This window comes from Colossoma macropomum, unplaced genomic scaffold (assembly GCF_904425465.1).
Source record: "Colossoma macropomum unplaced genomic scaffold, Colossoma_macropomum, whole genome shotgun sequence".
Classification (NCBI taxonomy): domain Eukaryota; kingdom Metazoa; phylum Chordata; class Actinopteri; order Characiformes; family Serrasalmidae; genus Colossoma; species Colossoma macropomum.
Genome location: NW_023494787.1, coordinates 13,890,593 through 13,962,681, shown reverse-complemented (window position 1 = coordinate 13,962,681; position 72,089 = coordinate 13,890,593). Strand labels below are relative to the sequence as shown.

Sequence of the window (72,089 nt, the reverse complement as noted above, 5' to 3'; positions counted from 1 at the left end):
TGGACAGTCACACTGTTCTAGAATGTCCTTCCCCATCCACACTGTTCTAGATTCCTCTAGGATCTAATATTTTCCTCCTTGTTCACACTAGTATGCTTTCCACATTTCACACTATTCTAAAATGCTGTCATTCAGTCACACTTCAAAAATGTTCTGCACGTTACACTGCTCTAGAATGTTCTTCCCTATTCACACTGTTCTAGAATGCCCTTCCCACATTCACGCTAATCTAGAATGCTCTCCCCGCTCACTATATTCTAGAATGTTCTTCCGCATTCACACCGTTTTAGATTCCACTAGGATCTAGTATTCTCTTCCTCATTCACACTAATCTAGTATGCTTTCCATGTTTCAGACTGTTCTTGAATGCTTTCATCACACTTCTAGAATGTTCTGTACATTCACACTGATGTAGAATGTTCTGGAAAGTCCTGCACATTCAATGCTTTGAACATTCCCACGGTTCTAGAATGCTCTCCCCATTCTTATTGTTCTGAATGTGGTTCACATTCACATTGTTCTAGAACATTCTCATTCAACAGTGAGAGCATTTTTGATTGCTCAATGCTCTCCTCATTCACACTATTCTAGAACATTCTTACTCCATTCACACTGCTCCTCACTATTCATTCTTTTCTAGAGTGTCTTCCAACATGCTGTTCTAGAATGTTCTTCCTCGTTTACGCTGGTTTATTGGATATATCAGTTCTTTTTTCCTAATATTCTAAAACAACTGCCAACATTACAGTGTTTGCTGGGTCAGTAGGCTGATATTAAAACAGCAGCCGACATTTAAATACTAGTGTTTAAAGGGGAATATTACTGTACAGTGTCCTTTAGGGAGGTTCACATTGCATTTCTTGAAAGCTGCTTCTGGTCGCACTGTTACCTATTGCTAAGCAGCAATATCACAATAATCATTGATCAGTTGCACTAGCTAGCTATTGTTTTGATACGTGAAGACTGGGAGGGCACTTGCCCTTTTAAAAAGTGGTCTACTTCTAACTAGCAAGTGTGGTGCTGTTAGCAAAAACAAGTTAAACTAAAACTGCTTATTGTTTATGTCCTGATTGTTTTCATTCCTGATATCATTAAGTTCATGGTAATCCATGACTGTATTCACTAATTCCATCCTCCATTATAACCGTCACTGAAGGCCTGCTTTACCTTTGATCAGCACAGAAATAACGCTCAAGTTTAAGTTGAACTTTGTTCAACTCAGGATGTCTGTAGCACAGAGCACATGAAACATGAGGTGCCAAATTGCCAGAAATATTGAGCAAAATCCAATGCTGCTATTGAAAACAACACTTTGGTCCCAGTGGTTGAAGCACAAATGGACAGTAGATCATGAAATTCCTCATTTCTAATTGTCTCACAGAATTAGTCTCTATTCACATTCTGACGCATTTGTCTTTCTGGCTCTGAATCAATCCTGCACTTCCTGTGCCTACCTCCTGTGAGGGAGGAGGACATTTACATTTGTTTTAAACACAGGCACACACTCACATACTATTAGAAATGTTCTCTCATTCTACTGGCCAATTACCCATTTATTGTGTCCCATTATTTGTAACAGAGTCAGTCTGTCTGCAAACTGTAGCTGACCCCAATCTCAGAGGACTGATAGTGTTACAGCAGAAAATGCTAAATGTGCATCTTACTGGTGAATGCCACTCCATACATTATTCCCAGAGACAGGATGTGACCTATATATGAACACAGCATGTATAGTTGCATGGAAATGCATGCTCACACAAAGCAAAAGCAACAGTGAAAAACATTCTGCCTAATAGCAATAATATTATTCAAAATAATATTAATCCTTTATAGGGCACTTTTCATGCAGGTAGCAGCTAAAAGTGCATTACAGACAGGTGATAAAGTTCACTGACAGTAATAAAAGAAAATACAATTGATTAAACGAAACTTAATTAATTACTACTTAAATTAAACTGAGACAATAACACCAATAAAAAAAATAAAATATAAATACAGAAAGGTAGGATTTGAATTAAATGTTAAATTGAAGGGATATGTTTCAGATTTGGTATATGAAACAAAGGGGACTGGCTTCCAACAAAGCAGGTTTCTCTTAATTTTAGTACCAAGAATCAGTATTTATTTTATTTTTTATAGAAATCTGCTAAGAAGTAAAGCTTTCAACAGTTTCTTGATTTTCAGAAGGATTGACTGATTGATTGATACAATATATACTATTTAATATAAAAGAACCAGACACAATTACACAATGATTTCTTCAATGCATTCTTACAAAGGCTGGAAAACTCACAGACAGACTATAATGATACACACTACTAAGAAGAGTTTAGTAACCTTTTTGCAATAGGGAAAAAGATGTTCTTGAAGTTGGTTGTCTTATTTCTTAAAGACTTATAGCACCTCCCTGGGAGGAATCTGTAATTCTCCTTTGCTCACTTAAGGGTGCATTGATAATAAACAGAGTCAACTGAAGAAAGAGGTATTCCATTACTTTTAAGCTTTACCAACAACATCTTACAATGTCTACCCAGTTTGAACATCTATATTTCCATACCAAACTGTAACCGATAACATAAGAACACTCTCAATGATGAAGTAAATGAAATTTAACCAGTAGATTTCTTCTTACTTTGTATGTTGTAATTGTCTCAGAAAGATAATTTGTTGAGATTTTTTGGTGATGTGTTTGGAATTAATGCATCAAAGTATTGCTAATGTAAGTTCTCAGATATGTTAAATATTTTACAACAGATATTTGCTGCCCCAAAACCTGCACTGGAGTTTTTTATATTTGGTTTCTCCTTATAATCCACATCAATCTCCACTGTTTTTGCTGTATTAAGCTGGAGGTTATAGTGATACGGAAAATGTACATCAGCATACCTATGAAAATTGATCTGATGTGTCCTGATGACATTACCTACTATATACAAAGAGAAAAACAAAGGCCTTAAAATTGAACCTTGTGGGACACCACAATAGCAATAACTTTGTTATTATAATTGATTAATGATGTCCCAGTTAAACCAAAACAGGCTCTTCATAGATTCATAAATAGTATATTTACCAACTATTAGGGATCCTTTTAAAGAGGAATCATGTATTAATAGCAATTCATGATTATATTAAATTATGAGCTTTTCTACGTTTGCTGTGTAGTGCAATGGATCAAGCAATGCTCAATTACATCTGCAATATTTTATTTTTGTTGCTGACGTGTACAACATGAAATGACATTTACTGAATTTACGTGTCAAGAATGAATCTATGAATCGAACAGGCTGTGTTTTATGTTAATAAATTTTCTTCTGTTTGCCAGTCTTTAAATCTTTTGAGGTGCTTAATATTTTGCTTACATAACAGGTTTCTGCATTTTCCCTTATACTGAGCTCATCTGCATACTTAATTTGTTTGTTTATTGCTGCAAAGAATACCCACCGCAATAAACATGTGCTGGTTGAAAACACTCAAACATACATTATAAGAGAGGGCTCTTGAAAGACAAGAGGCTGAATTGCCGCCTTATTGATGGTTAGTCCTCTTCATTTCCCTTCCCCGACGTTAGCCGCGCTGATGTGCCGTTTGCTTCGAAACATGTTAAAGAGTGAAATTAGCCATCAGGCCCATAGCTAAGTGATGCTGACATCCCATAATTATGTCCACGACATAGAAAATTAATCAGTCGCACATCTGTGGAGACATATTTAAACATCTGTCAGTCACTTTGACAACATATGATGGATAATTGTTGTTGCCTGTTCTTCCCACTTGGTTTTCCATTTGAATATTTCAGCGCTTTCCTTTTACGAAATGTATCTGTACAGCTGTAGTTATTAGCTGTTCCGCCGCACTATATCAGATGGGACATCCATAACACCATGTGTCATTTGCATAAATATTCATATTTGACAGCAGAAGTAGCAATCAAAAGTGAGAAAGAGCGGAAAGAAAAAAGAGAAGAAGAAGCTCATCTGTGATCTCGTCATGAGGGATTTTAAGTGTTTAACATGGTAGTACATGACAGCATGATGCGCACACACACATATACTCTCTCACTTTCTCACACGTGCACAATCAAACTTGTTTGTCACTCACGCAGTTTTGTTTCAGGGTTTTTTTTTCCCCCCATTTTTCTTTCTCGTTGCTTCACTTGTAACTGCGTAATTACAAAGCAATCATTTCATAGCACGAGGTGTTAATTGTGCAAAAACTGAAACTTTGACACTCTCCCCATGTGCCATTAGTACATAAAGCCTTCAACATCGCTCTGATTAATAATTACTACAACAAAACTCTTTCCACATAATAACATTCCCCTTGATCTCTCTTTCTCTCTCTTGCTAACACTTTGAACTACTGCTTTGGGGTCTCTGGGTGGCTTTGTTAGTGCTTAAATGCAAACGTGACTCCCCATCACATGAGAAAAGAAATAATTAATGCATTCTCTAGTGAAGTAAAAAAAAGTGTCATTTGTTTGAATGTGCTGCGATTCCCAAGTTAACACTGCAAATGAAAATTAGCCATCGGGCTAAATCTGGCACATTTGCATTATGAAATAATGATGTTGATTAACGTGTATTGTCCCTGTAAATAAACAAATGATTATTATAAAAGCATTAACACTTATACCGAAGAGTGCTGTGTTAAAGTCAGAAAACACCCGCCGTTTATTAGATCTCCAGCCAAAATGGCCATTAAGTTAATCATTTTTTGCAACAGGAAAACAAACACAAAACATTTATTTAACTTTTTTTTTAAGTATTTATCATGTTCACACTTTGCCTTTATTATGGTTCTCATACTTTTCAAAAGACTTGCTTTTAGTTTTCAGAGAAATCTGCAGGGATGTTTTTCCACAACTCCAAAGTTCAGTCTTAGAAGTTGGTTGCATTTTCGGCTTTTCTTACAATCCAAGTAATCAGGACCCATTATGTGCTTTGTTCTAAGGACACCAGCAGCTTCTTGTCAGTATTCTTCTCTTTTCGTATTGATTTGTGTGTTTCTCAGTCAGGACTTCTAGACAGCAACACATCCCTTTAGAGTCACTGCTTTAAGTCAGGGTCAGCAACATGTGGCTCTAGAGCTGCATGCGGCTTTTTTACTGCCCTGTTGCGGCTCCATGGCAGAATTAGACTTTTAGGTAAAATAAAACATATAAAAACTAAAATCTTCCTCTGCAATAAATAAAGCTCTGCTGATCATTCGAACACTATTTTAACAATAAATGGTCAATCTTAAATGCTGGAGTTAATGTATAACTGCTAATTCACCAACGTTTAACCCTGAAAGTTGGCACACAGACTGATGGTCACCATAGCAACACAGATAATCTTGCCTAGCTAGTAGCTAACAAAATGGCAGAGAAAGATGAACATCGAAAATTTTGACATGAATGGACTTATTTGCATTTATAAACACGCCAGCTGTTTTCCTGATATGTTTATTCTGCAATCAGAAACTGTCAAACAGTAAAAAGTCGCAAAGCTGAAGTCAGCTTCTCTATGGACAGCTTCTCATGCAAATTTTGCCATTCCACCTTAAATGGTGCAGCAGTTACATTCTGGCACTTCAGGCACCATTTAAAGTGGAATGGGAAAATTTGAACAAGAAGCTGGCGAATGACAAGCTGACTTCAGCCTCGTAAAAGTCACACATTGAGAGATGTTTTACAAGAAACTATTCTACTTTTTCAGAAACGTTCCCTGCCAGAGATGTGAGAAAAGCAGCTACAGCTGAGCTAAAGCTTAAGGTAGAACAAAGTAAGTCTGCGTTTTTGTTTATATTATATTTTTTTTGCCTATACTAGAACATTAGCACATACTGAGACAAATTTACAGCCAAGATGGTGAAATGTTACTTCAATAAAATTGACATAAAATGTGGCTCCCAAGGTGGTTTGATTTTTATTGAAAGGACAAAATGGCTCTTCTCAACATTTGGTTTGTCGACCTCTGCTTTAAGCGCTGTTCATCAGATGCTGACAGATGAGTTGTTAAGTAATCTCAAATAGATTTGCTTATGTGGTTTCTGACACTGTATGACATACTGTTATCTATAAAAATACATATAGATGTAGTAGATTCATCATAAAGCTAAGGAAAGAAACACCACTTGTGACTTGGCTGATTGACTACATTAGGGATAACTGTGTAAATAAGATTTTGCATCACATCTTTTTCTTTAAGGATGCGTGTTAGTTGAAGGGTGGGGAGCAGGAGGAAGCAGTGTTAACCCCAGATCTAGGAGATCTGCTAAAATTAGGGAAGCCCATGGATAACATCATCTTCCTCCCTCACATGAGGAATCGGTGGTAGACAGTGGTCAGCTGACCCTGCAGCCTGGAAGAAGAAGAGGAAAAGATTTGTTTGCACCACTGATGTTCAGGGAAAAGGAGAAGCTACCAGAGGTGTGTAGAGTAGCCTAAAGCCATACTCAAGTCAAGTAAAGGAGACTTACCAAAACACAACTTGAGCAGAAGTACAAATCTAGAACCAGGGACCAGTTGCAGCAGCTGGGTGTAAGTTCAAACGTAGACTAGTTGTAATGTGTTTACTAAGTTCAGGTTAATGCAAGACTAAATCAGAACGGGTTGCACCAGGCAAACTGGGTATAACGTTGAGTAGTTTTTAAATATACACATCCCCCCTGAGCAGGTGTACGTTTTGGGGAAACCATTAGAAACCATGTAGAAAGCACAAAAAAAGACTAAAACATGACTTTTTTGGTTAACTAAGCTAAAAACTCTAGACGCTATACGCTGTGATTTCACTTACAGCTCCAATCATTGGCCTGGTTTAAACTCCGAGCCTGAAGCTAATACTTACAGACTCAGCAGCCCAAATGGCTAAACTGAGGCTGCTGTTGTGTCGATTATCCAGAAACTGTCGATTAAAAAGCTGCATATTTGGTTTTCTCATGGAAATATTAAAGAATAAACAGACAGTGGTTAAGATGATTAGTTTTATTCAGTTTAACTTGTACACATTGTTCTCTTCCATGCTGGATGTTTTTTTCCATTGAAAAAGTCAGATCCAACTGCCACTGCGTTTCCATGGCAGCAGGTTTACTGATTGGTTCTGAACACGTTATGGTCATGTTAAGGCGATGTACACATTAGTTGGTTGTTACTAGTTAAGACACGACTTACGGATTTGCGGTGCAACCAAATTTAGTAAAAGGATAGTTTGAAACTAACTACGGACTTAGTAAAGACTTCACGCGCAAACTTAAGTATAAACCTATGCAAACCTGGTGCAACCTAGTCCAGGTCCAGAGACGACAATGGCATTGGAGCTTCTAAGTACATGCAGCATGTATCACGATAGAAACTGAAGTTCGTTGACTAGTTTTGTCATAGTTCGGCTCTAGTCTTCTCTTTTTGAGACCCTAAAATAAACGATGAGCCTGAAAATTCTTTCCTCACAAACTTGAATAGAAGTAAAACGAACATTTGTATCAATTCATTAAAATTGTACTTGAGTACAATTGTGACTAGTTACTACTCATGTCTGGTGCCTACTATAGAGACCTCGCTAGTTTTTTTCCTTCACTCTCTCCATCTTTGTCTCTTTTTAGGTAACAAACATCAACAGTGTGTTATTAAAGAGGACTTGCAGTTAAGCTTGCTGTTTTAATAACTATCTCATGGCATTAGTCTCACAGCTTTGACTTCTGTGGTTTGTTATATAACTGCCGAGCCTTTAACATCTCTGTGCTCATTCTGTGAAGCATTTCAAGGACGTGTCTTGTAATTTTCATGATTTACTGTTGTGGTCTTTGTTACTCAAAGCCCCCCCTATAGTTACACAGGAAGACAAACTGTTTTCAGCACAAACCGACTTACTGCGTTAGCTTTTGTGAGCGCCGAGTGTTGTTTTGCACTGGGCGTAATTTTACAGGATGTGGTCGATAATCCCTTTAATTGCATCTGTTACATCCAAAGACTCTTACATAAAACAGCTCCTTATCCAAAGCTTACCTGCAGCGCCGAGAGGTGATGACATATGCTCAGATGAAGACTTTTCAAAGAGCAGAGGCTGGCTTTGGTGTGGTTTTACAGACGTTGAACAGGCGAGTGTGTGGTTCTGTGTGTATGTGTGTCAGTATTTAGCTCATTGTGGGGACCAAATGTCAAGTCGAGTTAATAAGTAGTGTTTAACACATATTTACACAAGATTATGTCTAAGAATGTTTAAGGTGCAGCAGCAACTGATAAAACATGAAAATAGATTAAAACGGAAGGAATAAAAAAGGCAATTAAATATATTATTGAGAAACTAAAATAGTATAATCTACACAAAACAAAAAAAAAGTATACAAACCAAATGTAGGAGCTTGCATGCAGCAACCTTTTTGTGAGTGTGTAGTATAGTGGTAGATACAGCCAAGCTAGCTCTACTACTGGTTAGGCCTTCAGGAACCAGGCAGAAGACCTCATACATTAGATTAATACTTCAATCAATTTGACTCAGAAGTGGAAATTACGTCATTTTTGACACCTCCTTTGAAGTGGGTACTGTTAGCAAAAACTAGCAGCTACACTTAGTGATATGAGTAGTAACTTTGACCTTAATGATGCATTTACCTTCTCAAAACAACAAACTTTATGGTCAATGTTTTAGATTTAAAAAAATACTGTATCTATTAATTGAAATAAATCTCATGTAAAGGTAGAGAAATGTACTTTATTACTATTCAGGGTGTGAGCAGCCTTGTGGATTTGAAGTCTTTTTTGCTGAGCTTGGAGTTGAAAACACCATATCGACTCTCTGAGTAGGAATTTCCAGTTGAAGGGGGCATTTCCTTAGATTTTTCCTAGTCGGAGGTTAGAAATTCCATGTTATGAGCTTCAGCCAAATGCAGCGTAACTACCAACATAATCAGGAGGTGACAGAGGAATCAATCAGTCACATTTTGATTTCTAATGGGTGGGACCAGTTTCTCACTGTCGGACTTTGTAGATAAGTTACTCACCATGAACACGAGCCGTTAAATGTTAGGGCAAAATTGTCGGTTCTAATTTTTTTACTGAATTTGAAAAGATCAGCTGCCATTTATACTGTGTCAAAATTTTATAATACACAGAACAATAGTACGATAGTAATGGTCCAAAATTACTTTGGTAATCTTGTTACATTGACTTACATTGAAAGCTAAGAACATTTTTCCTTCTCCTGTAAAGTTACGTTTTTGGAGATATGAGGTTGTTTTTCTGCTGAAAGTGACGATCTGTTTATGTCTTCTAAAAGCTCCAAATCTCCAACCAAAAAAATGATAATATGCACCAGCATTAGCTTAGCAATAACATATCATTAAGGATTCCATGTTGCGCTAACAGTAAGTAGCATTAGCTTAGAGGTGTTTTTGTTTCGCGGTTTTTTATGACCAAGTCTTGACATTTACAGCCCAAACTGAAGGCCTAACTGTAATCATCGAATTTCACCACTAAATAAAATTAAATAAAGTAAAACAAGACAAAAACTTGTTTCCACCAGGAAAAAGGTGAAGTTAAGGTTAGGGCTGGGTTTGGTGGAGCATTTATACACATCCATACAGAAGCTCATGGAAACACCCCACAAAGACAGGAATACACAATTTAGTGTGTATGTGCGTGTGAAAGAGAGTGTGTATTTTAGTCTATGTGCGTCTCTTGGCTGGCCTTTCTCTTTGCTGTGTAATATCGCCCTTGACTCCCACATGGTCTCTCAGATCAGAGGAAAGCTCTGGGTGGCAGAGCGCTGGGCCGCAGCTGCAGCACTCACACACACACAGGAAGAGCGTCCCACATGCTCAGCTCACGGAGGAGGTGGGATGTGCTTACAGTATGTGGTTTTGCTCTGATGGCACGCTTAAGCTCAGCCAAGATCCATTCTGCCTTCAGTATGTTTACTTATGCTGTCTGTAGGCTCGGTGCAGCGCTATATGAGCTATACACCATGGCGCACTGTGTGTGTTCTATAAGGGAGCCTGAATTAAATATGAGAAGAACAATGCACACTAAAGCAGTACTGCCAAAAGGGTTCATGTTTAATGTGCAAAACCCCTGAAAACAAATGGTTATATGGGGTTATAGAAAGTTCTGTTAATTCAGTGCTGCAGAATGAATGATAGGTAACTTGCCATTTAGAAGGCCTTTTTTATATTATGGCTATGGGCATTCCAGCTTTCCTCCATAGCAATGATACAACAAAGGCTAATTTAGCTAATGCAGCTTATGTAGAGTGGCTTTTTAAACATTTGGCTCAGTGCATGTTACATGTGCTATAGGCCTCAGTGTAGAACTACATGAAATGGGTGGTTGGTATAGCATAATAGGTAATGCTGCTGCTCTGCATGTGGTGGACTGGGGTACGATTTCCACACTTGGGCAAGCACAATACCAATAAGTGTCTCTGGACTCTACCATACATTCATCTATCACTGTAACAGGATAAGAGTGTCTACCAAATGTATAAATTGAAATGGAAGTGAGTTACCACTAAATATGCCATAATAAGTATGCTTAAAAAGAGCCTGGATTACATCTTTCTCTGTGCAGTGATACAGGTGACCAGGTTACATGTAGACCAATCACAATCAGGGGGAGCCATTTCTTTTGGTCCAGTTATCATGAAATTTCCACACAGTGTAAAGACCAACAGGTATTTTCAAATTATGGCAAAAACTGAAAACTGAAAAACGCATGACGTGAGGTTTTGTTCTGACAGCAGCGATATAGTAATATATTCAGTAATATATACAGTTATTGTGCTATGCTATTTTGTTAGTATCTATTTAAGAGGGTGTACAGTTCAACAGTGTTTAGCTGCAACCCCTTTCTGACACAGCAGCCTTAGTAGACTATTACACTTTGCATTATGTAATGCAATCAAGGAGTCTTCACAGGACGGTGCTACATGGAACCTTTATTGGCTACAGCCTAGCTTTCGGAACACAGCTTCAGAGTTGTGTTTAGAAGATGAACCTTATGAACTCAAACCACTGTGCTGATAGACTAGACTAGACTTCTGGCTTATGTAGTCACAAAGGCATAGTAATTGGAGTTATGAAATAACTGAAGTTTGGGAGGAGAAACATGCCTGAAACCCCTTCTCCTTCCAATCTGACATCCTATAAATTTCCATCCCTACCTTCTTTTTCCTGTGATGAAGTTTTCACAATCCCCACCACCACCCCATCTCTTCCCTGCCCCTCACTCCTATCAGTCCTAAAACAGTAATAAGAATGGGGGTCCAACTTTCTAGTTCCAGGCAGAAGCCACCCAGAAATCCAGCCCAAGTTCTCAGAGTTCTCCCTCAACCAGTCTTCCCTCATACTGTTGAAGGCATGGTCTGAACTCACAAAACCACTTTTAATGTTGTTTACAAAAATGTTCATTTACAGAAGTTTTTCTTTGCAATCATTTGCAAATTTGCAGTTTGAGGATAACACTGATACTACTATGAGATGACCACCCTGTCCTGTCTACTTTTTGAACCCCTGCACATAGAGTGCCACTCATTAGAGACTCATTACCTTCTTTGCTCACACTTGAGCATGGACTATTTATATTTGAACCCCATCAAAACAGAGAGCACAAGAGTAAAGTAAAGTAAAGTAAAGTTGTCTCCAACTCAAACAGGCCTTGCTATCATAGCTGGTCATCTTCTCTCCTGCTTGGACCCTGAGTGATTTTATTTGGGTTTTATTCATGTTGTTGTTCATTTACAGGCCTGCTTCCCCCCTGGTGGCTGCTGGGAGATGGTGAGCTGTCTTTTCCTCTGTCTGTTTTCTTCTCTTTTTGTCTCAGCATGTGTGGAGGGCATCACTGTGGTGGGTCCATATTTCACCGTGATGATGAAATCTGGGCTCCGCCGAGGAAAGCGTCATAGTGGGAGGCCTGAGGCTTTCACCGTGCTACAGGGAATTAGCTGTTACACACCTAAATCCTATGTCTCTCTCTTTCTCTCTCTCTCTCTCTCTCTCTCTCACACACACACACACTTGAAATCTACATTGAGGTCCATTATTTTTATCTTGTATTGAACCATGACCATGTAGGTGCACTCTGTAGGCTCACAGCTACAAAATGTAGTTCATCTGAATAATTTATCCCTCTAGCATGTCCATCACTGGAAAAAGACCACCATAGGCCTCCACCACTGACCAGCTATTATTTGGGTGGTGGATCATTCTCAGCACAGCAGCGACACTGACGTGGGTAATGTGTGTGGGGCTGGTACAAGTGTATCAGACACAGGTGTTGCGGTGTTGCTGTGGTTTTTACACAGTGTCACTGCTAGATTAAAAGTGGACCACCAACCAAAAATATCCAGACAAAAACGATTCTGTGGTCAGAAACTGGCTGTCGATGAAAGTCCAAAAGATAGAAAACACAAACCGTGCATCAGCAGATGAGCTACACTCTCAGGCTATGGAAACGATGCCTTATCTGTCTATAAAACTACAACCCCATTTCCACAAAAGTTGGGACGCTGCGCAGAATGTAAATAAAAAGAGGATGCAATGATATGCAAATCATATTTTTAAAGAAAAATACTACAAAGACAACATATCAAATGCTGAAACTGAGAAATTTTATGTTTTTTGAAAAAATATGTGCCCATTTTGAATCTGATACCAACAACACATTTCAAGAAAGTCAGGACGGGGGCCTGTTTACCACTGTGTTTCATCACCTCTTCTTTTAACAACAGTCTGTAAGTGTTTGGGAACTGAGAAGACACTGCCATAGTTTTGAAAGTGAAATGGTTTCCCATTCTTGTTTGATACAGGATTTCAGCTGCTCAACAGTTCAGGGTCTCCTTTGTCATATTTTTTATTTCATAATGCACCAAATGTTTTAAGTGTTGACAGGTCTGGACTGCAGACAGCCCAGTTTAGCACCCGGACTCTCTTACTATGGAGTCAGTCCATTTTAAATGAGCTTAGGCCCAAAGAAGGTGGTGGTATTTCTGGATCCTGTTTATATATGGTTTCTTCTTTGTGTTTGAAAGTTTTAATTAGCTTTTCTGGATTCAGTGATGAACTGTTTTCACAGACAGTGGTTTTCAGAAATGTTCCTGAGCCCATGCAGTGATTTACACTACAGAATTATGTCTGTTTTTAATGCAGCACCATCTGAGGGCCCAAAGATCACAGCCAGCAAATAATGTTTTTTTGGCTTTGTCCCTTGCATACAGAGATTTCTTCAGATTCTCTGAATCTTTTGATGTTATTTTGTACCGTAGATAATGAAAAGCAAAATTTTACATTAAGACGCATTTTTCTTGAATTGTTGCACTATTTGATCGTGCAGTCCCCATCTTTACTTCTGAAAGACTCCGCTCCTGCAATGCTTTTTTGTACTCAATCTTTTTACTGACCTGTTGCCAATTAACCTCCAGGTGTCCATAAACAATCAGAAAACAAACCGAAACAATCCGAAAAAACTAAATAATTTCTCAGTTTCAACATTTGATATGTTGTCTTTGTACTATTTTCAAATAAATATAGGATTTAAATGATCTGCACATCATTGGAGTTTGTTTTTATTTACATTTTGCACAGCATCCCAACTTTTTTGGAAATGGGGTTGTAAAAATGAACATTGTTACATGACACTGATCTCGATACACAGGTATAGATGATGTATTAGCCAGTACCTAAACACATTGTTGCTCTTGACATTCACACTGTTATCTGCTCAGCCAGTGTGTGTGAGAAAGAAGCTGTCAGTGAGCCGGAAACCGTCTCTGCTGTGTCAAATTAAAAAATAGCAGCGTTCTTTATGTGTTTGATTTCTCTTCCTTTCCCATATCATACACACTTCCTTTTTCCACAGCTTTCTAAATCATAAAACAATCGGGGTTTTGAATCAACTTCATGATAAAAATAGGCCAAAGATTTTAATCGTTGGTGCAGGTGGATTTGTATATGTTTATTTACAGAGTTTTTTTTTTATATACTTCATGTCAAAGAGCTTAAAACTAAAATAAGCATCCTTATCTAAAATCAGGACTCGTACTGCTGCGCTGTGCTATGTTTTGCACAGTTTAAACATGTTTCCTGTTAATTGGATAAAACTAGAAACCCATTCAAAAATATAGTTTCCCTCCCATCTCTCTTCCTCTCTCTCCTCTCATACTTTCTTCCTTCTCTTCCTCTCTCTCTCTCTCTCTCTCCTCTGATTGTAATCAGCCTCTCTTTTTAATCTCCCCTCTGCATGCGACCACTCTTCTGCTTCTGGTCTCTCATCCGCGTAAAAGTCTATCCAATCCATTTTACTCATCTGCCAATCTCAATATAAGTGATCACTGCTCATCTCCTCATCTCTCTGGCTGTGTCCAATCAATTATATCCTCCAATCAGCCCTCTACCATCACCGCCACAAATGTGTGCACAATCCACACTTTTAATACTACAGCTAATAGGAGGAATTGGAGTTAAATGATAAAATATACACAAGCGGGGACTAAGGCGTTCTCCATGGACCTGTGGCGTCCTGCGGCCCATCAGTCTCTCTACTGGCGTGTGACATACTTTGACACACAAGACCAAACTCTATACTCCCCTATTAGCATTTCTGTATTGCATCTAATTGATGTATTGATGCTCCGCCCAGATATTCATTCTTTCCTAGACGTTGTTAGCAAAACTCCCATTCAGCTTAATGAGAAATGTTTTTTTGAGTTGCTACATTAAGGTAAAGTTAAAAATGCTACATTGCTGAGCTGGACTATATTGTCTTAGCAAATCAAAACTCATATGGATATGACAACCTCGAATTTGCCACTATCGTATTGTTAGCTTGATCATATGACAAAACAATTTCCGCCAATCAGTTCTAAAGTCTTTTACACACTGAGCGTAATTCATTGGTGCAATTTATTCGACCGTAAATTATTTCAAATGTTTGTGTATCTGATAATATCTCATTCACCAAATGCAACTTTTGATATCTGTTCAACCTTTGCACATTTTTGCAGCCAGCATAAACTCATTCAACCAGTCACTGTTGTGTCTGGCTTTATACAACAGTTAGTTCTGGCCACATAAGCTGATTGGATGAGAGGCGTTGTAACTGAGCTGTTATTTCGACATAACATCACGGGTTCGGCATGACATCACTGTATCACTTCGCTAAGACGCCGTTGCTAAGCAACAAGCTTGACAGCTATAGGAGACGCTCAAGCCATTTGAATGTTTTTACTTCTTACTTTGCTCACAAACAGAAAATGGACACTTTTAAGATCACATTTGACCGACAACCGATTTAGTCAGACTCTGAAGATGAGACGACACTAAATTCCCAAACTGTCATTTCCACTGAGCAGCTTTTCAGTCGGCAGCTGTGACAGAAGAACAGCTAAACAACCTGGAATCAGCCAGAAATGAACCCAATACCATTCACCAAATGTGTATTCTGACCATATCGGACTGAGCCATAAAACTGCTGCAAAAAAAAAAACAAAAAAGCTGCTCAGTGATGACAGTTTGGGAATTTAGTGTAAGGAGCTGGAGAACGAACTGCCGGCTGTGCAGCGAGTGGGCGGAGCTCGTTACTGTGACGTAGCAACCAGCTGCTTGTTAAGGAACTATAATTTGGCGGAAGGAATTGTTAAAATTAAAACATATTAAATGACATGTTTACGACCCGAATTCTTGATTTCTTACTTTATTTATTTAACTGTTGTCGTGTGTTATCGCGTACCAAACCACAGCCGTGATGCTATTTCGCGATAACACACTCCCTCTCGTGTTCTATTTCTTAATTGGCATGGGGGTCCCAGCAACTAGTGATGTGCACTAATTCTGATATTTGTACTTCCATAAGAGGTCAAAGTCATATATCGAGTTAAACAGAGGGAAGGAAAAGCAATGCCAAAAAATAAAAATAAAAATAATAATAATAATAATAGTAATAATAATAATATAGGTTTGTAGGTTCACTTCTTTGTGACAGCACTTGCTCAAAAATACAGCAGCATGCAGAGGAATATGTTTTATTATTCATAAACAGCTGAGGGACATGAGTATGTTTTTGTTTTGAATGAGTAACAGAGGCTGCTTCTTCAAAGAAGCTAAAGAGCTAACATGTTGTCAGAGAAATATCTTTTCATTTAGTTTCTGCTGTCATCAGCTAGAGTAGCTGGACTAGTTGGTGACACAGCTGCTCTGTCTCTGCTTTCTCAGCCACATCCTCAACAATGTGTCCTTGGTAATGCACTCACATTCAGGCACTCATGTTTTGGAGAAGTATAACACAATTTGTCACAAAGACAAGCAAAACTGATGTGGCACTAAATTGTTGGCCTGCATATTCTCTCTAGCTGCGTCTGAAACTGTGCCCTATTCACTGTATACTGTATACACTGTATTTAGCCATTTTGTAGTAGTGTCCGAAAGCATTCCACAAGGCTCCGCAATAAAGTAAAGTACATGCAACGTAGCCTAAGGGATAGGAAATACCCATAATGCACTGCAGTGTTTGGTTTGGTTGAGTAGGATTACTGAGCCCAGCTACAGTGGCAACTCTCCTCGTGTTCAGTTAAACTCAGTGGTTATAGCGGACTGGTGGATTGACAATGATAGTGTTTATGTGATGGAATCTGCTGTTGCACGGTAATGAGGAAACCTGTATAACATAGTATCTGAAATCGTTTACTACCAGAACAAATCCTGTTGCCTTCAATAGTATCCTATATAGTGATCTAGATTTTTGAACGTAGGGTGCAGTGAATAGGGGACCGTTTTGGACACGACATAGTGATTTCAGTATTCAAACCCTGGCACAAACAGTTAACCGAGTACTTGTGCACATTCCTACCAACCAAAAATGTCTCAGAAATCACTAATAAAGTTTCAGTTCCAGAACAAGGATATGAAACTCTCTTAGCTTCTTTTGCTTTTCTACATTATTCAGAAATCAAATAGCTGGTAGCCATACATACTGATGACATCACATACTGCTTAATGAGACTTTAATGGCAAGTGTGAACGTATGTGTTTTCCGATGAAATGCAATTGAAAGGCTGCAAGTGTGAAGCAAAAATGACCATTAAAGATAAAGGCATGCCAGTACCTGGTTCATTCTGCAGCAGTGCGAGTGGTTTCGGGATGAGTTTGAGTTTCAAATATAGCAGTTTCAGTTGCAGGTTGTGGGTTTGGGCTTCAATTTTAGGCCCATGCAGACATCTAATGGAAAGTAGCTTATCCAGTCACCATTTGTCTATTTTGTAAGTAGCAAATGATGTCTTTTTGCACAAAATTCTCCTTAGGTTGGAAGGGATTTTTGCCAACGTTCTGTAAAGATTGCCCAATCACTTAACAAGAAAGAACATATTTGTGGAGCCTGCACAGGCCAATTTGACCAATTGTAGTTTTGTCAATATAAAGGCATTGTAATATTGTAAATACCCTATGTATATTATTTACTGTGGATATATCATGGTTTATTGTGCTGTTCTGAACCGGATCATAAAGAGTCTTCATGGGTGATGCTGTTGTGGTGTATGTGGAGGTGTTTTATGAGTCAACAGAAGGATCTGAATGCCTTAGAAACCCTAAGGGCAGGACGTAATGTCCTTATGGATGGAGACTGTTAAATTTAATCGACAAGTCCCACTACCCACCGATCTGGCTTTGTTTGACAGCAAAGACAATTAAGCCCCACAACACAAAAGATATTGTTAAATACCACTGTATGAATAAAACATACAGATGTCTCTTCCATTCTCCAGATTACAATGGCTTTATCGCCGGCAAATGTACACTGTAAATCAAGCAGGGACGGTTACACACAAAGCCCCCACTGGATAAAGCATCCCTTATTCTAGCATTTATACTGACCCATAAAGCTTCAGGGGCCTTTCTGAGCACAAATGATCCCCCCCTGCATATGAGTGTTAAAGCGGAGGATGAGCTGGCAGTGTGCTAGCCTCCCTCTGATTTAGGATCATTTGCATTCAACTCGGTCTGACAAACAGTCCATTCGGATTGTTTATGGAATCATCATCGCAGCCCTGCACGAAGGGACAGGCTGCATTATGAAGAGATGAACGCTATCACTAATGTGGTGATGTATGAAATAGGCTATATGCTACGCTGAACTGGAGCATAACAAGGAGCAGGAAAATGATTGGAATAATAATGCAAAGTAGAATTTATGGATTTTGTAATACTGGTACAGTATTACAAGGTAACAAATTTGGCCTTAGGGACTTTATTGCTCAGGACTGGGAGATTGTGAGGGTTTGTTTGTACATGTACATGTGTATGTGTGTTGTGCTGTAGATACATTCTGTGTGTATTTATTTTGTACATAGTAGCTCTTGTGATTATTTTTGGTTTCAGGAGAGTTTGAGCTTTACTCTTTTTACTCTTTTCCCAATTTTAGAGCAATTTGATGGCTTTCAAAAAATAACTTGATATTTATATCGCTGTTCCTTGCATTTCCACGAAGAAGGCCTTGAAAGATGCCCTTTATAGTGCTCTTGTTGAGCTGGGGATTCTGCATGGAAAGGAAGCAGCCCCTGGTGTTGTCCCTTAAAGTGATGTAGACAAGCACAGACGAGAACGTGGGAAGTACACTGTGTGAAATACTTACTGGTATTTGGAGGGGTCCCATGTTGGCTACCTACTCTAGCATGGGCTAACTGCTAACTTACTAACCTTGGCGGCGCTGGTGCTAGCTTCAATGGCACCACAATGTTTGTTTCAGGAATTCCTCTTTTGGAAATGCTCTTTTCGAGTTTGGTAATGAAGTCTTCCTCACATTAATGGAGATCTTACACATTTCCTCTAGTGTTCTTAGTTTGAGAAATGAATTACAATTCACTCTCTTGTGATCGCAACCTCTTGCAAAATTGGGCACGTTTTCAGATTTACAAACTTGCTATGGCATAATATAAACATTTTTTTTAGAGGGATCATGAGCATACTTACAATTGGTATGCTAAGAAGATCCAACAGGGTGAACTAATTTGCTACAGCACCACCCTGAAGCAACTGCATCTGTATTTAGTTACGAACATTGAAGACAGAAGCTCACCAACTGAAAGCAGAATAAATAATAATCTTACCTTGAATTTGTATTTAAGGGTCAGGACAAAACAACACTGACACTTGGCATTGTGCATTTTGATCTTACGCCTGTGTGCAGCTGCTCACTAAACCCACTTAGTGAAGCTCCTAAAGCGCAGTTCTTTTAGTCACTCAGCCACAAAGCAGTAGATCACGCAAACTCACAGAGTGCGGCCAGTGAGTGCAAAAGTGCACAGTGCCTATCCTCGGTTCAGTCACTCACTAATGAGTTCCAAACTACCTCTGGAACTCATTAGTGAGTGACTGAACCGAGGATAGGCACTGTGCACTTTTGCGCTCACTGGCCGCACTCTGTGAGTTTGTGTGATCTACTGCTTTGTGGCTGAGCTGTTTTTGCTTCTAGATGCTTCAATTTCACAATAATAGCACTTCCAGTTGTCCGGGGCAGATCTAGCAGGGCAGAAATTTCACTAACTTGTGGCAGAGGCGGCATCCTATGACAGTGCCACGTTTAAAGTCACTGAGGTCATCAGTACAATCCATTTTACTGCCAGTGTTTGTCTATTGAAATTGCAAAGCTATGTGCTTAATTTTATCCACCTGTTAGCAGTGGGTTTGATTACATTCTGCCACAAGAGCATTAGTGAGGTCAGGTACTGATGTTGGATGATCAGTTCTCGATCACTTCAACTCAACCCAAAGGTACTGGATGGAGCGCCATCATTCCAGAGAATGCAATTCACCTGCTCCACAGCTCAGTGCCGGGGACCTTATACCCCCGATGCTTAGCATTGGGCATGGTGACCTTAGGTTCATGTGTAGCTGCTCTTGAGCATCTCATTCTATTGGCAATACTTTTCAGTGGAGATTATTCAAGATGTGTCAGCAATGGGTGCACCTTAAAGCAGCTGAACTGACTAGTTAGAGGGGCTGTCCGGATACTTTTGGACATGTAGTGTATATGGGACAAATATATGACCCCACATCCTGACAAAGTACAAAACAAATATGTGTGTGTGTGAGAGAGATAAAGGACTAAAGCTGTCTGTTGAAGCCACTCTCATGCTGGTGACCTCATAGGGGATTTTTGCTGAAGGTTTTTTTTTTTTTTTGCTTGGATTGTGTCTATTTTAAACCCATAGGCCATTCTGGTGGCCCAAGCTCAGGAACTGAGGGCAAAAGTTCAAGGACCTGAAACTCTGAGAGCCTTCATTTCACTTCCACTGCTCAGGGTTTAGCCCTATAAGGCTTTAAACCATAGAAGTCACAGTTATCACTGGCAATAACTGACATTATTATTGCTGGCATTTTGAAATGATATAGTAATTATTTCTCACTTGTTGCTTGTTGAAACAAGAGAAGAAATTCTGTTCAAGCTTTTAACTGATACCACATTTGTGTTTGTTAATCAGACAGATATTGTTGATGATTTATTTTGAGAGCAGACTTGTTTTGCAGAAAAAGCTGCCAAGTTTTTGTCCCATTTTGACATCAAAACAAAGAGAAAATGTGTGACCACATAAATTGAATCTAAATGTAATTCAGTATGTAACTAACTGTAATTAATTAGTAATGAATGTCTAATGACATAATTCCATGTCAAAAGTATGTCAAAATGACGGTACAATCTCTAGATTTATAAAGCTAAATGCATAATATAAGGCAAGATATGACAGAGAGTGTATGATGTCATGATCATTTTAAACAATGAGGTCTTTAAAGTTTTCCATTGTGCTCTAACCTGACATCATAACCCACTAACAGCACCGGTGCCGCCCTTTTTACCGTGTCACCACCACATCTGAAACCACACCTCTGCTAAAGATAGCACTCCACTTTGCTCAAATAGCACCGTAAGTGCAGCGATGCACATTTCACGTTTCATTTGGCTTATTCCATTGTTTACTTTGCCTATTTTCGTAGTGGCCCGTATTTCCAGCAGAGGTATATTAATAGGTGCTGTGCCCAGAAAGTGCCAAAGGTGTGCCATAAATAAGCAAACCCACTTCCTTTCACCTCCAACCCCCAACAACATAGGCCTTATTAGAGCCCTGACCAACGTGGTCATCTCTACTGCAGTCCAGGCCACAAAACCCCCTACTTTAGCCTGGATCATATAGCAAACTGACTGGAAAAGTACTAGCGCTAAATGCTGGAGAGCGTAGGAGTGTCATTTCACACTCGTCCTTATTTGGATGATGTAAGCCAGATGAAATTCACTGTAATGATTTTGAATTGTTTGTGTGTGGATATTTCAGTTTAGATGAAACACTGTCAGAGAGTTAGTAGTTTTGACAGGAATTCAAGAAGAATTTATTTTTCTGTGCCTCTGTGTTTGAATGCATGTGTGTGTTTGTGTGTGTACAGTACTGTCCTACAGTCTGAAGCATGAAAACTGTTTAAAGTGATTTGTCTGAGCAGTGAGTATGTTATTTTTCAGACAAACAATGTATAACATCATGATAAATATAAATAAACACAAATGCAGTAAAAATAAAAAGCAAGAAATTTGGGGTTCCTGGCTTCTCACTACATTTCAACCATTGCATTCTCTTTCCTTCTTTCTTTTCTCTTCTCTCTAGAATGTAACGCAAATACTTAAGCAAATCTGATAAATTATTAGCATCTGGCTGCTGTTCCCAACTATAAATACAAATAAACTTTTCTCAGTGAGGCTTCTTGACAGCTACACATCCTTTCAGTCCCATAGCACTGAATTGTCTTCTCACAGTGGAAGGATGGACAGAAACACCTGTGGATTTTTTCAGATCTGAAGTAAGAGCGGATCTTGATTTTCTCCTCTCAATCAAAGATGAAAGCTTCAAGTACTGTTAACCCTCTATTGCATGATGTTGCCTCAGGGCAACAAACTCATTTTCCTCACTTTACAATAACACTATACATATTTAAACACAATAACAGGGTTAACAAGTAGTGGGAGAGTTTGAGTAAGCCAATAAAAGCATGTACTTGGTCATACTATCTCTTAGTGGGAACATTTAAATCTTATTTTTAACTTTTTTTTGTTATGAGAATTTTCAGAAATATGTTTTTGCCTAGAAGCAACATTATGCGACAGTGGAATGGATTTAGCCAGTCACAAGCCAGGACTCACCACTTCAGGTAACACGGCTCTGGGGCAGTCATGTGCTGGACCTTAGGGAACCAGCTCTGTGACCAGAAGGTCGCCGGTTTGATCCCCTGAACCGACAGTACATGACTGAGGTACCCTTGAGCAAGGCACCAAACCCCCAGTTGCTCCCCGGGCGCTGTGGATAAGGCTGCCCACTGCTCCGTGTGCTCACACTCCCCCTAGTGTGTGTATTCACTAGCGTGTATGTGGTGTTTTACTACACAGATGGGTTAAATGTGGAGGTGAAATTTCCCCGTTGTGGGACTAATAAGGATCAATTAATCTAATCTAATATAATTTTCTCCCACTGTCTTTCAATGTGGCCTCAAAGCAACATACTCCAAAAGAACAACTGCACACATTATTAATATTATTATTATTATATTATTATTATTATTATTATTATTATTATTATTATTATTAAATACTTTTGAATTTAATAATAATCATTATATATAATTTTATAATTATATAATTTAATAGTCAAGGATCATTTTGTGCAAGAAAGTGACGTGTTTAAATCGCTTTCATAATGTCCGCAGTAGAGGGTCAACTTACCTTCTCCTTCTGTATGCAAGTGAATTATGTCTAATCTCCTTAGAAATGTCTTCTGAAAAATGAATAAGTTAATACTTAATATCCATTTTGACTGGAAACTAAATTAAAAAGGTGGTCTCTGACTTTTACACTGTACTGTATATCTGTGTGAGGGGTTCATATGTGCCACCTCACATGCTGAGAAAAGCGAACAGTAGTAACATAAGACATTAAAGCCCATTAGTGGGCCGTGACTGACAGTACTCTGACAGCTCCTCTGAGAGGTCAGAGCAGGGCAGACTCGTGTGTGTGTGTGTGTGTAGTGAATGTGTGTGTTGTTGAGTTACAGACAGCACAGCTGTAAAATTCATCCTTTTCACACGCAGCACCGTTCAACACGGCTCAAGCTTCTCTTTCACTTCTCCATTTTCAGATTGGCACTGACCCAAGGTCAGATGTTTGGCATTGTTATTATTTGTCTCTAATGGAAGTCAGAAGATAGTGTGGAACTTTCCATCATAACGACTTAGAGTGCTTATAAAAAACCCCAGTGAGTAAAAATAAGCACATTTTGCTTACAGTTATCAAGAAGGGTAAATAGTGAACTTATTTTTAATCATACGAATCCAAATAAGGACACACAAATATTTACAGTGGAGTATGATGAGATGAAAACATAAAAATGCAAATAAAAAAATCGGTAAATACATATATGCATGAATACTATGCATATATTTGTATTATCGTGCTCCAATTAGTTTGATAGACAGATGGACAGATAAAGAAATAAACAAACACACTCACACATACATGCATATGAACATAGATAGATAGATATATACATACATACATACATATATTTATACATGCATGCTCACATATATTTATATTATAATGATCTAGGTAGTGTATGTGCTCATGCTGTGAGCTGAAGTTGATATTTGTATTCCATAAAGGCCACTCTGTCCCTTCAGGTGGTCAGCCACAGCGCTTGTTAAAGTTGTGAACACCTTGAAAGTGAGGCGGAAACAGCCTGTTTGTCCGGCTGGAGTCTGTCCAGTACTGGGAGCCATGAGTGTGGTCAGCCGATTAAAACGTCATTATGTGTGCCTACCGCATACGTGCCAGGGGGAAGCAGTGCCACCTGGTGCAGCGTGCCACAGAGGAGCTGCCAGAGAAAGCAGAATGTGTGTGTGTGTGTGAGTGTGTGTGTGTGTGTGTGTGTGTGTGTGTGTGTGAGTGTGTGTGTGTGTGAGTGTGTGTGCTTTCACATATTTCAGGACAAAAAAGTCTTGATGTTTTAGGAAAGCAAGAGAAAAACAGAGGTAACCTACATGACCATTAACATGACCCTGACTTCATAAAGTGCTTTACAGAATTATAAAAGTTTATTTTGTTTAAAACTACGGGACATGATATTATTTCAAGTTTTGGCATAATTTGAAAATGCCTGATGCCCTTTACATTGTAGGTAAATTTCATGATGAATAGACCAAAGGAAATGTCCCAGAATGACTTGGAAGAATGTCTGGTTCCATTGACTTACATTAAAAGTAAAGCAGGTTTTTTCCTTCTCCTGTAAATTTCTCATTTTGGAGAAATGAAGTTGTGTTCCAACAACAGTGATATATGCATATGTATGGGCGATATTGTTAGTAGATATAAGTGCTTACATATATGACATATTTGGGACATGCTATTGTGGCAGGTCAATCAGTCAGCCTTTATTTTGAAACCTTTATTATAGCTACTTATATATAATACGTTTGGCACATATTATTATCATTATATATTGATACATATGTAAAACATATGGGGCATATTACTATTACAAATGAATACTTACATATGTGTAACATATGGGATGTGACCCCATGTCCTGACATTTTATAAAAGCAAATCTGTGGCTGTGTATGTATGTGTATGAGGAGTGTTTGTGCAGAAGCTTGTGAGTCTAAATGTCCTCTGTGCCCCTCTTCCCTCACATCACTGTGTGTGTGTGTGTGTGTGTGTGTGTGTGTGTGTGTCTGCATGTGTAAGCATACGGTGTTAAAATTGTGTTTGGCTCCAGCACAGCCGTGACTTTTGGCAAGGATGTGCCTCACACTGCCAGCCCTTGTGGCGAGAGGTGCCTTCACTCAGCCCCAGTGATAGAGCTCCCCTTTTGGTAAGTCCTGTCAGTGCACTCTCTCTCTCTATGGGGTCTGTCTGGCTCTGACTCTGGTTCTGTCTTCAGTTCAGCTCAGTTATTGGCAGGAACATATGAAAGTTTAATTATCGGAGCTGCCAAAGTGAAATAAATTAATACACAAAATGCAAAGATCCCTAAAATAAGAGACTAAAATGCATATGGTGTCTTTATTTTAACATATTTGTGTATTAGTTTCATGGTTGTTATAGTCTTTAATTAATGACTGAATAATAAGCCTGTGATTTAATTAGTTTGGCTATTTCTTTTGCTCTGCATTTTTGTTAAATATTGGTCCATTCACCCAAAATGATTTAAATGATGTGAAGTGCAGTTGTCATCATCAAATAGCATAAACTGCTAATGTTAAAATGTTGAGTGTTTGTGTGAGGTTTTGTTTGATGTACTCAAATAATTACTGTCACATTTACAAGTGATATTAAGGAAATGACAAATGAGGCATAAAGTGAGAAAGTCACTAATTATCTCTGTCCCCATCTCTCTCTCTCTCTCTCTCTGTCTCATCCTCTCCCTATTGCTCCCATGTCTCCCTGTCTCTCTTTCTCTCACTCTTTCTTTCTCCTTGTCTCTCACTTTCTTTGTCTTTCTTTCCTGTCCTGTCTTTCTCATCCTCTCTTTCTCTTTATTCCCTCTCTCATCTTCCTCAGTCTTTCTGTCTCTCTCCTCTCCCTTTCCACACAATCTCTCTCTCCCATCTCTCTCACTTTTTCTCTCTCTCTGTCTTACCATCTTTTCCTCGTCCTCTCACTTTTTCTCTCCTGTCTCCTTCACTTTTTCTTTTTTTCCTTCTCTTTCCCTCTCTCTCTTTCTTTCTCTCTCTTACTTGTTTTCATCCTCTCTCTACCACATCTCTCTCTCTCTCTCTCTCTCTCTCTCTCTCTCTTTCTCTCGCTCCCTCATCCTCTCCTCATTGCTCGCATGTCTTCCTCTCTCTTTCTTTCTCTCTCACTCTTTCTTTCTTTATCTTTCTATCCTGTCCTCCCATCCTCTTTTTCTTTCTTCCCTCTCTCATCTTCCTCACTCATTCTATCTATCTCCTCTCTCTCTCACGCAATATCTCTCTCCCATCTCTTTTTCTTACTTTCTTTTCCTCATCCTCTCACTGTTTCTCTCCTATCTCCCTCGCCTTTTCTCTCTTTGTTTTTCTCCTTCTCTTTCCCTCTCTCTCTTTCTTTATCTCTCTTTTCATCCTTTCCCTACCACGCCTCTCTCTCTGACTCTCTCTCTCTCTCTCTCTCTCTCATCCTCTCCCTATTGCTCTCATGTCTCCCTCTCTCTCTCTCTCTCTCTCTCTCTCTCTCTCTCTTTCTTTATCTTTCTATCCTGTTCTCCCATCTCTTTTTCTTTCTTTCCTCTCTCATCTTCCTCACTCATTCTATCTATCTCCTCTCTCTCTCACGCAATATCTCTCTCCCATCTCTTTTTCTTACTTTCTTTTCGTCATCCTCTCACTGTTTCTCTCCTATCTCCCTTGCCTTTTCTCTTTCTTTTTCTCCTTCTCTTTCCCTCTCTCTCTTTCTTTATCTCTCTTTTCATCCTTTCCCTACCACGCCTCTCTCTCTGACTCTCTCTCTCTCTCTCTCTCTCTCTCTCTCATCCTCTCCCTATTGCTCTCATGTCTCCCTCTCTCTTTCTTTCTCTCTCACTCTTGTCTTTCACTTTCTTTTTCTTTCCCCAGTCATCTTCCTCACTCTTTTTCTCTCTCTCACACACACACAATCTCTCCTCTCTCCCTCACTTTATCTCTTTCTTTCTCTCCTTCTCTTTCTCTCTCTGTTTCTTTCTTTCTTTCTCTCTCTTACTGTTTTTCATCCTCACCCTACCACCTATCTCTCTCTCTCTCTCTCTCTCTCTCTCTCTCTCTCTCTCTCTCTCTCTCTCTCTGTTTGATGTACTGTATGATCTGCAGGGATGGTTTAAGCGGCTGTATTTCCGTATGGCTGTCAGAGCGCTGTAGCTCAGGCTGATGCTGTGAATGGATCCCTCCCTGCTGAGCCGGTGCCCGGCCGTAACCCCGCCGTAACCTCACTGTAACCCTGTCATAACCTTCTCTGACAGCATCGCAGATGGCGGGGAAAATGGGGGTTAAAACCCAAAGGCCACATCACTCCCCACCCTTCACTGCATCCCCTGAAAGACAGACTGACCTTGCTCTCACATTCTCCTCTGAGTGGTGAGCGGGGCGGATGAGGAGCACAGCGCATCGGGTCACATGTGCATTTCAAAGACTCCAGCAATAAATATTTGAGAAAATATGCTTTGTCGGAGAGCGCGGCTCGGCATTCGTCCAGAGAAAGCCAAATACTTTCACACTGAGCTGTACTGTATCATCAAGGCTTTAAATATGCATGTGCTAACTGAACTCCTAGGAGGATAAGAGGATCTAAGGGAGAAGGTATGGGAGAGATGATTGGCTGGGGTCAAAATGTACAATAATGACTCTTTTCACCTGAAAATGAGGCTGCAATGATTAAACAAGAGTTGATTATAGGGAAAACAGCTGATATGCTGTTTCCTCAAGCCCTTAAAGCTTATTATACAGATATCACTCTTAAAACATATTATCAGTTGCTACCACAGAGGTTCACAACTCACTTTATGTGCATCAAGCCTTGAATCTTGGAGGTGTACATCTGACTCTGGAGTCTCTGAGGTGCGAGTCAGTGTATCGAGTCTCTGTGATGTGAGTCAGTGTATCAAGTCTGGGATGTGAGTCTGAGTCTGGAGTCTCTGAGGTGTGAGTCAGTGTATCAAGTCTCTGGAATGTGAGTCTGAGCCTCGAGTCTCTGAGGTGTGAATCAGTGTATTGGGCCTCTAGGATGTGAGTCTGATTCTTGAGCCTCTGAGGTGCGAGTCAGTGTCTCAAGTCTATGGAATGTGAGTCTGAGTCTCTGGCTGTGAGTCTGAGCCTCGAGTCTCTGAGGTGTGAGTCAATGTATCAGGTCTCTGGGATGTGAGTCTGAGCCTTGAGTCTCTGAGGTGTGAGTCAGTGTATCAGGTCTCTGGGATGTGAGTCTGAGCCTCGAGTCTCTGAGGCGTGAGTCAGTGTATTGGGTCTCTAGGATGTGAGTCTGAGTCTTGAGCCTCTGAGGTACGAGTCAGTGTCTCAAGTCTCTGGGATGTGAGTCTGAGTCTTGACTCTGGGGTGTGAGTCTGAGTCTTGAGTCTCAGGGGTGAAAATCTGAGCCCTGAGTCTCTGGGGTGTAAATCTGAATCTTGAGTCTCTGGGGTGTGAGCCACAATCTCGAGTCTCTGATGTGCGAGTCCAAGTCAGAGTATCCTGACTCTGAGGTGTGAGACTGATCCTCTGCGACTTGAGTCTCTGGGATGTGAGTTTGAGTCGTGTCTTGAGCCTTTGGGGTGCAAGTCCAAGTCTCTGGTCTCTGGGGTCAATTCTAAATCAAGTCCAAGTCTCAGATATGCAAGTCTGAGTCGAGTCTGGAGTCTCTGATGTGTGTGTCCAGTTTCTCAAAGTCCACTTATATCATTTACGTGATTTGTGTTTGTTTTTTATTACTGTTCTTTAGGACTGATATGTCTAAAGGACCTCTGGGTAACCACTGTAGGCTGACATGTACATAAAATCCACTGATCTACTGACCTGACATGGTAGGTGGCACTGACATGCAGACCAAAATGAATTCTGCTCTGAAGTAGTTTGGTCCAGCTCTGTGCTGGAGCCTCTGGTTGAGGGCAAGCCACCCCCACCCCCCCATTCCCAGTATGCTTCCCAGCATAGGCTGTCTAAAATAATGACCTTCAGCTCAGTTCTTATCTATGTTGTTATCAGATGAATGAGCAGTCTCTCTCAAGCTTGTTATTTTTGCTTCCTTAATGCTGGGTTAACTTTTCCAAATTAATTCAGATGCTTATAATTGGCCTTCGCATTTCATCGGCCAGAGGCCGCATTTTAAAAGTAAGGCGTGTAATGTGGGTTAATACCTGAGCTCAAAAACAGGAGAAAATCGAATGACAGAAATCAATAAAAACATCCTTACGATTCTCTTTGGAGCTGATTGGGAGGGCTAACCATGTTACTTTTTTTTTTTGTGTCTGTGAGGGGTTGATTAGGGTCGGTGATGCAAGCAACCTGAAACCTTGAGTTTACCCGGCTGGTTACTTGGTTTGCCTCATGCATGCATGCCTGTCAATCCCACTGCTGAATTTGGTTGGGGGACTAAACCTGCGTGGGGCGTCCAGTCTCAGACTCCGAGGACATTTAGGCCTATTAACATGATTCATGGCTCAGGTGGTGAGATGTTAGGATGAAGTCTCACAGGAGGGACATAACGAATGACCTGCTAATTAGGATGAAGGTAAAACGTGGGCATTAACAAATTAAGAGACGGCACCCGTAACCAAGGGCAAAATGGGAGAGTCCTTAGCTGGAGGGTACAATTGACATCTGCTGAGCACATCTGGACATGTTGAGTGCATTCTTAAAGAGGCTTTGATTAGAAATGTTGATATTGTGAGATGGACCCTTGTAGACGCCGACATTAGGATGGAAAATATTTCCGTATGTTTATATACATCATGTTTATTCGGGTGAAATTCCATTTGCATTAATATGCTTGTGTTGACCACAAAAAGGCTGTGGTATGCTGCCATTTTCACTCTGTTATTTTTGTATATCATTGCTGTCATAACAAAACTTTCTACCTTTGCAATAACAAATTTATAGGGGAATTTAACTCTTTTGTATGTTCTCAATGTACACTAATGTAATAATATTTTATTTTGGATCATTTTTATTCCATTCATTTTGAAATTTTCACACAATGTAAAGGCTATTTTACATTTGACATTTCCAAATTATATTAAAAACTTATAATTATAAAATTATAAAAAAAACCTAACAGTGTAAAAAGTAACTCACATTGTGTAAAATGTGTGCAACAAATATATTTTACATTACATTTTTTGCCATATATTTATATTTTTTACACCAAATGTGTGGTTTCATGTACCACAAGCTGCCATTATTCAGTTTTTCATGATCATTCTCTGACAGTTTTATCCTTTATAATTACACAGGCTGTTTTTGTTATTAAGCCATTAATACTGATGTACAGTCTTATACAAAAGTTTAAACACCTCATTCAAGTGACATGTTTTGCTGATTTTCTAAGTGAAGATTAGTTAACACATTCTCTGCAAGGAAGAAACTTAAATATGGCATTTTTCTGCAACCTTTAATGCACAGTTTATATTCATTTGCTGAATTTTACCTATTGGAAAAAAATATATAAAATATAAAAATTGCCAACACTTTTTTTTACACAGGCCACATTTTATAATTTGTTAGGTTAAATTCAGCAAGTAAACAGTAATTGTGCATTAAAATGTGCAAAGTGTATTTTACTGTGTATTTAATGTGTATTTATTTTCAGAAATCAATAAAACATGTAAATTGACTAGGGTCACCCAAACTTTGGCACACCACAGTATGTAAATGAGCTCTGTTCTGACTGGCTGTATTGTATTGCAACTCAATTCAAAGGTAGACCAGGCTGAAATACCTCTTATAACCTGAATGTGACTGGGTGGGGCTAAACTGCATCCCCTGTGCATGCATGTAAACTCATGTTTACATACTACATCAAAGTCTTTTATTTAAAGCTGTACTATTGAAGATGCTTTTGTTAAAGTTGAAAAAACAGTATTACTGTGTCACAAAAAAAAAAAAAATGCTGCGAGTCGCCCTGTAAAGCCTGAGGTGTTGAGTTGGATTGGCAGAGGTTTTTCAGATCATGTCATGCATCTTTACAGGTTAGATCAACATCACATGTACAAGCACCAAAAGAAGGCTGATGATGTTTAGGTCTCAAATGCAAAATAAACATTATACAGATATGATATGATATGATAACAATAGTAGATAATTCATGTACATTCTCAGAAGACACGCCCTTCACCAAGTTTTGACTGAGTTCTCTTTGAATTCTTTTTCTCAATCTTTAACTACATCTGCTTGGGCAAGGTGTCCGATCATAGCATAACTGATGTTACAAAATGTTCTTCAGCACATTGCATGCAATTACACATTTCCACCAGAGAGGTCTCCAAATCCCCAAAGCTTACATAGTGTAGTTTTCATAAAAGTGAGAATTCTTTTTTCAACTTATATGACCCCTTAAATACACTGCTGGTCACTAAAATGATGGTACACTTCCAGTTTCACACTGTTATTTTGGTCATACTTTAGTTGGATCGTCGTCTATAGATGCTCTACAGATACTTAAATCATTAACAAACTTTCCGGTGATGTTCAGTTGATTATCATCAACACTGTGGTTAGGGTTAAGGTCAGGAGTAGGTATAGGTTTAATAAACTCTTTCACACTGAACTTGTAGTTCAATTGCATTTAATAGATATTTAGTTCAATGTTACTTATAAACAGACATTTACAAAGCATCTACAGTGGACCATCCAAAGAATACTCAACTTAAAATTCAGTTGCATTTAAGATATATTTAGTTGAATTTTACTTAAAGATATAGCATCTACGGTAAATCATCCAAATAAAGTGTTACCATTTTTTTGTATATAATTGCTATCGTGACAAATCACTGAAATAATAGATTTCTTAGAAATACATTGTCAACATTAATGTACGTTAATGTAACAAAATTTTATTCCAAGTAATTTGGACCATTTCTATTGTTCAATTAGTTTTGAAATATTTATATAAAGCTCGTGTAAAAAAGTGAAAAAAATTAATAGTACAAATAGTAATATCACAAAAAAATCACTCAAATTGTGTGTCAAATAGTATTGAATATAGTGGATATCCTTAATAAAATGAAGACTTGCACTTAAATGATACGTGCTCTCAGTGAAAAAACGGTGCAAATAAGCATCATTGCAGTCTCAAAAATGGTCACAAGGTGCTACCATAAAATTAGCATCATCAAATAAAACGCTCTTATAAATATTAAACATTCATCTGACTCCTTCAGTCATGAAGCTGTGATGTTAACATTATGTTAATCATTTCTGCATCGTAGGAAGCAGCCTGTCTGCTTTTCGCTGCCTTGCGATTTATTTGCATCCCACATGCTCCATGAGGCTTAAGCACATAAAACGAGGAGAAGATTATTCTCTTGCGTTTGACTAGCATGTTAACGTCCCTCTACCCACCGGCAGATTGATCGATTGCTTTGTTTATCGCTCATAAAACCGTCTGTAATAAATCTATTCTCCCCCATTCCATTTATTTAGGCATAATTATGCATTAATTGATGCATGGCTGGTTCTGATTGAGTCAAACGATCCATGCGTTTAGCTGGAGATGTACAGCGAGAGGCCCAGGTGCTCACAATAGGGAGTTCTCTCATTAGCTCCTTGCTCCACAAAGGCCTCCAATGACTTTCTTTTGTGTTTCTCTGGATGGGGGGAAAGACTCACTCTTTTGGGAGTGACTCTTCCTCAGGATAAAAAAAAGAATGAGTGCAGGTAATAATGTTCATTTAGACAAATGACTGTGTGCCTCCTATTGTCTGTACTTATTGAGCTCAGCTGTCCTGTTATTAATCCAGGCATGTGTAAGGGGCAGAATAATGTGGGTAATGGTTAGTACTTTATGGATTTAGCCATGTTTTTGTACATAGCTAAAAAGCTGCTTAATTCGTTTTGCCTTTTATTTTAAAGTTTAACCCTTGGTGCCATCGTTGTTCCTTTGCTTACTTTTATAGCTCATATGAGCTCAGTAGTGAAGACTGCATTTTTCACTTTCTGAAATATTTCTTGTCTTTATTCTTTACTTACTGAGTCAGATGTGCATGTATTTATGCCTCTTTCACATCCCATTTAGATTACTTTGCAGACTCAACTGGTAATGCCTGGCTCACTGGACTCTCTACTAAATTACTTATGAGGTTAGCATATGTCCAAAATGCAGCTGCTAGGCTAGTCTCAAGTGATATCTGTGAAGCACACAAAGCTGGTGCTTACACACCATATATATATATATATATATATATATATATATATATATATATATATATATACATATATATATATATATATATATATATATATATATATATGCACTAGACATTGTGAAATTTTGTCAAATTCAAGACCAATGCTTCGCTGTAAAAAAAAAAAAAAAAAACAAAACAAAAACCTTTTCATTGTATTCATAGTTTTAAAATCAAAAACGTATTATGATGTTTCTTTCACAGACATTTACATTTATTTTGAAGATTGTTACTGTTATTATATGGTAAAATACTGTAGGTCAGAATAGTTGAACTAATGAATTACAGTAAAGGTGAATTACAGTAAAGTAACTGTAATTTTACAGATTTTTACCATCACTGAAAAAAAAAACAAAATAAATAAATAAATAAAAAATAAAATAAAAAAATCTTTTACTGTGAAATTAACAGATTTTTGTCTGGCACTCCTGCTTTTTGTACAGTGTATGCTGCTCATATACACTAAAGCCAGCTGTATGCTTCAACCTACAAAGACATTTTAAAGCAAAATGTGTGATGTGCCCTGGCTGCTAAACAAAACCATACATTGTTTATTCAGAAACCTCACCCTGATTGATGGGTCACATGTCACATGATCACCTGCGTCACAAAATACTCCTTATAACTCCTTTTAACTCCCAGGGGAAGAATACATAAAAAGTGGTAATGGCTTAATACTAAACACACAGTACTCAATGTATTCACTTATTCTGTTAAAAAAAGTAACATATTCAGAAAATGTTAAGAATGTGTTCAGAATACAACTTGATAAAGCACATGGCTGATGTTGTCATTTGTACTTAATTTGCACTGTTTCAGTAAAAATGGCTTTTTTTTTTCCACACAACAAATTCAAATAATAATAAAATATCTCTTCTACTACTTACATACACAAACGCAATACGAATGGAAAGTTTAGAAGCTGCACTTTCAACCGAATTTCTTCGTTTGTTTCAATGAACTAAAGTGAGAGATAATTAAAAATGATTTACAGTTTGCTTTTGTTATCGCTGGCAGTAGCATTCTCTTTAGCTCAGCGCTGGTCAGAGCCAGCAGGAGAGGAGATATTCAAGCTTACAAACCTTGAAAACATGCACAGGTTATTAACAGAGTGTTTGCCACTCATTTTGACCTGTCATCAATTATGCTTTCTGCAACTCAAATAGGCCTGAGCAAGTCTCATCAGCTGGACTATTATGGTAAATAACGCAGGCTGATGTGGTCTTGTCTGACCCTGAGTAATTGAACGGAGAATGTGGAGCAGGGTGTGTGTGGTGTGGTGTGATGTGGAGACGTAATGAGACTGGATACACTCACCTTGCCCTAGGCCTCGCTGGGGGCTACCGGGCCTTTTCCACTTGGGACGGCAGGCGAGCGTGTGTCAGATCATCAGATTCCTCAGTCAATGTTTGGGCTTCGTTAAAGATCAGAATCAGAATCAGAATCACTTTATTTCACCAAGTATGTTACACACAGGAATTTTGTCTTGATGAATGCACTATGAAGTTTGGCTCAAAACCCCAGCCTCTACACACACATCCAAAAATTCAGTCTCACCCCAAATATCAGGCAGCTCAGAGATTATTTTGAAGCTCTCTGTAGGATTCTGGCAGAGGGTCAGTTTCATTTCTGACCAAACACTGTATACAGTGTGGTTGTTGGGAGTTCAGAGGATAGCAGCCAGGTAATGAGGTCATGAGGAAGCAGATTAATAATACATCGAGCAGAGACTGTGTGAGGAGACTTGCTCTGTTGTGGGAATTTTGTATGTATCAGTGTGTGCTGTGTGTGTGGATTACTCTATATGGCTCCTAATTACTGAGTTGAGCAGTTTTAGCCAAACCCATCGCTAACGGGTGTATACAAATCAAGCACATAGCTGTATCGCTGTAGACAAACATAGAATGGGTCATGCTGAAAAGCTCAGTGACTTTAAAGGTGGCTCTGTAATAGGATGCCACCTTTGTTACGAGTCCCGCTAGAGCTGCCCTGGGCAACTGTAAGTGCTATTATTGTGAAATGGAAGCATCTAAGAGCAACAAAAGCTATGAAGAGCTAGACTATGAGTTCCAAACTGCCTCTGGAGGCAACATCAGCACAAAAGCTGTGCATTGGGAGCTTCATGAAATCGCTTCTCATTGCCGAGCAGCTTCTCATAAGCCTGAGATCACTATTTGCAATGGCAAGTGTCAGCTGGCGTGGTGTAAAGCACGCCGCCACTGGGCACAGGAACAGTGGAAACGTTCTCTGAAGAGATAAATCACGCTTCACGATCTGACAGTTTGATGGATGAATCTGGGTTTGGTGGATGCCAGGAGAACACTGCCTACCAGAATGCATAGTGCCAACAGTAAAGTTTGGTGGAGGAGGGATAATGGTCCAATGATATCAACAAGTGACGTGAAATGTTTTCAGGTTGTGATTGCGGATTCTCAAAAATAGTAATTCAGTTACTCAAGATGATTTCCTTCTGATTTACTTTTCAATAATGAACTCTTTTACTTGTGCTTAAGTATATTATCACTAAAATGAACAGGTTGACACCAAAATTAAATAAAGAAAAGAACACTAGGATGTGCACTGAAATGATCTCTTTTTTTATTCATCAGGTTGAAGATAACTGGTTCAAGTCACTATGGCTCTGAAAGCTTTAGTTAGCAGCGATGATGCGGTCAATCCATGTGCGAAACTTGCTGACACGAGTATACACTCCAGGTGTGGCTGAACTGCAGATGCTGCTACCCCAGGTTGCAACACCCGCCAAGGTCCAGACTCCAGACTTCTGACAGGCCAGAGGGCCACCAGAGTCAACCTGGGAGAGGAGTCACAAGCATGGGTGATGTTGCCCTTTGGTTCTTTTACACCTTGTTTTTATTCTCTCGAGTCACCCTCCTCCCCAGTTTTGCTCTGATACTGATACTGATCCATGTTACCATGCACGAAGAAGCTTCGGCGCAGATCAAATCAGAGCTCCAGTTAAGAGGGCAGTTCACGATCGTCACCAGACGCAGAGCAGCCTGCTGCAGATGATCAGGAGTGTTTCCAGCTGAAATGGAAAGAAAGATTTGAAATTTCACATTTTGGAATAAAGTTGGTCTAGAAAAATGTAGCACTAAACACTAATATAAGCATTTATATAAAAGTCTACAAAAAGACCACAGTTTCGTTTGATATACACCCAAAGTCTACGTTCACACTGAAGGTAAAAGTGGCCCAAATCTGATTTTGGTGTTTGGGCTACATTCACATTACCAGGTTGAAGTGGCACAACTCCAATTTGTTGCCCTAATGTGACTCAGATCTGATGTTTTCAGGGATGTGTGGACACGCAAATCTGATCTTTTCAAATACGACCCGAGCCACTTTCATATGTGGTCCTAGATCGGATACGTATCTGATTTGTGGCCATGCAACCTTAATGTGAACACTCAGATTGGAATTCATGTGCTTTTTTTCACTTTTTTTACCCTTTTTGCCTTCGTCTCACTCTAACAATGAAACTGAGAACTGTTTAGAGTTAATTATCTTCGCAGTGAAGACTCGTTCTGCTCGTTAGTTTCTTTGCTGATGATGCACGTGATGCATGTGATTAATTCACTTGATGTTACTGAGTTTGATGTGTACATGCGGGTCATTTCAATGCACCCATCCATGTGCATTTATGACTATTTTACACAGGTAGGCGAAGGTAGTGTTAGGAGTCTTGCCAAAGGAACTATTAGTATAGTTTAAAGTGCTTGCCTAGGCAGGGGACTGAACGCCAGTCTACAGCATAGAAGGCACAGTTGTTACCCACCACACTATACCAACCACTGCAAGCCACTTCCCTGCCCTCTCTCTACCTTTCCTTAAGAATAATAATGAGCTGTGAATGTTTATAGAAAATAGTAAAAATGGTCAATTTCTTTGCTTGTTTTAATTATGGAAGCCCCTCCAGCAAAGAAAGTGAGCTCAGTTTCTTTCATGTACCTGCTGTGAAGAAGAATAGCAATCCAGTAATTTTCTTTATGGGACACAGATTTGTTTTTTGTGTGACAGTGTGAACAGCAAAAACACATTGAATCTGACAGTTTCAGTTCAGATTTGGGCCACTTTTATATCCATTCACAATACAGACCTCACTGTTTAATTCAGATTCTTTTGCTCAGATCTGAACGTGCTGGTTCACATTTGTGCAGGTGTGTGACTCAAATTTGTCATGTGGGAATGAACTTGTGTCCTGAAATGACCTGCATGCACACATCCTAATGAATAACATCACATGAATGAACCACATGCGTCAGAGACAACAAACAACTTAACCAGCAAAACAAGCCTTCATCACGAAGATAATTTGCTTTGAACAGCTCTCAGCTGCTCATCATTAGAGCAAGACGAAGGTGAAAAAGGGTCAGATGTGTTCCTCTTTGTAGTGTTTACTGACACTAATTTCAGGTTAGACGCTGCTGCCATAACAATGACAAATGATGGTGCATGGGCAATTAAAAAACAACAACAAAACACATGAATTCTGATCTGACCGTTCTGAGTAAGGTCACAGGGTCATAAATCAGACATGCATCTGATCTAGGGCCACATGTGAAAGAGGGGAAAGTGGCTCAGATCTGATTTGAAAAGATTTGTGTCACATTAGGGCACAAAAATGGATTTATTCTACTTCTGTCTGGAGATGTGAACGTAACCTTTCATATGTGGTACTGAATTCTGATACATATGCAATACTAGCAATGCCACTATGTTACTAGGGTTACTATAATTATGCTTCAAACATTCTTTTGCTTTGGAGGACAAGCAAGAGAAGTAAAGATGGTGTAAACAAATAAGCAGAAACTGTTTCTGCTGGGAAAAAATCAAATTAACAGCAATTCAAAACAAAACAAAAGGGTCAAAGGAGCCTCATTTAGACCAAGTCTCTTTATGCAATATATTTTATTGGTTTCAAACTGAGTTTGCTTTTCTTTGCAAGTATTCTTCTTCGCAGCAAGTAAACGAAAGAAACTGAGCCTCACAGCTTCACAAGCACAGAAATTCATCATTTTGATTCTTTTCTGTAAACCCTGGCTAGCGAGGCTGTGCAGGTGTCTGCAGCTTGTTCTCCAAGTTTACAGTATCAGTTTGCACACGTTAAAATTCAATGTCACATGAAAGGAGTCTATGAATCTTAAGGAAATGTAGAGGACGGCTGTGTTGTTTGGATGAGTGTGTTCTTGTGTGCATGCAGGTCAGTTCAGGATTGTGATCTGTTCAGACTGATGCCAGATATAGGCCACTTTAAAAAGCTAATGTACAGGGACACCAGAATTGGGGGTCCTAAAGGGGTGTCAAGGATTCTTCCTTTGTCCCTCTGAGTGTTTGTTTCTTCCCCTCTGTTGTAGCCATGTCCCTTTTGTTTTCTTATACCATGTGCTTTTGTTGTTGTTCTGTGTCTCCTCCCTGGTCCTGCCCCCTTGTTATCTGCTCCACCTGTCTGTGTTCCGCCCCTCATTAGTCCCAGGTGTTTCTTATTTTCCCTCAGTGTATTTATACCCCTGTGTTTGTTCAGTCTTTGTCTTGCATTGTGGATGTATTTGTGGAAGTTTCCTTGTCTCTTGTTTGCGTTCTTCTTGTTTGTTTTCGTTTTTGTCATGGACTCGTCCGTTTTTCAATCTTCTTCTACTCAGATTCTGGACTCTAACTCTAATTTGAATAAAAGCAACTCGCATTTGCATCCCACCTCCCTGCCTCAACCATTATAAGGGGCTGCAACATCCCCTGATTACAGGACTGCAAATGGTAAAAAAAGAATAATAATAATATTAATACTTTATTGTAATTTGAGTGTAGTAAAGACTCATATGTGCTTGTTTAAGAGTTTGAGTTTGTTTTTTAATATTTTCAAAAACTATGGCCAATCGGTTACCCTGCCACATATCAACAATCTGACTGACCACCCAGATTATAAAGTTAATCTAGAACGAGAGAGTGAGAGAGTACGTGAGCCGGTCGTCTGATGTTTCAGTTATGTGTGTATATTGTCATCTCTAGCCTCATTATAGCACTGTACGACACATTCTGTTTGATGTAAAACATCAACATTCTGCATGATGTCTTCGCTCAAGTCACATACATGCTGATCAAAACTTCAGCACCCCAACTTACATAACTGCAGAGCCCTGCTGGTGACATCCCGTATGAATAAAAATAATGCATGGCCACAACTTAGTAAGGCCTGGGAATGAGATAACTAAGTCATGGCCACAATTTAGTAAGGCGTAGGAATGAGATCATACTGTATTAAGCTGTGGTCAAGGCTTAATTATCTCATTCCCATGCCTTACTCAGTCATGGCCATGCATTAGGATCTCATTCCCATGCCTTAATAAGCTGTCGACACAACTGAATTAATTCGTGGGAATGAGCTCATGCCTTATGAAGCTGTGGTCAAGGCTTAATTATCTCATTCCCACGCCTTACTAAGTTGTGGCCATGCATTAGGATCTCATTCCCACACCTTAAGTCATGGACATGACTCAATTATCTCATTCCCTTGCCTTGCTAAGTCATGGCCATGCATTACTTTTATTTATGTGGGATGTCACCATAAATAACCTTCCTGCATCCCTGCTAATGTGAATGACCAAACAAAAAAATCTGATTTGGACAGTAACTCAGATCTGGGCTATGTTTACCTGCTGTCTGAGTGTAGCCAAAGAGGCCCGATTGGAATTGAAACTGTGTGTTTTTTGCTGTTCACAGACACTGCAGACTTCTTCCTGCAGTGTGAACACAGCCAAAGCCTCATTCAGATACAGTGTAGGCTAATCTGTTACCATTATATCTGGTCCGACCAGATGTGACACATGACGTGCCAGGTGGGAAGTTGTCGCTGGTCTCAGGCAAACACACAGGAGACACATTGTTGCTGAGCTGGGCAGGAGAGGCCAGCTTGATCAGGGCGATGTCATTGCTGAGGGTGGATGGATTGTAGGTAGGGGACGTGAAAACCTGTATTGGTGAGAGGGAAGAAGAGGTTTCAGGTGAATAATTCTATATCTTATGTATTGGCTGATCAATCATTTTTATTTGAATCTCACATATGAATTTGCTAACAATATCTCATTCTCTTTCCAACACTTTGCGACTGAACATGATTAATTCTGTTTCTTTATAAGATACAAACCTTCGCGACTGGCAGGGTCTGAATACTCTGAGCATTAGACGAGAGGTACTGTGCACCCAGGACAACACGGGTGGATGTTCTGCAAATCAAGATATTCAAAATATCTTTCTAGTTCAATATTTTGATGTATGGGAATCATCAGAATAGGTTTCGTTTGTTAGTTTATAGTTTAAAAATGCCAAAAAAACAAACAAACAAAAGACTGAGATTACTTATTTTCAGTCAAGACCAGGCATAAAATAAGTACAATTAAACCTTTAGATAACTTTCTTGTGCCATTGCAACTGAGAATTAAATGAGAATTAAATTAAAATGTACTATTGCACAAGCTGATTGATTTTATGATGATTTTATTTGAGTTATACATAGCATTTTCTGTTTTTCTTCAAATTTTAGGGCGGTTTCTTCTGTTGTTACCTGACATTACAGTGAGCAGCTGTCAGCACCCAGTACAGATTGATGAGGGAGCCGCTACAGAAGTAAAAGCCAGTAGAATCCTGGGAAGAGAAGTTGAAATACTAGAGCACATTCAATTATTAAAGTATTTAGTGTAAAAATTACACTGTAAATTTACAGCAACTGACTGACAGCGTGTATTTCAGGCACTCATACTGTAATGTTTGTTTACAGTACAAAACTGTACTATTAATACTATATAGACTATGTATTAACAGAAGTGTAGTGCTGTTAAATATACACACACACACACACACACACACACATATATATATATATATATATATATATATATATATATATATATATATATATATATATATATATATAATATCATTTTAGTACACTTGTTCTTTCAAAAGCTAATAGGCTAATAGGCTCTTCTATTAACAACACTCAGGCTTTAGGTTTTGCTAACTAAAAGCGTCGCTTAAAAACTGTAATAAACAAAGGAAAATATGTCATCTCATACAAGCTCCAAAGGTCAGTATTTAAGTTAGAGCTATACCGTTTAAATCCCCAAGTGGGAAAGCAAATGTACACCCCCGTTAGTTTGGTGCTAACAGGTCACTGCAAATCCCATAGACACTGAATCCCATAGCTAGCTAAAATTATTGTAGCAGTGGCAATTAGATACAAAAAAAGGTACTTACTAAGTGAAATCATCAACATTAAATCCCGCTATATAATGACATGCATGTGAAAAAATAAATAAATAACTTATAAAAAATAAATAATAAAACGTCTTTGAACCTGAATATCTTATGCTTTTCTTTACATCGGTTGTACTAGATAAGCCAGCATTCTTTTAAGTAGCTAGTTAGCATTAGCAAGCTATGCTAATGTTAACTGACCTTACCACTAGTTAAGTTTAGACATGTTGCCTTTGCTCTGGTTCACATATATTAAAACTCAACTCTTTTAACATTTAAATAATAGAAAACTTTTAATAAAAGCTGATGACAATACATGTTTTGACATATTATTACAATATTGTTACATCAATATTATAGCAGTCATACAATAACGTGTTTGATACAGCATAATCTGCCTGTTGCGTAAATGATGTCCCAAAATTCCACACAAAATGCACATATTTAACTATAAAACACCACAGACTTGATCACAAAACCTTACTATGACAGTTAAAGAAATTCTTTGGCATGCATTTAATTACATTAAGTGAGTTCAGTAACTGAGAGAGCAAAAGAGAAAAATAAGAGGTCAGTCTTACATGTAGAGACGCCTGCCAGGGCCAGGAGTGGGGCAGTACCTCTCCACCGCCTATGATCTTGCCATATCCAGGGATCACAGTGGGGAAAGCTGGGACACCATAAACTTAAAATATCACACGAACAATACCTCACTTAATGAGCATAAATCATTTTCATCAACATTACTGTCTTAATTGAGCGACAGTGTCACCATGACCTCAAAGTCTGAAGCTCAAATTTTTATAAAATTTATTTTGAAGAAATTCAAACTGTTATATGCAAAAGTACTGTACAGTTATGACTTGTCTGTTGATGTCTCTTATCTTACCAACTTGAGGCTGAAATTTATTACTGATCTCACATATCTTTTTGCAAAACATGTTTTTCCATGTTTGTTTCTATTTTCAGTGTCTTTCCAGATGTTGTTGTAGTACTGGTCCTTGTCCTTCCTGGAATTCAGGGGTTGTTTCTCTTAAAAGCTCTTTATCCTCCTTGATTTTGGCTTCATTCTTCTCAAGTTTGAGCTCTGTCCATAGCTCTTCTGGTTCTCTATCATTTATATCTAGTATCTGAAATTGGTTCCTGATGTTTTCCTTGAAAAAAAAAAGGTGGTATGTTCTCCAAGTCATATTTTGGAAATCTGATGGTTTGATTGTTTTTCTGACTTTCAGTTTAGACTCGCACATTAGATGTTTGTGATCTGTTCCACAATCAGCTCCAGGCCATGACTATGCAATTAAAATAGAACTCTTTCATCTCTTATAAGAATGCAGTCTATTAGGTTTCGCTGAACTCTGCCTGTTCATGTCCTGTTGAACAGACATTGATTTAGTTGCTTGAAAAGTGTGTTAGTAATAAAAAAATGATTGATTCACAGACATGAATTAGCCATTCTTCTGTTTCATTCCAGTTTCAGAGGCCATGTTGCCCAAGAATACTTCCCTCCTTCTTGTTTTCAGATCCTATCAATTTTAGCCTGAAGTTCATCATAAAACCTTTCAATGTCTTCTTCACTTGCATCTATTGTTGGGGCATAAATTTGTATGACGGTAATGTTGATCGGTTGCACATGCAATCGCACTGACATCAGTCGATCATTCACACCATTATTTCCAGTAAAGGCCTTGACATCTTTATTGACAGTGAAAGCCACTCCATTTCTTCTTGGCTGTGAATGGCCTGAATAGTTTCCTTACTGATACATTCTAATCAGGTCAGTTTATGTTTGCTGATTCCCAGGATGTTGATGTGAAGACAATCCATTTCCATCTTCACTGCTTCCAGCTTAGCATGATTCATAGATGTGCAGTTTTTAAAGGGGTGGCTAGGGTGGCCAGAGCCTTCCTTATGATCTGATAGGCCACACCAGATGATACCTCAAAATTTTTGCCATGTCATTGGCTTCCATCTTGCGGTGGGGTGGGTGTTTGGCCAGCATGTTTATTCCTACCAATTACATCTGATCTGTCCCACTTTGCCTTAAGGGGAGAGTTGTTTTGCAATTGTAGGAACATAAAGCAAACCAAACTACACACTCTGACTGCAACATGTGCAAGCACCAGGACCCCGGGCCAGCAGGACACAACTTTTCAGTGAAACGACAGTGCAGTTTACAAACAGTAAGTGCAATTTTTAAGCCTCTAAACTGTTTTGCTCTCATCAGCTCTGCTGCTCACATGAAATTCTCTGGCATGCTAATGTTGATACTGTAGCCTATGTTATTTGGCTTAGGCTTAGTGGTTAGCCTGCTATGAGACCCGTGGTTCTCAACCTGTGTGCTGTGAAGTGGAATTTTTTTAGATGACCAATTAATTTTTTACATAGGCTACCTCATGTGTCCTCCATCCATCCACTTTTTCTGCTAGTTTGGTATCAATATTGACCTCCAGTCAAAAGGTTCAAGGACTTCTGATTTACCCGATTAAATACCATAACAACACCATAACAGTCCTACATATATGTGGAGAAGGGAGTGTGGCCAAGCGTCGAATGCAGGACGGAGAAGCCGGTTGGGCTGAACCAACGGGCTGAGTAGCTGATGATGTTCACCTGTGCCTTGTTTCTGCCAGCCTACTTAAAGTCATCTCTTTCTTTAGTAGGTGGCAGAGCCCAGAGCAAGAAGGAGACCCATGAAGGCGTGAGAGCTGAGCTGAGCTGAACTGAACTGAACTGAACTGAACTAGAAAGAAAGAAAGAAAGAAAGAAAGAAAGGAAGAAAGGACTGAAAAGTCCCAGCAAGCGTCTTGTCTTAATTTGTCTCTGGGCTGAAAAGCCGAGTGCTTTTCGCATTGTGTATAAATAATAATAAAAAGCTCTCCGTCTTCACACCTGCCCCCGGCATCCTTCCTCCACCCATCATTAAAGTTGTTACAATATATTTTGGAAGTAGCTGACAAATGCACACTCAAGCTAAACAAATGAGTAAAAAGAATAGCAAGAACTATATTAGAGCTGCATTTGGTCTTCAGTTAGCATTCAGAGTTTCACTACAGTTGAATTCATCTCAAGGCATAATTAGAAAAAGTATGTGAAGTTTAATTTGTGAGTCTGGATTTCAGTTGCAAATTGCAACCTCTTTAGAGCTTTTGGCCAGCCTAGAAAATTGTTTTGGTTAAGCATGTAATGTAGTCCACTTCTGTCTCATTACAGTGGACACACTTTGGAACTGATACATTCAGTGCAGTGAAATATGCAAAATTATTATTAGTACAAAGTTATTATTTTCTTGTTTTGCTGTTTTTTGAAGTTGTTTCATAAATCTGTACTAAATAAATCTCTTTAAAAAGATTTAAAAAGACATTAACATGCCACCCTGCCAAATCTCCATGTCACCCCTTTGCCACCCCATCATAATTTCCATACTCCATACATTTCAAGCTCCGACTGTGATGTTGTTTGTGCAGATTTGAATTCTCTTTTTCCATCTTCCCATATTCATTCTATATCATTCTATTGCATCTACCCATGTGGTTTTCTTGGTAAGGTACAGAAGTGATTAACCATTGCCTTCTTATACACAGGTGAACTGATGTATTTGCCATTGCTGTGAATATCCACTGTGGACATCATTCTCTATTGCTGCTGCCCAGTATAGGTAGTAGGGTTAGTCTGGTACCCCAGCTAAGACCTTTCTGCCAATAAAAATAGTTAAAACTGACAGGACACCATACCATGAGAAAGAAGACAATACTGCCAATTAAAAAGTTGCATTTAGTTGGTTTACATACCATAACCTGTGCCGATGAAGGTGAGCCAGGCGAGAATCCACAGGAGAGTCATGTTTTCAGTCTGCTGTAGATTGAGTGTTTTTTAGGGCCTCTGAGGCCTTGAATCCAGCATATCTGGTTAAACTACACCAAAATAATGCCAACTTCACCTGTTTCATCAGTGATATCAGAGCAATTTATTCCCACAAAGTTAGAAATTACTTAGGATAACAACCCCCACATCAGCACAAGCTTGAACTGTGCTATAAAAGTCATAATCAATGTACTTTATTATGCTGTACTTTGGTGTTTTTTATTTGGATTAAAAATAAACTTGTCAGCTTTATGCTAAACACTTGCTGTGCCTTTTATGTCAGAAATCTTTATTTTTAATTCTAACCCATTCTTAGGTCATATTTCTTTAGTTGTTTATGCAGAAACAGAGTTGCACTGAAATCACTGGAATATCTTTTATTGTTTATTACATAAATGGGTCAGTAAACATTCTGGCTTCACTTAAACAGCTTGTGACATGTAATAGCAAAATTATGAATTCAATATGAATAGTGAAGAATATGATGAAAACATGATTTGTTTGCACAATTTAGTTTATTTACTAAGAAGGAAGCTGCAATTCACTGTTAAAAAAAGCCTTGGGCAGTGTTGACTTATCTAAGCTTGATAAGCAAGTTGTTCTGTAACAAATGAGCTAAAAATGTTAGAAAAGTCATGAGGGTGACATTTAAGGTCATAAGACAAGTTACTTTTAACCAAATATCTCAGGCATTTGTACCAATCTTTGTAGATGTTATTATTTCTTTTGCATGAGTATCCCAACCTGAGTATTTTGTATCTAATAATCTGCTTGGTTTTGTCATTATTAGAAAATTCGTTAAGTTTGCATATTTCATGTACAATTTATAGATATTTATGATGTATATTGCCCTTTATCAAAAGTCCAATGCAATATACTTATATTGAATCACATTATACAGCAGTTAGTTCTGACAGCACAATGTCATCTGGTTGAGAAGCAGTCTAGATCACAAATAACAGACTTTTTTCACAACAACTGTATCACTCCACTGAGTATCAGGTGCTAAATAAAGATTACTTTGCAGTTAACTTTTAGTATGTTTCTACTTTAACACAACCAGAAAAATAAAATTAAAATATTAGAACAGTTCTATAAGATAATATTTGACCTTTGGCCAGATTCTATAGAATAGCAAGACTATATATCAAATTTGGAACCTGTCGTTGCCCTTAAGCCACCTTTTTCAAACAACTAAACAACTGGAATTAGGGAGAAAAAAATACAATACAATTCTTCCAAAAATCACCTGCAAAATGTTTTACAGACTGACTGGAACAAAAACACATTCAAGTTCATCTGTTAAAAAAGCTCAGCTGAACCTGATATTGTGAAATTGTTATGGCTACATCCATAACAACTAGTTAAAGCTGGTCTCATGTTACACATTTGTTGGATTTTCAATTTTATGTTCTTTATTTCTCTTGAAATAAACACACAAAAATGATCAAACCTACATTTTGTCACTCCTGAGAAGACAGAGAACAAAATACAACCAAATATTTAGCAAAAATATCTGTCAGTAAATTTTGCTGGTCCAGAAACACCATTCCTTATTGCTTTAGTCATTAGGAGATTGCCTAAAAAGTGCATAAATCTGTTTTTTCGAAATTATTTTCCAATATATTTAGCTAAAAGAAAGCAAAATCATATCAAAACACTAGAGTGGCTTCCTTCAACTGGGATTTGTAGTAGGCCTTAAGGAAGTAACTTTCTTTACTACAAATGATTTGATGTCATTTTGCTTTCTTGTAGCTGTTTTTCCCAAAAATTATATTCAGCAAATTTTATAGATGGGCATTTTTCAAATATGTATGGCTGTAGTTTATTCTCTGTACTTCTGGAGTGAGAAAATGTAGATTTGATTAGTTTTGGATGTTTGTTTTCATGAGAGAAAAAGCTGAAAATCTAACAAATGTCCAAAACAAAAACAACTTTACTACAATCCTTTTTGATGGAAAGAATAGTCACTATAAAAGCATCATGGCTGCAACCAAATCGTAGCTGTGATGTTATACATGATACCACACTCCCCCCATTCTGTTGTATTGCATGTGTGTGTGTATATATATATATTATATATATATATATATATATATATATATATATATATATATATATATATATCAGAAAACAACTATTATTAGAATAAGTAGAGTGATTAAGCTCCATCCAATATCTTTGGAATGAGTTGGAGTGGCGCTTATGATCCATAATCATCTAACATCAGTAGCTGACCTCACTAATGCTCTTGTGGCTGAATGCCATCAAATCACAGCAATTTTCCAACATCTAGTGTAAGGCCTTCCCAGAAGAGTAGAGGCTGTTACTGCAGCAAAGGAGGACAAACTCCCTATTAATATCCTTCATTTCACTAGAAATGTTGGATGCACAGCTATATATAAACATTAAAAATAATCATATGTTTCTTTTATGTATTGTAATCTGAGAATCTTACATTACAGAATGAATGCAGCTCTACCTTCAGATCAATGCATGTAAATGTATTTATGTTTTTATATGGTGTTTTCTTAGTCCCATCTCTCTGCTGGATGACCTCGGTTTACCCATTCATCTGCCAACTGTACAGACACGACACGACAACAACACAGACACAACAAGCTATGGCTCAGCGTCTCTGTGTGTCCATGCATTAAGGGCTTTCACTCTGACCCAATTTGACTTGCTGCTTGTGTTTAGTGTTAAACCCAGTGACCGCAGACACACTGAGTAAATCTGCCGCTGTCACTCTGGGCAGCAGTCACAGTCATGTTCAGGGTAGGCTGACAGACTGCGCACCACCACTACTATCCCCACTGACCTCAGAGAGAGACACAGAGACTGGAACCCCCACCAGTTTCCAGTACAATGAAAACCATCTTTGTCCTTTGCTGGACTGAAGGTCTTAAGTGTTAGATTAACTCCTGAAATAATTAGGAAGTGCCAGAAAAATCAACCAATCATGTTTAGATTTAAAATAAGACCACTTTTGTGAGAAAAATTTCACCCTAGGTCTTCTAGAAGCTCTAGATACATCACTGACTGTGAAACCAGGCTGTAGTTGGACAGACACAATCAGTTATTAGAAACAGAAAGCAGTGGCAGCTCTATACCAGGGCTTTTTCTGAAAGAGCCACTGTAGAACTGCTACATGCAAGGTCAAATACATGTTAATGTCCACTACAAACTTCAAATAAAACATGTGTGATGTGTTTTACAAGCTTTACATATCTGTGTTTTATCTAGAAGAGACCAAAAAATGTTAATGTACACCACTATTAGCTTAATGCTAGCATACTATTATAAAATCCAAAGGGGTGGCGCTATCAAATATTAGCATTATGGCAGAGGTGGGTTTTGTTTGTTTGTTTGTTTGCTTGTTTGTTTGTTTTGATATTTACAGCCTAAACTGAAGGCCTTACAAATAGGTGAATAAATAAGTAAGTAAAGAAAGAAAGAAATCTAGTTAGTCAACTGTCAGAATCTTAGTCAAACAAAAACACTGCACTCTCACTGGGGTGGTACCCTCAAGGGTATATCTCAGTACCCTTAGTCAGGGAACATAACTGTACCATAATCCATTAAAATGATATTTTTTAAGACTCCACACACCCCGTCTCGTCTCCAGGCTCTTTATTTTATTGTTCTCTTTTAAAACATTAAGTTATGAAAAGATACAAATATGTACTTCTCACATGGAAAAACTTATTTAAGACATACAGTTGGACGTTAAAACCACTGTTGTACCTTTGAGGGAATATTTACATTGTTTGTACCTTGATGAATGAAAAATGTACCTGCACAGAACCTTTATTTTTAACAGTGTAGGACTAATTAGTCTACTTGATGGGAAAACAATAAAACATCTCCCTTTAAAATTTTGTATTTAAATAGAGTATCAGGTACTGAATGGCTCCCTTTACTTAATAGCTCTATTTACTGCAACACTTTATGGAGAGTGTGTGTGTGTGTGTGTGTATATATATATATATATATATCTATATATATATATATATTATATATAGATATTGTGTTATATGTATGTGTGTGTGTGTGTGTTCTACTTATTGCTTGATGATACAGAAACACTGTAGGTGATGGAGACAGTGTTGGATGCAAAACTGATTGTTCTGTCATATTGATTGCATGTCTGAAACCAGTATATATGTCTGCTTGGCTATAGATCATTCGGTACTGAACTGAACACTGTTGGATTTCTGGATTTAGAGTTTGGCAGAAACATGCTAAACACAGACACAGAGTGGAATTTCACATTCCTGACATACAAGCTGTAAATTTAGAATAACATTTATCACAGTTTATCAGTGGTGAACTATGACTGTTAGAGCTAGACCTTCAGTTTGGGCCAAAACTTGACTGAAACCTTGTTAGACTACAGCTCATATTCAAAGTCAGTGAGATATCTAGAACTTCCAGAAGGCCTAGAGTACTATTTTTTTTCTCATGAAGTTTGTCTCACTCATTAAACTAAACAAAATGTGCCCCACTGTCTCTTCCTCATTACGTTGGTAGGTAATCTAACATGTAGGCCTTCTGTCCAGCTCCTGAAGTCCTATCCAATGGGAGAGCTAGCTATATCTATCTAGATATCACGGAGAAAAAATATATTCTGATTGAACCAATTTGAGTAGGGAGTTTCAAGATTAGCTTAACCAAAGCTTAACAATGAAATAAGAGTATTACCATCATATTTGCAGAGTTTAAACACAAGTATGATTACTCTATTAAATAAAACTGAACTAAAATTACAGATATGCATTTTTAAGTTCTCAGAAACCATTACGCCTTCAATGAAGGCCTAGAAGTCTCTGAGTGTTCCCCGCTGTGCTTAAGTATGCTAGCTAATGAGATCATACATTTTCTGCGTTCTTTTTTTCTTATCTGTCTGTTTAAAAGGGCTGAACTATAAATCTTAAGATTCAGACCAAAACTCTTAAGGTCTTGTACAAAAGCAAGCCAATCAATAGATCAATATATAAATCAACCAATACTTGCTTTTTAATTTTGAGTGATATCTGACATACTGCCAGAACTGAAGGTGGTGAACGCAGCACATTTATTTTATTGGTTTAATTTATGCATAAGATCATTTGACCACATTAGTCTGGTGGAGCAAAGCAGAACAATTACAGTCTAATTAATGATTAATATAATGAATGTCTGGTGAAGGTCTCTGTTGTTAATCTTTTACCAGTACTAAGAACTGTGAGCAACTGAAAACTGACTGAAACCTTATATTTATATTTAAGCTCATACATGAATTTCTTGATAGTGTAGCATGTTTAAATATTCGGTTCTGATCAATCTTACCCTAAAATTCTTGTTTCTGCAACCCACAGGCTTAAATAGGAAATAGGAATCCTGCTAAATTCCAACTGTACCGTTAATAGTCTCTTGCATTTGACCCATGTGCATGACCCAGTAAGGAGGATTTCTAAGCATGCCTTAGCCATGGGTTTTATGAGAATACATTTTGGCTGACATCACATGAAATTGCCTCCTCATGTCTTTCTTATCATTTCAAAAGTGCTCTAAGAGATTTTCTCCCAAAAGGCAGCCAACCAGATTTCCTTGCCAAATTGCATGCTTCGTGTTTTTTTTTGGGCAAAATGTCATGCTTTTTTTTCTGTTTCTTTTTTTTCCAGATGCTCACAGTAGTTTTATTGACTGGCTTTCTTCTGTTATCAGAGCCGCACAGCCTGCCAGCAAACCTCCATGGGCACTGGGCTTTTGGGCAAGAAACACGCAGGTACAATGCATGTGGGTCCAGACAGTCTCCAATCAAATAATTATGAGCTTTCGCCAAAAGTTAAGCATGAGCTAATGAATGGAAATGACTGATTTGTATGCAGGCTGCCCATGAGGCTTCGGCGGCACTTACCTGATAAGTGCTGTGGCACTACCACTCCATGATGAACTTCATTCAGTCAGTATAAAGATGATGGCATTGTTTGAATGGCTGACGCATGGCTGGTGTCCTTGTATTGGATTTCTGAATAGCCTGAGCTGAAGGTGTTCATTAAGAGCACTTACGGCTGATTCAGTGGCTGAAAATACGTTGACCTTCTGCCACCAAGCATTAAAAATAGACCCTACAGCTTGTTCTTAACTTTTTTTGTCATATGCATTGCCCTGAATTATGCAGGTCACAGAAGGCTGAAGAGTCCTTTTTGTAAGAATTTTCATGGTCATTATCAAAGTACACCACACTTGGATGACACTTTAATAGTAGCCTATTGCCCTGATATGTCAAGAAAAAAAAGACTCTAAGAGTCTAATAACTCATGTCCACACTAAGCACATGTTGTGTTACATCCACCAATCAGAGTTAAGCAGGGCTTGGACAGTGTGTGCTCTGATTCTTGTCTCTAATGAGCATCAGCAATCAAGCCTGGCTCAGCTCACGGTCACTAAGGTTAGAATGATGTGGATTTTGGGTTAATGCTGTGCTGGACTATTTCTGGAAACAAGGTCAAACAGTGGTTGACTGTATCAGGTTCCCATGCTCTACTTAGTGAGGCTTTGGTCACAGACTTGCTGCAGACTCTAAACACTGTTTTGATTTTTGACTGCATTTTATTTACTTGAAAGAAATATATGCATTGTTTCCACTTGAGTACAATGTTTTGTAAAACAATGCTATATGGACAAAAGTATGTGGAATCCATCCCATCACACCTATGTGAGCTTGTTGGACATCCCATTCCAAAACCATGGGCAGTAATACAGAGTTGGCACACCTTTGCAGCTATAACAGCCTCCACTCTGAGAAGATTTTGAAGCATTGAATCTCTGCTCATTCAGAGAAAAGATTATTTGTGAGGCACTGATTTTGGATGTCCTGGCTGGCAAACGTCCAGTTCATCTTAAAGGTGTTCAAGGAGTTGAGATCAGGCTTCTGTGCAGGCCAGTGGAGTTCCTCCACATGAAACTTGTCAAACAATGTCTTTATGGAGCTCACTCATGCTGGGACAGAAAAGGACCTTCCACAAATTGTTGCCACAAAGTTGGAAGCATGGAAGAGTCTAAAATGTCTTTATATGCTGTAGCATTAACATCACCCTCCACTGAAACTAAGGGGCCCAAACCCTGAAAAACAGGCCCAGATCATTATCCTTCCTCCACCAAACTTTATTGTTGGCGCCAGAAGGTAGTGTTCTACCTGCATCTGCCCAACCCAGGTTTGTCCAACAGGCTGCCAGATAGTGAAGTGTGATTCATCACTCCAGAGAATACATTTCCACTGCTCCAGACTCCAGTGGTGCCGCTTTACACCACTCCAGCCAACACTTGGCATTGCACATAGTGATCTTATGTGCTTGTGTGCACCTGTTTGGCCACAGCTGTTGTGCTGAAGTTACTTCCAGAGGCAGTTTGCAACTGTGTAGCAAGTGATGTGACAGAGGACAGGTGATTTTAATGCACTTCGTACTTCAGCACTTTGTAGACCTGCTCTGTACGATTGCATGGTCTACCTCTTTATGTCTGAGTTGTTGTTGCTCCTTGATGCTTCCATTTCACAATTATTGCACTTCTAGTTGACTAAGGCAGATCTAGTCAGGCAGAAATTTCACAAACTGACTTATGGCAAAGATGGCATCCTATGACAGTGTCACGTTTATAGTCACTGAGCTCTTTAGTATGACCCATTTTACTGCCAGTGTGTGTCTATGGAGATCACATGGCTATGTACTTGGTTTTACACATGTGCTATCAATGCATTTGGCTGAAACACCTGAACTCAATAACTTGGAGGTTAGTATGGGTGTCCACATACTTTTGGCCATATAGTGTATTTCATTCATGCAAAAATAATGTACACAGTTAAAGTAGGTAAATTTCAGTTCAGCACTGTTTTCAGAGTCATTTCTGTAGACACTAAAAACCTAAAGGAATGGCTTGGCGACAAATCAAATTTACACAATTTCCCATTTACTTCAGATGTACTCAATCAGCGAAGACAAGTTTGGTGTCCAAATTGTGCTTCTTTAGTTTTAAACGAGAGCTATGAGGCTAATGTTGCTAACAAAGACTTGATGTTGATAGTTATCCAACCTTATGTACATCCCAAAAATTCCCCAATCCTGCTGAAACTGCATGCAGGTCTTGAATAAAGTCATACTACTTACTGTGAACTATTAAAAAGAATAAAACCTGTCTGTGCAGCCAGACGCTGTCGGCAGCCATTTGTTGTGCCAAAATTCAACAGAATTTAAAATTAACTCCTAATGTAATGTGACTTCTAGTGACTTCTAGTATTAGCAGCATTAGCCTCGTAGCTCCAGTTAAACTAAGAAGGAAATTTTGTTTCTGACTATATGACAGTGTTATCTACTAACATGGACAAATGAATTTGATTGTGTAAATTAGATTTTTTTGTTTAAGTATCACTTTAACTCTTGTGCCTTGTGCTCTGTGCTGAAAGATCTTAAGGTTTAAGACCAGTATGACTGATAATGTTAAACTGAAAAGTGCTTTTAGTGACGCTGCTGCAACATTCTCAGATTTCCTGCTCTCTCTGTGGTTTCATATATACGAGAGGAAGCTTGTGGCTGTGATATTTTCTATCGAACTCTCCTGCAAGTTTGTGTGTGTGTGTGTGTGTGTGTGTGTGTGTGTGTGTGTGTGTGTGCGTGTGTGTTTGTTTTCATATATTTTAAGGATAAAAGTCCTCACTTTGAAGGAAAACCAGAAAAACAGGACCTACAGCACCAAAATGATCCTGTCTTTGTGTGTGTTATTACTATTATTACACTTACAATATATATTATATATATATATATATATATATATATATATATAATATATATATTATATATATATATATATATATAATATATATATATATATATATATATATATATAGTAAGTGTTATAATAGTAATAATAGTATGTCCCATATATATATGTATATGTATGTATATGTATGAATATATATTTATATATATATATATATATATATATATATATATATATATATATATATGTATATGTATGTATATGTATAACACTTAGGTTACATATAGGTTACATATCATCACTGTTGGAACAAAACCTTTTATTGTCTTTTTGTAATTTTCACTTAATTTGTGTCAAAATTGTACCAGTAGAGTAGGATCAACCAATAGAAACTGAGATTAAAATCCTGTTACATTGACTAATACTGACATTTAAGAATGTTTTTCTCCTATAAAGTTAGTTTTTTGGAGATATGAAGTTTGTAATGATATGAAGACAGTCACAATAAATGAAACACATATGGGACAAACTGTTATCACACACAGGTACTTACATATGTATAAAACAGATGGGATATGTGTATGAATCCATGTCATGACATTGTACAAAAACAAGTGTATGTGTGTGTGCATATGTGCTTGGCTTACTGGTCTGAACCAAAGATGGGCAGTTAGATAAGGCTACCGTGTTGACACACGGGTGAGCATCTCAAACACACAGGCGGTTAGATAAGACCCCCATGTCAGCAGTGAGCCACACAGTTAACACACACAGATCAGGATGTGACGGTAGTGCGGGTGCACAGTCTCACTGAAAAAACATTAAAGACCTAACCTAACAAAAAACTCTCTGACTTCTTCTCTGGGCTGAGGAGAGACCAGGATGTGCAGTGAGCTTCCCAGACTCTGCTTAAAATTTACTGCTAAAGGTCAAGCAGTGTTATTAAGGGCCTATGGAGAAAGTATGTGATCGATTACACCACACATGTATTAAAGGTCCTCGCAATCAGCAAGTGAAGCTGAAAGACACAAATGTTTATTTCAAAGTTTCCTCCTGCAATAAATAAAGAAATAAAAGAGGTTTAGGGGCAGTTCGAACAGCAGAACGTCCGGCCGATCTTGATGAAATAGCCTTGTTGGCTAAGAAAGCTTCACCCAGATTTCCAAAGCGTTTGTGCAACATTAAAGTGCTGTCAGAGGGTTTGTGGGGTGCACCGGGTTTTTCTTCTCATCCTCCATGACCTCCACTTCCCTTACAGCTTCACATCTGAGGGGCCTGTCGACATCTGGAGAAAATTTCCCTCTCCTCGAGCCTTGTTAAACACAACTCAAGAGCTGTTTAATTTTTTTTCTTTTTTTTTTAGGCTTCCTCCTCCACTTTTATCTGACAGCCTGATGTCAGGGTGGAGCTCTGCTGCGCCTGGTTGACCCTAGGACACCCTATTCAATCAAAGTGCACTGAAATACCTCCCCCTGCTCCCCCCTATACATATATATATATGCGTGCACATACACACACCTGAGTCAGGTAGTTACTTTTTCCCTTGATTGACTGTGTTCTGGTGTTAAGCCAGGTTTTCCACATACCTGCTTTGATTTCATTGATTTAGTTTAGGATATGTTTCATCTTAATATACTGTGGCTCTCAGAAACAGCAGGTATCTGAAAGACTGAACTTTGTACCCTGGTTCTAAGCCTCCTTTAACTGCCAAGAACGCAACTGTATAACATGTGGAGAAATCTAAATGTCATGCTTCATGTGACGCAATAAATACATTCATAAAATAAGGCTTCTAAATGGTTCTTGGCTTGAAGCTAAAGCTCTACAAACCAGAGTCTGTCTCAAAGGCTTCTTTGAGTGATGGCATAGAGGAACCACAAAAAGAACTATGTATAAATAAATGAGATTTGGGTGTGTGAAGAAGTTTTTAAGTTCTTCTCCCATTTTGTGGAGGATCTTTAAACCTTTAAAAGAAGTTCTTTAAATAAACAGAAATTAGGTTGGGTAACCAAATATTACATTTCTGAAAACGGTATAGAATCATTATGTAATGTGGAGTTTCTTTAAACTTTCAGAGTCTCCCCACTCACCAAGTCCTTTCATTTATAACAGGGGTCAACCCAGATGTTAAGAAGAGCCATTTTGTGCTTTTAACAAAAAGCCACAACATTTTCTGTCTATTTTACAATCTGGGCTGTAAATATGTCTCAGTATGTACTAATGTACTAGTATAGGCTAAAAAAAATACAATATAAATGAAAACACAGACTTACTTTGCTCTGGTTTAAGCTTTAGCTCAGCTATAGGTGCTTTTCTCGCATCTCAGGCAGGATACTTTTCCACCAAAGCTTCTCATTCGCCGGCTTCTTGTTCTAATTTTCCCCTTCCACCTTAAATGGCACCTGAGGAGTCAGAATGTAACTGCTGCACCATTTATGGTGGAATGGGAAAATTCAACCTAGAAGACTTCAGCCTCGTGACTTTTTAGTGTTTGACAGTTTCTCATTGCAGCTTAAACATATCAGGAAACCAGCTGAGTGTTTAAAAATGCAAAGAAGTCCATTCCTCTCCAAATTATTAATGTTCGTCTTAAATCTTTCTCTTTGTCTTTTTGTTAGCTACTAGCTAGGCGAGATTGTTGTCTGCGTTGTTGTGTGACCAGCAGTCTGCATGCTGATCTTCAGGGTCAAAGGTTGGTGAATTAGCAGTTATACATTAACTCCAGTGACCCCTGTTCCTAAAACTGTGTCATAATGATCAGCAGAGCATTATTTTACTGTAAAGGAGGATTATTTTATTTTCAACTAAAAAATCTAATTCTGTTGAGGAGCCACATGTTGCTGACTCCTGATTTATAAAAACAGATCTTTAAAGAACCATAAATTGAAAGGTTGAAACTTATTGAAGTGAAATAATGTAGAAGTTATTTAAACTTTCAAAAGGTTCATCATCTTAGATTTAAATCATAAAAACTATAAGAAGAACCATAAATTGAAAGAATAGGGGACCAAATATGACACTTCTATAGTATCCAAATTATTACATTTTTTGACTTGCAGTTTAGGTAGTTTTATGTACCAGAAAACACTAATAATTCATTTGTTATGTGTTTGTTACTGTGCCTTTAAGACTGATATATGTAAATGAACTCTGTTCTGATTGGTTGTTCTATATTGTGCCTCATTCAAAGAGCATTCCAGGCTGAAATGTACAAAACAATCTCAAATTAGAGCTAAAATCTTAAAGGACATCATAAAAAATGAACTTCAGATGCTCCTTCAGAAGGCCTTATGCAGCCATAAACAGGTAACAACATCCAATAACAATAACAACATGCAGGCTTTACTTCAGAGTGAATGGGTTGAGCTAGACTGAACTGTATGCTGAAGGGGCTATCATGTTCAAATGTGTTCATGGTAATGATGTCATAACCATGATGAATTCAAAATGGGCTAGCTCAGTTTTCATGTAAGGACTGCATGGATTTGCAGTGAATGGTACGTCTGAAACTGTTTACATATCACATCAAACCCTTTTATTGCAAAGAAAAAAGAAAAAAGCTATGGAAGTTCAGTTTTCTGTGATACAGACCTTTAAGTCTGTCCTGAACAACTTTTGTGTCTCTGTTTTTTTTTTTTTCTTCCATTCTTTCCCTCGCTCCTTGGAAACTGTTTTTATAAGCCTGTGTAACAGTTGGACCCAAATGGGGCAGCTGGTACGGCTATCATGGGTTTAATCTGTGCAAAAGTGGTTTTATTAAGCTTTCAACAAGAAGCTTGCGTGACTCCGCTGGTTATTTAAGAGCCACTACACATAGGCGCATGCACAATACATTACACACGCACATGAACGCACATGCTGTACGACTGTTAATAGTTCCTGAAGCCATTTGCAGATGAGGTTTGATATCAGTGCAGTACAGCTGCAGCTTCACAGAGTGAGTACAGTATATCAGTCGACACACTGGAACAAGAACTGCATCAAAGTAACCACTCAGACGCAGTGATGTGGAGGCAACTGGTTGGCAGTGTACTGCTACTTCACATGCATTATAAGGTGACTTTTACAGTTAATACACATGGCACTTCCACAGCAACACCCTTTTTCCAGTTTGCACAAAATAAATTCAAATAGTGATGTTCCTCAACAACATCTACACTAAAAAGCTATGCATTGAATTTCCTTTATTTGTATGTGAAGCAGTCTTGCCAATAAAGAGCAAGTCACTCAGGTTCGTTGCAGCCCCACAGGATCGCTCACAGCTCAGTTGGAGGAAGATTGCTTTGCTGCTGTCCTAACAAAACCTTGTATCTCCATTTTTGTCTGTTTTTTACATAATTAGAAAATGCCAGCTGCTGTTTACATTGTCAAAAACAATGATAAACAATGCTATCTGGTGTCGACCAGAGGAGGATGGGTTCCCCTTCTGAGTCTTGGTTCCTCTCAAGGTTTCTTACCCTTGCTCTTAGGGAGTTTTTCCTTGCCACTGTGGCCACCAGCTTGCTCATGGGTGCTTGGACCCGGATTTTTCTGTAAAACTGTTTTGTGACAACACTTGTTGTAAAAAGAACTATATAAATAAACTTTGCTTGCTTGCTTACTTGTTTCCAACAGTGTTGATTTTCTTATAGAGTTTTTTTTAGCACATCCTTTATAGAGAACACACTCCTGCACATTTAAATGCACAGTTATTGTTTATTTGCTGAATCTAACATATTGAGGAAAAAAAAACAAAAACAAAAAACTTTAAATGTGGCCTGTGCAAAAGTTATGGCAAATTTTATATGTATTTTTTCCCAATATGCAATATATTAAACTCAGCAAATAAATAGATATTTTGCACGAATATTTGCATAGAAATGCCATATTTAAGTTTGTTCTGTGAAGAGGATGTGAAAACTTATGTTTGCTGAAGAAACTCAGGAGAAAGAGAGAGAGAGAATGTTGAGCATGTGAGTGTTTTAGTATGGGGGGCCATTTAGGGTGAAATACACTGAAACCCTTGCGTACACACACATGCACGCATATTACTTGCACACAACTATGAAACACAGGCTGATTAAAATGATAGCAGCAGTTGTTTAACCAGAAACCCTTTAGCTTGTGCTGCTGAGCTTGCGCACTTATTTTGTAAAACTCTGCCTTCCTGTTACAGTGAATTGACTTTCAATTTTGCGCTGAAAACTGTCATGCACACACCAGTGACTGTACAACCATTCACACACATGTACAAGTATTTCTTAGCTGTGTGCAAGTAGTGTGTGTGTGTGTGTGTGTGTGTGTGTGTGTGTGTGTGTTTCAATGTATTTCACCCTAAGTGGCCTCCCATATTTTAGTCCAAACACACAGCTCCTCTCCAGGGACTCAATCAACACAATCAATGTTTTGAGCGCTGGTCAGACTAATTGATCATGACACAAGCAACCGTTTATTTTATTACTCATACATTCAGGAAACAGTCTGTATAATAACAGGTGTGAGGTTAATTAAACACCAGCTAAAGCCAATTTAAACTCTCTCTCTCTCTCTCTCTCTCTCTTGCTCTCTCTCTCTCTCTCTCTCTCTCTCTCTCTCTCTCTCTCTCTCTCTCTCTCTCTCGCTCTCTCTCTCTCTCTCCTCTCTCTCTCTCTCTCTCTCTCTCTCTTGCTCTCTGTCTCACACACACATTTTTCTACTTTCTAAAACTCTCCCCCCCCTCTCTCTCATACACATACACATTTGAATACTTTCTAAAACTCTCTCTCTCTCTCTCTCTCTCTCTCTCCCCCCCCCACCCCCCTCTCTCTCTGAAGCTCTCTGAAGCTCTTGTTTTCTCTTTCAGTCTTTGTCTCTTTCTCTCCTTCTCTCTCCATTCCTACCCCATTCATGATAGGTCAGTTTCTGACCACAGGACCACTGTTGTCCAGATATATTGTGTGGGTGGTGTATCATTCCCAGCACAGCAGTGACACTGGCATGGTATTGTGTGTGTGTGTGTGTGTGTGTGTGTGTGTGTGTGGTGCTGGTATGAGTGTATCAGACACAGCAGTATTGCTGGGGTTTTTACACACATCAGTGTCACTGCTAGGTTGAGAGTTGACCGCCACCCAAAAATATCCAGTCATGAGAGGTCCAGTGTTCAGAAACTGCTCATTGATGAAGGACTAGAGGATTGCTAAACACACTCTTCGCATCAACAGAGGAGCTATAGTCTCTAACTGACCACCAGCAAAGTAATCATCCTAGATGAGTAAAGATCTTCAGCGGTGGAGATCCGACAGTCAATGATTTTCTCTGTTCATCACATCGCTAGCTGTGGCTTATGCTTGGTGAGCGAAGATGCAGAGCCAAATCAGATGGAGGATGTGATGATGGATTCAATTATGGCAGTGTAGAACTGGAACAGCAGTGCCTGAGGCAGCCCAAATTCCTTGAGCTTTTGTAGGAAACACAGGCACTGCTGGGCCTTCTTTATGACTGCAGTGCTGCGTCTGTCCCATTTGAAATTTTATTTATTTATTTTATTTTATGTGTTTATTTGACAGGGACAAAACAGATAAACACTGTTACATAGAATGCAACACATTTAACACATTTATTTGTATATAGGGCATCTAGCTTAAGCTAATTTGTAGCGCCGGTCACTGGTTAGGCCTTAAAAACAAATAAATAAATAAGGGAAGAAGTAAGACTCTGCTCTGCTGTCTGTGGACATGTGCATTTCCAATGATGGCAGTTGGGTGGGTTTCTTTCTGAAATCAATAATCATTTGTACAGTTTTTATGTTTTTAGCTTCTCACTAAAACACCAGCTGTGTTACATCCTCCCAGTATGTGGACTTTGTTTGAGAAGACCAACCCGAGGAGTGTTGTCTGCAAACTAACCGCGTTTCCACTATCAAGCCAAAAAGTTCTCAGGGCCGCACTGGGCTGTTCCATGCTGGTTTGGAACTGTGAGACTGGATATTGTTTCTGTTTCCATTTGGTGTATCACTAAATCAGAACCAGTAAATGACCAAGAAGTGAAAAAGTGGCCTAAATGGGGCTAACAGAGCCGATGTTAGAAGTACAGTCATTGGTATAGAGAGAACTGGGGAGGCGGCACACAGCATCAGTGCTGAGACAGATTCAAAATGTGGTCATCCAGCCCAACATACTGACATACTGACAGACACTGATGTTATCAGCAGTAATATTTTCCCTCAAAGACTGCAGTCCTTACATCCCATACATTATAATATAGCTTTTAAAGGACTTTTAATGTGTGTTACTCACAATGGGCCTCATTCACCAACCATTCTTAAGAAGAAATTTCTTCTTAAAACCCACTTATGCAGTTTTCACCAAGATTCTTAGGTAAGAACAGAATCTACACACACTCAAGAGCACAAAGGTGTGAACAATTCAGCGGTTTAAGAACATGTCATCAAACTGACGTAGACTTTTTTTTAGTTCCTTTCTCAAGAACAAATTTAAGAAAAAACTTAGGAAGATATTGGTGAATGAGGCCCAATGCGTGGTCTTTCGCCTCTTTAGATCACATGTCATTCAGAACAAAGAAATTCCCTTAATGAAGTGCACTTAGCAGTTTTTCAGACAAGGTCAATGCCATTTCCAGAGCCCTCTCAGAAACTAAATGCCACATTCCGTCAAATAAAACCTTCTTACATCTCAAAGGTTAGCAGACCTAGTCTTTATTTTGTGTGATATGATCCACCTCAAAGACAAAAGCCGTGACCCTGTCACTGACACACTGACACAGATTCCTCACTTCTGTAGAGTGAACTGCCTTCTACAGCAGATACACTTCTCCTGACACTTGACCTTTACCAGAGTTGTTACTCCTATGATGCAGAGTGGCTTCATGTCAATTAGGGCCAAGAGAAGGGGATGTTCATCTTCAGGCCTATACAGGTGAAAACAACAGTATCACAGTCAGTCTATTGTGAAAAGTTCTAACAAACATTGAAGAAGAAAAATCTCAGGCCCCAGAAGAATATCTACTTCACTGATCCACCTCCTAAGAGCTTTAAAGACACTAATCATAGACCTTTAGAGGTGAAATTAAGGGCCAATATTCTGCATTTTTCTTGTATTTTTTTTGGAAGACTATTTATAAGATTTGTTTACTTTCATGCATTAAAAACAGCCACAATTCTTATAATTCTTACATACTTTACATAACTATTTCCAACCTCTGTATATCCTTTAGAATTAAACACACAGTTTTTGTTACTATGTCTTTAAATTTGATACATGTTCATACATGTATACATGCATACATACATACAGTGGTGGCCACATGATGTCTCGCACAAATCTAGTGTGAACAGTACACACAAACACATACATGTAGCAAGAATGAAGAAGCTTCAAGTTCTAAATAACCATTTCTCAGCATTTGGTTTTACGTGAGACAACAGAATGGTGAAATGGTGGTCATCTATCTCAAGTGATGCCGAGTGATGAGAAGGGTATATTAAGCATCTGTACTCAGGTATGGTACGGGTCACTTGGCAGTGGAAATCCTAACAATTCTGCACTGCCTGGTGGAAAAATACAGAGGTGAACCATGGCTTTTGCTGCTAGGCCTCCAATTTGGGCCATAAATGTCATAACAATTTATTATATACAAAAACACCTCAGTGACCATGCAAATTTCTGCAAACAACTGCATGAGATTCTGTATGTTAGCACTAAGCTTATGGCAATTCACATTCAAGTATTTAGGCTGTTCTAGGTTAAACATGGACATTCCAAACTTGTAAAAGAAATATTAACATATAGTTTACCTTGTGTGTAGCAGTTTTACAGTGACTCCTTCAGTAGAGAGCCCTGCCATAGAGCTGCTGCTCTTTTCCATTTCTAACACCTGACTGAAATGCACTGTTCAGGCTACCATTTGCACCCACAGTCCTTCCAGAATGTCTAGAGAGACATTATTTTCTTGCAAAATTGCTCCCACCCATTGTAAATCAAAATGTGATTTGTTGATACCTCTTTTATATTCAGGTTATGTTGGTTCTTAATGTAACTTATAAGGCCTTCAGTCCAGTTTCTAAAGGCCTAACTAATAAGAAAGCTCAGTTGGTTGTATTGATATGTAGATAATATGTATTTTTTCACACAGACTTCATTAGGCCTTCACCAGGCCTAGAAGACCCTGAGGGTTCCCTACTGGAGAAATGCCGTTTGTTGCTGCATATGGGCCACCTACTGACTGTCAAACAAGCAAGGAATATTCAGTTTCCCGTGATAGGGCTGCCTCAAAAGACAGCATAAACAGAAAAAACAAAGAAAGTGAACTTAGTAAAAGATAAAGGTGATAGGTCTTGGCTGATTAATGAGTGTAATAAATCTGATTTTGTCAGTAATCTGATCAAAGCGTTTACATACACTTGAGTAATCAGATCATGGGGAAACTCCGGGTCTGCACGAGTCAGGCAGTAATCAGGCTTTGTAAGCAGACGGTCAACTTGTGACGTAAACATAATGTAAAACATGAACGTCTTGCCGCTGCTTTTTTTACCTGAAAAAATGAACATGCATCATCAAGAAGATGAAGAATATTTATATCTTTTATTTCATCAATCATGTAATTGGTTTGTTGCCATCTTGTGGGTGCTGTGTTAAACGCTCTTTGCTTATTTCCTGTGCCGTGGTCTGTTTTTGTACATGCACAGTAGAGAAAAAGAAATCAGAGTAAGAGTTAACATGCACTGAGAAATCTGATTACTGAGCTAAAATCCAGCTCTCTTCATTGGATTTCTAAATCAGATTTCTAGACCTTACTTCAATCTAAGAAATCAAGGTATGCTGTTTACATGTCCATTTTAATAATCAGATAACTGCAGAAATACGATTATAATCAGATTATTAAGTGCATGTAAGTACACTCAGTGCTCGCTTTGGTTTATTACTGGGAGAGAAGAGAGGAGTATTGCTTATATGTTTCCTGATATAACATTTTTAAAAGGCACTCAATAAAACTAAACCATCCCACAAAAAAAGCACTCGAGCTATTGAGCATTTGGTCTTTGTAACAGCAGAACCAAGGATTCCCCAAAGAGTTTTGACATAATAAGATAATGATTTGGGATGATAAAGGAAGCCTAACGAGCATTTTTTATGATTGTTATTATTGTTATTTTCTAAAAAACAGCTCCTTGGTGGTTAGATCCCATGATGTTTCCTTCATCCCATAGGATCAGCTGTAGTGCTGGATAAACTGAAATGTACAGATGAAAGAAGCTTCACTATCTCAATCTGAAAGACCAGGTAGAGCATGGAAGCGCATTGTGTGCATGATAAATGCAGCATACATTATCCCCCCGGTGTAGATTTTTTGGTGTGTTCTCCGTTTGCCTCATAAACAACATTTTTGAGTGACCTTCAACATGCCGAGCCAGCATAAAATATGCATTTAAAAGGAATTGCTGAAATAAATATACGGGCTCGGCTGAGATTGCTTCCTTTGTACTGCGTTAGGCACATACATGCATCACTGTCTGCACATGTGTGCCGAAGTCCGCTGGCCTTTCATTTGCAGGGAAATTAAGTGTGTTCAGCACATAAACAAATGTAGCCTGCACGCTGCATGGCACTCACAGCTGCTTAATGGACTGCAGCTTTGTCATATCATTATCCAGATTTGCTCTAAAGGAAGCAGAAAAAAAACAGGCGTGCAGCTGGAAATCCCATAAAGTGATTAGATGCATCGGACTCGTGTCCTCACCTCGGCCGCTGCTGTGTCTGGTGTTTGTCCACAGGCTAGACATCAGTCACAGCGTCCAGGCCTGTCCTTGGCCATTATTGAACGCGTCACAACCCGCACCCTCTCTTAATAGGCTTTGGGAATTGTGCTCGGCCGGCCGATGTAGATGACTGTTTATTTTTTGAGAAATGTAATAAAGTCTGCAATTTTATTGGCCGCTGATCCCTTTTGGGCCAAAATTGAGTTTTCCTGGGTCCGCTCCGTAAGCCTTTTGCTGCACCCAGATTTCATTTTGCAGATGGGCTACATTTGTGATAATGAAATGCATGTTAGAGATGTCTCCTGTTCGCCCCACGAGACAGAGATGGGGGCTATTGAGCAGTGGAGGCCAAACATGCTGAATATTATCCTCTGTCTCTGGTCTAGCTGTGCTCACTGTGTCTTTTCTTCACTGTTACAGCTGCCAGACTCACATCAGGGCTGTTTAATAAGAACTGGAACTCTTCTTCAAGGTAAAACTTTGCCTGCCTGTGCCTGTGTCTGAGCTGGGTGTTCGGTTTGGGCCATAAATATCAAAACCCATTAAAAAAAATTGGGATAAAACACCTCTGATAAGTATTGGTATGGTAGTGCTAAGCTAATGCTGATGCACGCTTTTCTTCTAGATTAAACATGGTCTTTCAAATCTTGTAAAAGACATTACCACATATTTTACTTTGAATGGTTTACAATTTTTACTGTGACTCTGTCAGTAAAGCGCCCTGGCATAGAACTGCTGCTGCTACTGAAACTACCACTCACACTCAGTGCTGTATCTAAAACTTCCAGAAGGCCTTGAGTAACATCTGTTTCACACAAAACTGCTCCTACAGATTGTAAATCAAAATGTAATTGATTCCTTTATTACTAACTATGTTGGTAGCTAATCTAATATTTCGGGCCCTCAGTTCAGCTCCTGAAGGCCTAACCAATGGAAGAGCTTGCTTGGCTGTATGGCTGTATCTATCAAAGGGGGTAGTCATGGAAGGCCCTGTAGGTTCTCTTCTGCTGTTATTGTGAGTATTTAGGGTTTGTGAGTATTTAGGATTGCAAGCTAAAAGCTAGGGTTAACACTTCTAGGTCCCTTACATGAAGTAAATTCCTTGAATTCCTTGTTTAATTATTTACAAAGCATAGCTCATAAAAAACAGCAATACAGAACATAAATTACATGTAAAAGTAACCACAGAGCTAAGTATAAAATCAAATAACATTTTGTTATAGGTGGACATTGTAATGCCTGTACAAAGGCTTATCAAGCCAATAGCTGAAAATTAATTGGCTGCCTTACTAAGCAATAACTGCAGTAAAGTGAGCATTATTGGCATTTGGCAGGCACTTTTATCCAAAACAACTTATTTTCTAATCACGTTAGTGATGTGTGTGAATGTAGCATTAGGAGTCTTGCCCAAGGGCTCCTGGGTGGGGAATCAAACCCCAGTCTGCCACATGGAGGGCAGTGGTGTTATACCAACTGTACGTCTTGTATTATACTAATCTTGTGCACAGCCCTTATCTGCTCATTAGGTCTGTATGGAGCCCAGTTTGGAATGTGTTTATTTAGATTCTTATCAATACTTCAATGAAAACCTCAGCAAATCACTACTTCTTATCAGTACCTTAGTAAATTGCCAAGAAGCTTGAAATAAAGACAAACTGATCCTCTGTTCTAGAGAAGAGATTTTGAGTATCATATACTAGGAAGGTCTTAATTTTGCTAAGAAGATGCATTATTGATTTCAGCAGGATGTCTGCATGAAGTGTGCTTGTGAAATAGTTTCTAGTCATTGCTTAACTTAGACTTAGAGTCTCATCCGATTGAAAAATCTGCCTAATTCACCTTAATTATTGCTTAATAAAGTAGCAATGAGCAGCTTGTTAATTACCCACTACTGGCTTGATGAGGCTTAATAAGAGCATTACCAGCATATTATAATATAAATTAATTTGCACAATAATTCATTATGTAATTATTTAATTATATATAGTTGCTGTTAAAACAAAACCCTGTGTCTCCAAAATGGTAATTTCTTAGGAGTACGATTTTTTCATGATAGTTAATGGGGAAATTATTTATTCTAAGTAATTTAGGAAAATTTTTTTTGGTCCTCCAACATCAAATTTTGACATAATCTAAAGGGCAGTTGGTGAGTTCAATGTCAAAATATGAAAAAAATCGAATAATTCTGAAATGTAAATCAAATACACAGTAAAATAACAACAACTCCAGACTTCTCAGGGTTAAAAGTGGTTTGTCAGTGGCCTGGTTTGTGTTCAGCAATGCTTACATGCCATGAATGTAAACTTTGTGTTGAGGATGTGTAAAACCGATGTGTTGAGGAATTCACAGCTCTCACACCAAAGCAGCTTCATACATCAGCTTCTCTCTCAGCAGCTGATTACTGATTCAGAGCATTTCAACTGAAATAAACAGCCAGTCTATTAAAAGGTTGGCATTAAAAGGCCTGATAAACTCTCCCCTTTTCACAATCTTGCCTCTCTCTTTCTTTCTCTTTCATTTTTCCATCAAGGTTTAAAAAAAAACACAGTGCAACTCTCTTCAATAAGCTGCAGTGGGTTGTCATAACCGTGCGTGAGAGCCGTCAGACTGCTTGGAGTTTTTTGAGCATTTCCTTTTTCACCGAGGTAAACACCCGTTCCGCCACGCTGAACCGACAGGTGTGCTGCACTTGCTTGTTCAACACATTTCCTGTTTGCGCGATCGCACACTTTGATGAACATCACAGCTTTTCACAATTTAAACATGGTTTACCAGCTTGACTTTTTTCTTTTTTTCTCTTTGTGTGCGGGTTGAAGAGTGCATGCATGCGTGTATGCGTGTGTCTGTGTGTGTGTCTGCACATGTGCATGTTTTTGTGTTTGCTCACTGCGAGTTATTCTTCAGGCTCATTTACTTCTCCAGTCTGCCGGAGGAATAGATTAATGCTACTTTTCTCCATTCTGGACACAGTACTGCATACTGTCCAGCACAAATTCCCTCTGTTTACTGGAGTCTCCATTAAAAGTGCATCAGTCCTGACCTGTACACGTGACATGGCTCCACAGCCTCTTGGTGGCGTTAATAATAACAAACAGACTCTGTAAACCAGAGGCCAAACAGAAAAACATGCAGTCAGCGAACAGAAGAAACCATTTGCCATATATATAAGTACATACATAACTTATATTTGCAGACTGCATGTGGATAGATGCACATCATTAATTGCATTTCATAAATATTATTGACCTCTAGTCCCCCAGTGGCCATCCTACCAGTGGACTGGAAATCAACTATTTTTAGATGACATAGTCAAATAAACTATTTTTCCCTGTTGTGCTGTTATCAGATTAACTAGGACACTGTTGGCTCTCTGTGTGTGAAATGTTGTGTTGAGCTGCCCATGAGCAATGAGAGGTGAAAGGGGAGGAGTGAGACTGGGTGGAGATTCACACCTCTCCACAAATACAGCCATGATGGGGTAAAGTGAACACAAAATGAACTCCAGATTTCTTCATATCAAAAAATGATATGCAACTGGCATTAAAAATAACATTTAAACAAAAAAAAACACTTCCATCAATATATATCACATTGCAGAAAGGAGGAAATTGCATTTGCTACTGTGAAAATTGTCAAATAAGCAAAGTACAGGCCGAAAGTTCAGTAGTAACTTTGTTAAAAAAATATACCAGACAGTGAAATGTTTATTAATTTACAGGCTTACAGATTATTTTATTATTATTCTTAATCTGCCTGTATATGGAAAAACCTTCATGCAACTTTAGTTGTTTGAAACCTACATGAAACTAAATCACATTTGAGTTGCATAATATAAAACATGGCTCATTTGAAACTCGGCCGCAACAGTTGCAATCAGCATCTCAACTTTGTGAAATATGTTTCATGAAACAACCACTCAAAATGCTGATAATGCATAATGTCATCATATTTAACAACATACTTTCAAGTCTATCTATTTCACTATTAGATGATTAAAAAGGAGACCCCCGCCCCCACCTTCTCAAATGACTCAAGGTTGGTAATTTTTTGTTTTGCCGGTTTCTTGAGTCATGACAACAGTTTCTTGAAGCTAATGATTCTGTAACCAGCTGTGTTAACTAGCCAGCAAACGCTAACAGCTGTTTAAACAGCTGCTTGAGCCACAATTAATTCTTTGTTAGCCTGCTGTTATCACGATCTACGTAGCTAGATTCATTTTCTCCTCTCTTGACGCCCCCTAATTTTACACAGGGATCAGATTAGTTTGGCATCCAATGGATTAACAGTTCTCATTTGGACTCTTATTCCATTGCAGACTCCACTTCCTAGAATCCCTCAGTTTGTCAAGTGACTCCACCAACCAATCACAAGCCAACCTGCTGTGTTTCTATGTATACAAGCCTGTCTGTTGGCACCCTGTCTTCGTGAAGTATTGCCTTTCGTTCCGTCCGCGCATACCGAGCTGTTCTCTTGTTTGATAGCCATCCTGTGCATGATTTTGTTTTGTTTACCGTTACTAATTCTCGGATTTGGTCCTTTGGCTAAGTCCACCTGTGTGTTTGCTCTTTGGTTACGACCCTCGCTTGTTTATCTGATTCTGTTATCGCCTTCACCCATGTATTGTGTTTTGTTAATCTGGTTTCTGACCTGGTCTGGTGTTAACCCTGTTATTTCGGTTAAATCTCCTTTTAATAAACATTACGGTTTATCTTTTATCCGCGTGTGTTTGACTCATCAATGCAGCATTACAGAAAAATGTATGGAGATGATAAAATGCTGCAAATATGTAAATTACACCTTGCTGATGACATTACATGAGAGCGACATGATGTATCAAAAATACAAGCTGCTAATTTGTCTCAGTAACTGGATGTGTTCAGTGCAAATTTGTTTTTGTATTGCTTCAAATTGGAAAATATGTTGCATGCAACTAGTTGCATAACTGTTTCGCTGTATAATGGCAGCTTTAGTATTGACTCTGTAATTGCTATAAGTTATTTCATATCTACTGTGCAATTAATGAGTATGTTATGTAGTAATGAGAGTGAGAAGCTGAAATGTGGGCCTTTACACATTACACATACATACAAGTGCATCCATAGCACTGTTCACACACCCGCATGCATGCTCACACTACTGCTGAAAGTCACATCTCAAATGCCTCGGGGCGTGTGAACAGCGCTATTACTGTGAGTCATTACAGTAGTTGGGAGAGAGTGAACAAGTGAGATGGAGATGAAAGGTGGATAATGAGGGATGGGAAAGGGGGGAGAAACGAGTGTGTGTGGTTGTTATCCTGATCTGTGTTGGATCAGCGAAGGCCCAGGACAGCTACCCCCCGCCGTGTGCCGCTCACACTAACTGATAGCTGTGAATCAGGGAACTGTGTTATAAATACAACTAAACCCACCAACCGCGTTCTTCACAACGAAGTGCTCTTTGAGGGGATGCCACAGAAGAACTCTTTTGGTTCCTAAAGAACCTTTCGGTTGAGTTGATCAAATGCTTTATCTCAAGGATTGTCAGTCTTTTTGGAACTTTTGGCCCACAAAAGCTTCTGTGGGCCACAAGAAGATGTTAAGACCCTATTGTTTAATCTGATTCACCATTGAGATGTCTGATTTGGCAGTTACGGAGTGTCAGGCTGAAGAGAAAAAAGTTGCACATGGAAGTGAGGCTCAATTCAACAGGTTGGGATGCATTCTGACTATGTTTAGTCTCCAAGTGACCCCATACATTGCTTCATTTGTCAGATATCGCTGCAAAAATGGTGTCTTGTCGAGTAAAATTGTCTTAAATACAGCCATTAAATCTGATACTTCTCCGGTTGAGATTGTTGTAAGCTTATTGTATGATTGTTTAACTTATTTTCAAAGATTTTTTTATTTGGTAAAATGATCTCACTATATAATAGATAGATAATATCTATCTATACTAGATAATTTAGCTTGTTTTAAGAAATGTGCTTGAAACCAGCCAAATTATCTGCCAATATAGTGAGTTAATTTTTCTTGATAAAATTGCTTAAAACAAGAAGGTATAGAAATAAGCCAAATAATCTTATAATACATGCACAACCATCTCAAAATAAGAAATATTAGATATATATATATCGATTAGATTTAAGATACAGTTTTTTGCAGTGATTTTGAAGCTTCACAAAACTTTGAGATATCCAAGCATATAAAAATTCCACATAAAAAAAAATGAAATTAATTTGTATGGAACAGAATGTGGGGCAGCATGGTACTCCGGTTTCCTCCCACAGTCCAAAAACATGCAGTCAGGCTGATTGGACACGCTAAAATTGCCCCTAGGTGTGAGTGTGTGTGTGAATGTGTATGTCTGTCTGTCTGCCCTGCGATGGACTGGCGACCTGTCCAGGGTATATCCTGCCTTCCGCCCAATGACAGCTGGGATAGGCTCCAGCACCCCACCGCGACCCAGAAGTATAAGCGGTTTAGATGATGGATGGATGGATGGAACGGAATGTAAACATATCTAGCTAGCATTTTGACCTTTGACCTAAACATGAAATTTTATTCTTTTGTTTGGTCAAATGTGTTTAGGTTGTACAGATTTTTGAGGTAAAAACCTGATGGCCTAGCTGTACCACAGTGTCCCATATGTGGACAATAACATGCAAGAACCCATTTAAAATCATTGTTTTTGTGATGTTACAACAAACATTTTCACAGATCACTTAATGCAAATGCAAGGCTACGGTCTTTAGTACAGAACTTTAGTTTACTCACATTATTAGCCCTTAGAACTAATTTGGGGTAATTGTTTGGTATTTTGGGTCAATTACAATTACAATGGCAATTATAAAGTATTTACATGAGACAGTCACTCATGTCATATGTTGTTATTTTCAGGAGACCCCTGGGCTACTCAGACATGCCATTATTTGAAAGGTAATTGATGACAGAAATGTGATATCTTTATAAATTTAGCTAATTTTTGATTAAATTTTGACCTAATTTTTGATTAAAATTTACCCAGCACCTGCAAAACTTTGAAACTTTTTGCTTATAGTGATCTTAAAAACAAGTGAGATTTTAGATACCTTTACAGAAATTGTTAGTGTGGAACAAGCCTATAGAAAAGCCTTCAATCAGAACTGACAGAACTGGTGCGCTACATGCAGTAAATGAAGTGTTTAAAGGAAAAAGACAAAATGACTTGAAACAGTTGGTTTGTCTGTGGTTCGTGTAGCAGGTTTGTTAGCTAACATGCTAGCGTGCTGGTGTAACACCTAATCCAGCTGTAGTTTTAACAAGTTTTAACAAGTTTTTGTGTCAACATTTGACGTGAATCTGTCTCATTGAATCGAGTCCCCATTTCTGAGTCACATAAACAAACACATTTATATACATCCACCTCCTGCAGCCCTTCAGCTCCGCCCAGTCATTCTGCCAAGGTAAGGAAAGTTTCAGCACAGACTGCTTCTTCCATGAGGTACAAAACAGAGTAGCCAGTTGTAAGTAATGTAAAACATTAATAAGGCTTTTTTTGGACATAAATAAACATAAAATTCATATCAGAGGATTTACAGGAGGGAAAAATAGAAATAT

General features: G+C 38.6%; 1 protein-coding gene across 2 annotated transcripts; it reads right to left on the bottom strand.

Moving 5' to 3' along the window:
• Nucleotides 1-35,467: 35,467 nt before the first annotated feature.
• LOC118805043 (chymotrypsinogen 2-like) lies at nucleotides 35,468-45,147 on the bottom strand. Of its 2 annotated transcripts, none has more exons than XM_036565646.1 (7): nucleotides 44,948-45,147; nucleotides 41,741-41,829; nucleotides 40,468-40,547; nucleotides 40,051-40,129; nucleotides 39,701-39,875; nucleotides 35,825-35,937; nucleotides 35,468-35,703 (listed from the first exon to the last, which is right to left on the bottom strand). In XM_036565646.1, exons 1-7 carry the CDS (start codon nucleotides 44,997-44,999, stop codon nucleotides 35,542-35,544), a joined length of 750 nt encoding a protein of 249 aa, XP_036421539.1. In that variant the 5' UTR covers nucleotides 45,000-45,147; the 3' UTR covers nucleotides 35,468-35,541. The 2 variants fall into 2 exon arrangements, with proteins under 2 accessions (XP_036421539.1, XP_036421538.1); XM_036565645.1 differs by having other exon boundaries at nucleotides 41,741-41,844; nucleotides 44,948-45,143.
• Between the last annotated feature and the right edge of the window lie 26,942 nt (nucleotides 45,148-72,089).

Bases quoted from the DNA above. Each gene is read 5' to 3' on its own strand.
- LOC118805043 (XM_036565645.1), bottom strand. From the start codon at position 44,999: ATGACTCTCCTGTGGATTCTCGCCTGGCTCACCTTCATCGGCACAGGT. The intron at 41,845-44,947 runs GTATGTAAACCA...TGATATTTTAAG, and splicing joins CTTCATCGGCACAGGTTATG to TTTATGGTGTCCCAGCTTTC. The intron at 40,130-40,467 runs GTAACAACAGAA...CTTGATTTGCAG, and splicing joins GCTGCTCACTGTAATGTCAG to AACATCCACCCGTGTTGTCC.